The sequence below is a fragment of the Coptis chinensis genome, chromosome 3, assembly GCF_015680905.1.
Source record: "Coptis chinensis isolate HL-2020 chromosome 3, ASM1568090v1, whole genome shotgun sequence".
Lineage (NCBI taxonomy): Eukaryota > Viridiplantae > Streptophyta > Magnoliopsida > Ranunculales > Ranunculaceae > Coptis > Coptis chinensis.
The window spans coordinates 111,089,988-111,162,076 of NC_141458.1; the positions used below are offsets into that span (position 1 = coordinate 111,089,988).

Consider the following 72,089-nt stretch of genomic DNA (forward strand, 5'->3'; position numbering starts at 1 on the left):
TTGATGATATTTAGTATTGCATTGATAGCTATGCATATATTCATATTCATTTTGTAACCATTTGGTAACTCATGACTCTTTAAATGACCAATTGAAATGATCCAATAAGTTAGTCTCAAGATATGATTGATGGCAATGACACGTGTCGCAAATATATTGATGACAATATATGTCCCTCGCAATATCAATGACAATTCTGCTCATAAAAAGGTACAGCCACATTGATTAGACGAATTTTCATTTATCATGATTTTGCATATTCATATTTAATTTACCCAAAGAAGTTGGTTACCTACAGACTGGAGTATGGGAGAAATAAGTCATCATTTACGTATTTATTCTTTTATCAATACCATCAACAAATTACTTCATGGCCTAAAATTATTTAAGCAGGTAAATGAATTAGAGTGTCTTTCTTAGCAAAGAGTTCATTATCTGTTGGAGATTCAGCATCTAGTCAACCCATTTGCTTCTGCAACTCAGCTAGTCTACCCATTTACATGTACTTTTTTTTTTTTTTTTTTTTTCCAGTTTTCATTCCTCCCAGACAATGTGGTGTAACAGCTCAAGTGCTAAAAAATATTGATTAGCTAGTAGCAGCCCAAGCCAGTATAATAGCGTCGACAAGTCATATTTATCCAAAATACTATTGTAATAATTCAAGAACACGAGTTAGAGTGAAAACACTCTGTTTACAAGTTCACTTTTATACAAATGACAAATAAAAACAAAATGTAAGTACGTAAGTTTTCTCATTTAACTACATATCAAGACTTCCTACATAAATCAAATATAAAAGCAAATACTATTTTATTTTTCTTTCCAACAATTAAAACTACTCTAGATAAATGTATTGTAGCTTTTGCATATTGGTCGGAACCGATCCAAATTTCAATTCCCTAATTTTTCTTGCATAACAGATTCCCTCCACATCGCGCCCATCAAACTGCCAACCTCGCTAAACTGGAGGTAGAGAAGCAATATATTTTAGCACAACTTGCACAAAATGTGTTCCTTCGTTTATGTGGCAAACGGTGATTATCCGAAACAATTCTTTTGGACCTATCCTCAACGGGAAGTACGTAACACATAATTTTGGTGGCGCTATAGTGATCGGCAAAAGCAACATTAAAAGCACTTGCGACTAAGAAACCCATGTTCGGCAGATCAAGCCATTCTTTCTCATTCATTTTAAAAGACTTGGTACACTCTAAGTTTCTTTTGTGGTTTTCAAACACATTATGATCACCGTACAACTTTGTATAGTAATCCATATATTTCATCAGCTCTTTCAGCATAAGCCCCCTTACGGTCATCCATGCTATAGATCTATAACCACAATGCTCATCCAGGATTACCTCGGCCAATGACTCAATCATATCGTAGATCAAAGGATTAAAGTCGTTCAAAACATTTTCCCACTTGTGCTTGAGGTCCATATCTTTTAAAAAATTATCTCCGGTCTAGTATTTTATTTTTTATCTTTATTTTTTTTATTGCTTTCTTTTCCGCATAGATGGATGGGGTATTATGTCTTGAGGGCGGTCACACCCCCAAGGATTTGTAAAAGTCACATAATGTGTTAGTAATTTGTTAGAAAAATGGCAAAAATATAAGGATTCGCACCCCCAAGTTTTTTACACAGAGGTTCCACTATCAAGACCCCTAGTTCAATTACTAGGTTGCATATACTCTTGCACCCCAAACATTGAATCCTGGTTTCGTCCTTGCTTTCTGTGTCGTCATTTTCGCTAAAAGCAAGCCTTCTACGTGGTAATATAACCCTGCATAAAGTGTACCTTTTGTTTCTAATTATTATGATTCGATAATATGATAAGCTTGTAACTAAAAAAATTAAAGTATCTAAAGTTGTAGTACTAGTGTTTGGCATACTAATACCATGACTCTAACTAGATTATAGTTATTTTAGATGGTACCTGTCTAAACTCAGTATCATTGATCACGAAATTAAAGTTGCTTGATTGTGGTTGTCCTCCATGGTTCATGGAAACCTGCTTTGTGCCATTCAAACTTTAGTATAATTTAATTTGGTACAAAAAGAGTGTATAAATTAAGTTATGGAATCACCTGGCAATAGTTGCTGAAAACTGAATGTAGACGTAGTTGCAAAGCGATTTACAATGCCGACTCCATTTTCTAGAGCACTAATTCCCTATCACAATTCACAAATACGTTTTAGCAAGACAAATAAGAATATGCACATAACCACTTTGTAAATGAAAACCGCTAGCTTGCATTATCTATGTGAAAGAAAACCATACTTGAGTGTATTGATCGAGGAGCAATTTCTTCTGCAATGTTAGAATGACTATTTTCTACGCCACTTGTAGCTTGAACAATATTCTTGTCACCTTGTTGTCATAAAATAAAGAGATGATAAGGCCCTAAATTGTTAATTAATTAAAATATCACATCATTAACCAAACGTAAATAATATTAAGACAAACCTTTTGCGGTTATTTTACTCTTATTCAATTTTGTTTCCAACACGTCTTTAATTCGAGCCTTGGGACCAAAACGTTTCTTGCATACTGGATTCCTTAAGAGCATTCTCAATGCAAATCATTATGGTGGGTTTGTGACTTTATCCACTTCCAAATGGTTCAAAATATTTGCCCAATGCAAAGGTGAATACCAAGGTGACTATTTTCCCAAGTCAAAACGAAGGTGAAACTTTCAACCGAGATAGTGGCTGAGTTGTGAACTTCGGACGGGATGTTGGATTCCGTCTCGTGTGTGTTTTTTTTATTTTAAAAATGGGTTTTTTTTCCGGACGGAATGTTTCATTTCGTCTCGCGTGATTTTTCGACTTTTTTTCAGTTTTTTTTTTTAAATTTCAGACCGGATGTTTCATTCTGCCTAGAGTATTTTTTCGATTTTTATGTCCAGACGAAATCTAACATCCCGTCCGAGATTAATATTCACATTTGCATTGGACAGCTTCACCTTGCTTTTTACCAAAATGGTGGAAAAGAGGGGAAATACTGCCTACGTGGAGTTGAAAAGAGGGGAAAAATAATGACTTGCATTGGGAATGCTCTAAGGGTGCATCATCACCTGATTGACTTCCAGTAAAGTTTTCCTCAATCTGCTTTGCAACATTATGTGAGCTTCCATGTGTATCTCCTTCACTATCAAAAAAAGACTCTAGGGTTGAAATCGCGAAAGAATTTCAGACATAGCAAAATCCCTTATTTTCTTTGACCTTGCTCCTTGTCCAACTAGTACGTGTTTGTGCACAATGGGATATTTCACTAAAGTGTAGTGAGAATTCGAGATCTAAGTCATCTCAAATCACTTCCCCGTTAGAGTCATACACAAGATTGGTTGCATCTTCTATTGTCCATCTCTTTAAATAATATATTGAAGGGAGACTTAACACCTCTAACTCAAGGAATAATTTTAGTATGTGTTTACACAAAATCCCCTGAAATTCAAATTTTTTGCAACTGCAACTCACTAGTTATGTAGAATATGTGTAATTGTCTGCTTCCTAGTATTTGGTTTTCCAACCAACCTTAGTAAGATCTTGTCTCACCATCAACACCAAGTAGTTCTAACTTTCAAGCTAGGGTTTTGATGCATATATTGCTCCTGAAAGATCTTTAATATATTTCTTGTGTACTTCTCTGATGCTTCACGCTCAACCCCCCCAAAGAGTAGACAAAGTAGGTTTTGTTTTCTTGTTATTGGTATCAGCTAACCTTTCTTTCAGACGTCTCCTATTCAATATGATGCATTGTCAAACTGACTTACAAATTCTCGAAGAATAAGATTTCCCGAGAAAAATTTCTTAAAAAATTTGTTAATGCGTGCTCTCACTTCTCTGCAAAGTTGTCATACCAGCACAAAAATGCTCGTGACCATAAACTTGTGCCCATTTGGTCTTCGTCTTACACAAATTCTTCTGCCATTCATTTGCTTGCACGCCATAGTTAGAAAGTAATTTTTTCCAACTTTCTTCAAATTCATCAACTATTTTAGGGTTATATATACACCTTCTAAAATCATTTGCAAAAAATGTTGGGAATTTTTTGAAGACATTCTCTAAGTACTTACCCACATTGAGATATATATGCCATAAACAAAATCTATGGTGGGTGTTAGGGAACACTGTGTTAATGGCATTGCCAATTGCAAGCGCTTGATCTGTAAAAATAGTTTCTAGGTGCTTTCCCCCATTGCTTCTAGAAATCTCTTGAACAACCATTCAAAAGATGGTATTGTGACATTCGCAAGCAAACCACATCCAAAAATAACAGTTTGCCCATGATGATTTACTCCGACCAGTGATGCACATATCATATTGTAATCATTTGTCCTAAATATTGTATCGAAAGACATCACATCTATCTCCAAAATTATGGTAGTCCGACCTTGACTTCGCGTCAACAATGAAAACTCTACAAAGCCTATTATGCCCATCCCTTTTAAGCTTGTAGAAAAATAACTTATTGCCTTCTTCCTTCTTTGACAAGTAATCTAATAGGCATTGTGCAACACCTTCCTTCACAGACTCGAGACGTGTTCTTAAAATAACATTATATAAATCTGATTCTAAAAAATTCAAATATTCCACCCCACCAACCTCAGTGCTCAAATAACCCATAATATCGTTGGTTCCAATTCCTAAGGAGCTCATATTTTGTATGAGGTCCTTTTGTGAAGGATCTATTCTAAGGTGAGACCGCAACATGTGTGCATTAGTTGGATCCACAAGAGGATGGTTGTGCTTTTCCACAAAATCAGTCACAACATACTTCTTATTATCATTCAATCTTAATTATCATCATCATTGCCTTGTATCCTGATAAGATATTATTTAAATAGAAGTGATGAACAGCAAATATATGATGTCGTGAATAATAAATTATGGTGGAAAAACAGTAGATAAAACTCATCAAAATCATGTGATAAAGAGGAGAGTAGTCATGTTCGCCAAACTCTAGTAGTACACTATTTGGATACGAATCTAGATTGCAAATATGCTTCACTAATAAGAGTCAAAATAGCATATATGAGGTGAAAACAGTGAATTTAGAGAATGAATAAAGGAATTAGAAAGGATTTAATCCGCCACGCGATTCGATTGGTACTATTAGTTAGTATCTAATCGTTTGTATTGATCCCTAGTGAATACCAAGTCCTCTCGGATCAAGGTCCCATTAGCATGAGAGTGTAGCTCTACCACAAATCTCTTTGGTAGTGGCTCTATACTCTAGTTCTTCGTTATGAGCTCTATCTCTAATTACTCATAATGAAGAACTTGAAGTTCTTACTTGCAAAACAATAAATACTAATGATTAAGCATCCTCACATGACTTCATAAATCTCCTCTAATAGAGGTTTAACCTTGTTTTATTGGAATCATATTAATTAAATAAACTAAAGACATAATTGAAAAGACAAATTAAATGAAGAACTAAAATTTTTATTGATGGGAATTAATGGTGGCTACAATTGCTAACCCTAATGAAAGTAAAACTAATTAAACTAAACTAAATTAAAATTAACTAAAGAGGGGAAGCTAGAAGAGATTTTCTAGTGTTTAGTCTTAACCCTCTTTATATAGGAGAGTGTTAAGGTTACATTTTTGTGCATGGGCCAAAAAGGGGGACTTTGGGCCTCTAAAGTGAGCCCAAAGTATATTAGGTCAGGTCTAAAAGGGCCAATTCTGCTGGAAATTACTTCAGTGCCTTTTTCATTCACTTTTATAGCTCTGATTGGGGAAAAGTTGAATGCATTGGAAATCTTATTTCGAGCCGGTCATTTTGACATAAAGTAGACCCAATTCTGAGGCCCAAGTACAAAGATACGACCTGTTGAAGTTCTGTTGACTTTTCTGTCATTTTTCTATCCGGATTGACTTTGACTTCCCAGCTTTGATTGGGCTTGAAAAAGGCTTCTCTCTATGATTCTTGGGCTTTAAATATAGAACTTTCTCAGCAATCATCTTGACTCGTTTTCCATGCAAAAGTGGTATTTTTAATCACCTAATCAACTTCAAGTCCTGAAATGCACAAAAATACGTAAACAGTACGCGTACTAACTCTTATTTATTATAAACATAATTAGCCTAAATAGAGTACTATTAAGGAGTTTAAACTACACTTTTGGGTGCTTATCACATCCACTCCTCCATTCATCTCTTTTATTTACTGGAGTTGTCTTCTGTTTGTAAAACCCTTCATAAGAGCAAGTCAAATCTCTTTGCATTATTTCACGAGCCACATTTCGATATATCGAGTTCTTCCTAACACTAAATCCGATAGTCTTTGCATATATGTTATAAAAACTATATGCCTCCATATCACTATCCAATAACATCCAAACTGCATGATCAAATTTGATTATCTGAATATTTGTTATCCTCATTTCAAAAGTCCACATCCACTTCGTCATTACTTTCATCATCAGATGCATAATCCATAACACCATCATTTTCCATCTAGTATAAGGATAAACGAGATAGTAGAGCAATCTATGTGTGTATTTTTTTCTTTTTTTGAGAGAGAGTACATGAAGAAGATTGAAGAGGTTCGAGGCGGTTTTTTTTTTGTTCCAACTTCCAACTCCTTCTTTTTTCTCCATCGTGTTTGATATTAATCATACTAGAAGTCTACATGACTTTTTTTTTCTTTTTATTTCCTTTCTAATTATGAGGGACAAACAAGTAAAATCTGAAATTTTGAGAATTTTATGAGAGCTGTAACATCCCTTTTTTGGTGGGAAAAATGAAACATGTAAAGTTGATAAATCCCTTGGAGCGCTTGGAGGATCCAACGCTGGGAGCAAAAAATCACTCTGTGTTAACGACCATAGTCTTTTTGAAGATTTGTATTTGTGTCTGCTTACCGTTAAAGCTTGTAGGATTTTTGGTCACTAATTTATTGGGCTTTCATTTCAATTTTAGCATACTCTTGAGGCCCTCTTCTCATTTGGTAGCATATGTCTTTTACATATATTTTTGCGGACACAATTGAAAGTTTTTAAAAAACTTTTATTATAGTTTTAGTCATAGATTATTTTCTTCCAGACGTCAAAGTTTAGATATTGTGTTTGTTTAAAAAAATTGTCTACGTGTTTAGCTCAATATTTCCCCACATGAGGGGATGTGTTGAGATTTATAATCCACATTGGGTATCTTAAGCCTTGCATTCAAAACTTCATTTACATGTGAACTTTCATCAAGATTTTACGAACCATCACTACATCAGTACGAAGAATTAGAATTGGCGCAAAAATAAACCTCGTTGTTCCACTTGGTAATACCTCACTCAATATTCCTCATTGTACCATTTAAAACAGGATTGCCAATAAAAAAAAAATGCGTGATGAGCCTTATTAAGCAATCCGTTTAAATAGTTGCACTGCATCAACCAAGGCTAAATTAGGGTTTTTTTTTTTTTTTTTTTTTTTTTTTTTTTTTTTTGACTTGGTCATATATATATAAAGCCACATAAAGCATGTGGAGAGCTTGGCTTTATATATATATAAAGCCTATGTGGCTTTATACACATGTGTTTTTAAAAAAACACATCACATAGCCTATGTGGCTTTATAAAGCCACATATATAAAGCCACATAGGCTCCACATGTGTTTTTAAAAAAACACATCACATAGGCTCCACATAAGAGCTACATGTGTTTTTAAAATTGCCACGCCCCGAATTTCAACAAAATTGGATAACAATATTTGTTCTCAATTTTTTTGATTTTCGAGGTGTGAAAAATACAACCAACTTCCAAAAACACCATCGTTTAATTATTCTAAACATTTTGAAACCAATTAAAATTGGTAGGTACTCGCTATGGGCACAACCCATTTTGTGTTGGGCGGACCCCAAAAAAAATTATTTTACAAATTTGCCATTGACAAAAAAAATCATAATTTGTGTTGGGTCCCGCCCCCAAATCAATGGTAACTTGTTACAACCTCCTACTGCCCTTACCCTAAAAGACTCCACTTCCAAAAAAAAATAAATAAAAATAAAAAAAAAAAAAAAAAAAAAAAAAAAAAAAAATTCCAAAAACAATTCTTAGTCCAAGAAGTTCCAAAAACAAATATATCTAGACGGCCATAAATACCGCTATGTAGTTCGCTCAATCTTGTCCAGGGGAAGCTAGAGTGACACTGCTAAATCGTTAGGACACCGTCTAGTATTGAATCCAATTCCCAAATGACCCGGCTGGGTCGCAAAAGCTAAGCCCAAACGACACTGCTAATTAAATCGTTGGGACATCTAATTCCTAAATGACCCGGCTAGGTCGCAGAAGCTAAGCCCAAATGATATTGCTAAATCATTGGGACATCCAATTCCCAAACGACCCGACTAGGTAGCAGAATGATAAAACATAAAAATGAATAGTTACCTACGAAATGAACGATGAACTCAAAACGTAAGTAACTAAAACTATTTACGTGTCTATATTTTATCAAAGTTTCTACTCTCAATTCTATCGAAATAGATGGAAGTAACAAATTCGTTCCTATCCTAGTTCTCTAGCATGGAATGTTTTCTAATCTAATTAATCGGTCTTAAGTCTAATGAGAGCTTTACGAAGGGTGTTATACTACGATACAATATGAAATTGATTGTGTTGAATTTAAACTACGAATGCTATGGAAATATGATTGTTTTTTAATCTAGATAAAGGATTAGAGGGGAATTGAATCCACCTCGAATCCAACTTAATAACCTAGCATAGATTCTTGTATCTCGATTCTTACGCTCTTCGCAAGAATTTCGAAGTTCTAATCCCTAGTGTTCATGGCATTTCTACCAAATACTAACTAGCATGTGAGGTCATCCACCCATTCTCATGGCGAATCACGACCTTCTAGAGTGGAATAGATTCTACAACGCTTCTACACTATACCACTAAGTTTTCATCAAAGCTTCGTCAACCCCTCTAATGGAGGTTTTAGCCTTGAGTCATCAACCCATCATTTCCCATATGAATCTAAACTAAACATAATATCAAGATTCGAAATTTACTAATCTAAATTAAACAATAATTAAATTCTAATTAACAACTAAGAAATGGTAACCAACAATAATTAAAACTAGATCTAATAGATTGAAATAACAAAAATCAAAATGACAAGAATAATAACTATTTTATTTATCTAATGAATGATATTCAATGACTCAAGAAATTAATCTAAAAGAAGAAATGAAATTCTAAAACTAAGTTCTAAAACTCATTAATGGAGGCTAACTAATCTAATTCTAATCTAGGTCTAACTATCTACCATTAACAAAGAGCTAAGCTTTGGTTTTTATACTTTCAGATCCAAAAATCGTGCATGGGCTTGGAGCCATGTTTTGGGCCAGAGAATCAGGCCCAAAACCCAATTCTTTCGGTCCAAAAAGGCCTCTTCAGCTGCAGTTGGCTTCAACAGACTTTTTGTCCACTTCTACTCCTCTGATTGGATCAAGGATTAGACCATTGGAAAGCTCTTTCCGAGCCGGTCGTTTTGACATAAGGTAGGCCCCATTCCGAGGTCTGAGTCCAAAGATACGGCCTTTGGAAGTTCTGCTGACTTGTGTGTTGTTTCTGCCCGCGTCGACTTTTCAGCTTTTGACCGGGCTTTAGAAAGGCTTTTCTTCTTGAATCTTGGCCTTTAATCACGGACTCCTTAGTAACCGACCTTTGCTCCTTTATCTCGCTAAAGTGGCACATTTCTGCACATAATGGACTTTGAAATGCATAAAAACACGTAATCAGTGTTAACTCTTAATTATTACTCACATAATTGGTCTAAAAGTAGGACTGTTACAGGGTTAAAACTACAGTTTTGGGCTCTTATCAAACCACCCCCAAACCCTAAACCTGAAATGCATAAAAACACGTAATCAGTGTTAACTCTTAATTATTACTCACATAATTGGTCTAAAAGTAGGATTGTTAGAGGGTTAAAACTACAGTTTTGGGCTCTTATCAAACCACCCCCAAACAGCATTTTGCTTGTCGTCAAGCAAAGATGAGAAATTAGAATAAGTGACAAAAAATGGAGTTCTAACTACTCTCGTTTTGCTGAGTGCGATTGCATTGACCATATATAACAAAGCCTTAAACCACTAGGAATTCCCTAGTGGACGAAGTTATAGCCTTTCGTGAGTTTTCCAGATGAAGGTACTCACAAACTTCAACTATACTACAACGACTAAGAAATAAAACTATTGTTTCCTCATTCATGTCCCAACTATCTATACCTCTCACTAGAAAATGAATAAGAGTAACCAAGTCAAAACCTAAACTAATATATGCATAATAATCAATCATCTATGATACAAATATAAATACTATGAGTAATACTATGAAATGCCTAGCGTGTTTCGTTTTAAAACTTCGAATAAGCGTCCTTAAGTAGGTCCTCACATAAATGTCAAGACAAAAACCACTGATTTTTCCGCTCAAGTTTAGCTACTCCGATTAAAGCAGTGGGCACACTTTACCTTATAATCTCAATGACAACAAGGAAGCCGAGTCGATCAAACACATCCGCCACTTTACTATCACACTAACCTATTCCTAATTGAGCTAGAGGTCTTTATTAGGTGTTGCGGGGATTAGGAGATGGTTTAAGAAGGAAGGAAATGAATATTCAAAAAGGACAAGTCTGAGATAATAGAGTCTTCATATTATGTAACTTAGAGAAAACCTTGTTATTTTCTTTTGCTTCTATACTTTGTTTCCATCCTTAGCCATATTTTTCTTTTTCTTTTTTTTGGCTTTTGACTCTCTTTTATTCTATTTTTGGAGTTTTTATTTATTTCTATATTTTTCTTTTCTTTTCTTTTCCTTGGATGGAAACTTCTTTTCTTTTTCTGAAGTAATTAACTAATTTTTGTTTACACAGGTTTTTCTCTTCTTCTTTTTTCACTCATTCTATTCTCAGACTTATTCTAGATTGGGTAATTTGAATTTTTTATTTTATTTTGTTTTTGTAACAGGGTAAAGGAATTGTGGTTTATGGAAGGCTAAAGAAAGGCTTAGAGGGGCGATTAGCGAAAAATAATTCATAGGTTTGAATTTCTGGCTATATCGATCCAAAGAGGGCCTAAATTCTCACTTAGGATATGACATTGTGATCAAGCAAGTGGACGTGTGATTTCTCTATCCGGATTTTACTTCTCCCTTGTATCATTTCTCAAATGTTTCGCTCATATAAGGCTTTAGGCTATATTCTCACAGGATTTGTAGAATAAGTACTCTAGCCTAGATTTCAGAAACTTACTACTAACAATCATAGATACTCATGTAATATATTTATAGATAGATGCAAAGATTATTACCTACATATTAACCTAAGTTTCTAACAATTATTCTCGATGCAAAAAAGCTACGGAGACTTCTAGATTGTTAAGAGCATAGAGAAAGAAAACAATACCAATATTCCTAAGTGTATAGCATAAACTTATTTATTTATATTTTTGAAATTTTTAACTTGAAAATAAATGCATATTATACATATCTATATCATAATAGATGCCTTAATTACACGTGTTTCTATGCCCACCCCCAAACAAGAAACATGCTTTGTCCTCAAAGTATTTAAATAGAGAGGGTAGAAAAAATACCATGGAAACGCGTGAAATTCTAGAACATCTGCAAAACAAGGTTATAACATACTAATATAGAAAAGAAAACTGACGCAACTCTATAAGAGTTCCATCCATTATGGGGTTAACAAGAAATAAATTGCTTGGGACATAAGCAGACACTAACTGAAACTAAAAACTTACCTCCACTCCAAATTTTACGCCATCCTCCTCTTCTATAAAGAAGTGAGGTTCCTTCAAGGCCCTGCCATGCCATGATAATTTGCCATGCTTCACGCCATTTATCATCTATGATTGCTAACCTATTAAAGCCACTTGGGTCGGATGGGGTGTAAGGTGCAACCTGATGAGGTTGTATCCTCCACCCTTGCCAAGTCATTGCACGGAAAGATCGGATAATACAATTGGTAAGTCTCACAATTTCGACCCCAACCCAATCCGTGAAACGGGCACAAAAAATAGGAAAGAAACATAGCATAATACGGCAAACTAAAACAAGCATAAGAAGATACTTATGCCTCATGCTATGGGCTCGTGCTAAACTAGACATCAAGGTTCTGGGAAGGTCATGGCACATACGTCCCGTGGCTAAAGCAAGGAAGAAGCTGCAAGTGGCATCATTCACAGAAGAAAAAAAACGTCATTCCCCTAAAATGTTTAGCATGATCCAAAACATACACTACACCATAACAGGCTATTTGCAATGGCAAAAAAGCGTTGCTAATAATTTTCGCAACGCTTTTTAAGCGTTGCAAATATGGCGTCGGTAAAGTGTTGGAAATATTTGCAATGCTTAAAAGCGTTGCAAAACAAAATTTCAACGCTTAAAAGCGTTGCAAAAACGTAACTTTCCAACGCTTTAGTATAACTATTTCAGACACATATTTAAAACCTTTGCAACGGTTTTTATTCACAAACGCTTTTTAAGCGTTGGTAATTTGTTAAAATTTTTACCAACGGTTTTAACCGTTGCAAAGTTGTCGATTAATTTAAAAAAAATAATTTAAAATTCGCTTGTAACGGTTATAAAGCGTTGCAAATTTGTTAGTTAATTTAAAAAAAAATAATTTAAAATTAGTTTGTAACGGTTATGAACCGTTGCTGATGGGTTGCTAATAAAAAAAAAAAATCTCATTTTTGTAGCGAGACCAAATTAAACCAATTTGGTGGTATAACACATTAATATCAGTTCCTAGGAGTAATAAAGTTTTGTGATCAAACCGCTATCACAACGCCTATTTCCACTTACAGCTCAAATCAAATTCATCACAACATCATCACTACAACAAAGATACACAAAGCTATATACCCCGAACCACCAAATAACCCCAAATAATAAGATCTCATACGGACATACCACTTGACAACAAAATGCAGAAAAAAACGAAACACATTCAAAAATAAACAAAATCCAAACCCCATTGTGCTTGAACATATTCATCAAATCCATCCAAAGTGCAATCATGATCAAATTCACTTTTCGAAAACACAACATTATTATCATCCCACTCTTCCTCAATCAAAGGCGCACCATAATGCTCCCCATTCTTCGCCCCGGTCCACTTTTCCTAAACACCCTACACAAAGACAAATGCATCCTTCCCCAAAAAAAAAAAAAAAAAACACATTATTGGAAAGTAAGTAATCCTTCAATAAAGACCTATAAATGAATTTGAACAAGTAAAAACACTTGAGAATAGTACTTGTGTGAATCCTTCAATAATTACTAGCAGAGACAAAATTTGAGTAAAAGTGTAAAACCGATGCCGGCAATGGCGTGTGCACTAACTAAAGTCACTAAATTTATTGGAAAATTTAAGCTGAAAAATTCAAGTATTGCACGGGAAAGGGACTCACCAAACAGAGAAGTCTGAGCTCCAAAGTGAGATGGAGTCGTTCCTACAGCTGATAAAAAACAACAATGCAGGGGTATTAAAACCCAAAAAAAATTATTGGTAGGAATTTTGAGTTTTTTTTTTTTTTAAATGAGACTCTCTAGACCAATTTATTGTACACATACACATGCATCTTAGTGGGTAGTGGGTACATATCCATTACTACATATGCATTGTAGTGAGTGGAATTCACTGGTAATGTACCATAGCTACATGGTAGGCCAATGGAATTGGATGACTTGAATAAAACCGTATAGCCAAATACAATGACGATCATTGATTGGGCTCCTTTGACCATCGAGTATTCACCCAAATCAATAACGTTTTTAGTTAGAGGAACTAGCTTTAAAGATAAAATGTAATGCATCTTTGAATCTGGTTTCTAAGCTTTTCCTCTTTGAATTACCGAGATTTTGAACTTCAAACCGGGGCAAAAGAAATGAAAGAAACAAAGATCTGCTTTTATTTAGAAATGAAAGAAACTAAGTAAACATTTTAAAGGTGCATAGCTATGAAAATGGTATAAATGATGAGGTTTACAACCGCTTTATAGATGAAACAACAGTATAGTTCGATTAGAAAACCTCATCATGCCGCCATCGTTGTTTTGGTTTGAGGTTGCTCTAGCTCGAACTCTCCGTAATCCCTAAAACGCTCACGAGAGAGAGAGAGAGAGCAGGTATACAATCTTGTGTTAGGCACAGAGAACAATACTAGCGTATACCATTTTGTGAAGGTGAAGTGGGGCTCGATCCATCCCGGGCGAAACTTTTGTTTTGGCAAATAATGGATGGTGATATCTCGGTGTTATTACATCATGCAGTCCACCTCTGGCACCTTTGCGACCTGCACATGACCCCAAAACCAATGTAAGAACAGCATACATATTTCTCGCGATACATATTTCTCCACCACCATGCCCCTACTCCTTTTTTGGGTGTTAATAGGAAACGACAAAGAGAAAAATTATACAAGACACTATTATTAACACCGAAGAGAAGTCTGAAAAATTTTATTGGAAAATTTAAGCTGAAAAATTCAAGTATTGCACGGGAAAGGGACTCACCAAACGTAGAAGTCCGAGCTCCAAAGTGAGATGGAGTCGTTCCTAAAGGATCTGCTACTTTGGCCAAAGGCGAGGAAAGTAAAACCCAAAATTTCAAATTTCTTCCATGGTATGTAACTTATGAAATGCCGGTTCTTGAGCACTGAACTCAGTCGGTGATAAATTTGGCTTGTCCTTACCTGCACATCCAAGCAGGATTGCCGCACTATCATATGCCATGGCTGCTTTCGCAAGGTCTTCATTGGGATGCTGACTCTCATCTATAGACAAATCAACCACACAGAGAAATGCTTCGAGTCATGAAATATAATGGACATATTACAGTATCGTTGTAAATGCAGGAAATGAGACTGACTGACTTAGTTACGGAAAAGAAAAAATAATCCTAGATGTCTAAATTCCATATAATGCTATCTTTCATAAATTCTTTCAAAAAGATTGCAATCGTGAAAGAAAATGAAAGTGTTAATTGCGATAAAGGCACTGACCTTCCATATCCATGTCAGAATCTGCATGTGAGTGGGATGTATCTTCATTTGCATACCAACTTCAAGGTCTTGACGGCGAACAACTTTGCTCGACCGAAAGTATGCCGCTCGATTCCATTAGACACTTTCTTTTCATCCATTCAAAATATTCATTTGCAATATTTTTAAACCGAACTCGGTGGCCCTTCTAGGCTTAATATAGTCGCACATTATTTCATTAAAATACATCATACAGAGAGCATGGTAACAGTTCAAAGTTACAAGTTTAGCAAGCTATACTTCCAAATTTTATTTTCTGTTTTCCAACAAACCTCCACATAAGGAGGGTTTGGGCGCTTTAAGCGAGTGCCGCCTTTATTAAATCCAATAAAATTGATAGTACACTTATTATACTCATTAGTGCAACAAAAGCAGCCTATCACTTAACTAAACTAACCATAGGGTGGGTAGGGGCAGCTAAGGTGAATTTGAATGTAATCTACTTGAGAATAATGCATAGTTCAGAAACCCTCTGCTCCCGGAAAACAGGATTAAACACCTACTATAGCCCAATAAAGGAATGACATACCAACTGCCTAAGAGTTCTCAGCTAATGCTTTGTCAATTGCATCCATATGTTTCCGGAGATTCTTCCACTTTACAACAAAATGAGCAAAAATAGGTGAGCAAAAATTTCAAGAGACAACTGCAATTGCAAAGGAGGATGCATTACAAAAAGAAAATAAACAAACCTGATCCATGCTTAATGAAATACCTAAAAGAAAGAAAATGTAACTATCGGTGCTTGAAGTATTTGAATGCTTAAATTAGCCAGTCAATTTACAGAGCAGAAACTATGCATTATTCTCAAGTATGCATTATTCACTGATGACCTTCTGGTCGAAAATATTGTGGTGAGAGGACACTATGCAAACCACATTCCACATTCTCAATGTACTAGACAAATTTCAAAAGCGAACAAACGTAAATATTCCCAAATGATTATTGATAAACAAAGCCAACAAGATATATATAATGATGGTAACAACTCAAGTTCATACAAAGCAGAGCTACTGAGACACCCATCAATTTACAATAAAGGTCACAAAATCAAACATATAACAGCCATGTTACAAGTATGAACAACAACACACTTCACACACATGATTTACAGATAATATTACATAAAATGTAACATACATATTATTAAAAAAATGATCCATGGCAAGAAATCAAGTTTTGCAAGTGGGTAAAAAGTCGCTCATTTCAGAGAGCTACAAGACAACCATCTTTTACATTTGAAAACATGGAAAAGTAACAATAGTACATGAGAAACAAACAAGCAAATCAAAGAGAACTGACCGCGGTACATTTTTTCTTTTACTAAAAGTAGAAAGAAAACCTAACCCAAAACAACTCATCATCACAAACTAGTACTGTTTATAAACACAAGAAGACTAGTAATCGAACTCGAAGAGATGATTTCATGAGAGTTTCTATTAATAGTAAAAAAAACGTAAACTATTACACATAAAAAGTTTCAAGAGAAAATGAAACGGTGGTTAAATCAAGAAAGGAATGAAAAAAACTAGAAAGAAAATGAAAGATTATTACCTTGTTTTCTTCTTCTTCTTCTTCTTCTTCTTCTTTCTTTGATTGAATCTGAATCTGAAAATTAGGTTTTGAGGAGTCGCGAAAATAATGGGGCGGTGAGAGAGAGAGAGAGAGAAAAAAAGTTATGTTTTATATTTCAATTTTTTTTTTCTTTCCTCTCTCTGTCATTAAATTTTAAGTTTGTAACACTTCTCCAACTCTTTTTAAGCCGCTAGCAATTAATTCGAAATTCACCCAAATAAAGCAACGCTTTTACAACATTGCCAACGCTTTATTTAACGTTGGAAAATTACTAACGCTAAATAAGCGCTGCAAATCAAAAAAGGTGCGTGTTGCAAATATCCTATTATGGTGTAGTGATAACAGTTCCTATGTTCATGGACGGGCTACCAAGGGCGGCGTTATATTCCCCTTTGGTCCTCGATAATGAAAATGCCCCCCCCCCATAAGCCTTATGCAAAAAGTCATAAGTGTAGACATGCATATTATCTACCCAATAGCATCATGGGTCTTGTATTTCAAATGGGCATGGCAAGTCCAAGAACAAATGCTAGCAAGAACCATAAGCGGTTCCCAGCCACGGTGTGATCACCTCGCTAAAACCAAGCACTATAAGTATTGCTTTGAAACAAATCTTCGAAAGACTGTTCCGGTATTATTGTAGGAGATGTCATCTCAAAACTACACTCTAGAATACCGCGAACCGCAGAAAACCCGAATTTTTCTTTTCTCGTCCACGGAAGTCGGTATGAAAAGCGCTCCCACATTTGGGCCGAAGTGCACTCGATGATTTTGAATTCCAGTGTTTGAGCCGAAGTCGCTTCAAGTTGGGGGCGGTGCGAAAGCTGTAAAATTTCAGAAAATGGCTAGGGCGCAGTGCGCTTCCATCACGCAGCGCCCGAGGTGCCGATTTGTGAAAATGGTGAAGAACAACGGAAACGGGGAGAAAGGTGAGAGATGGAAGTTAGGTATAGTGTGGGTTGTGAGTGTAGAATGAATGAAGTTTTTATAGGTTTTGAATTGTTAAAACGAATCGGTAGGTTGCCAAAAAGCTTTAAGGCAAATTTTGGAAACAACTCATATTCTTGATTCTATAACAACCCTAATATCTTTTATACTGGATTTAGACTAGTAACTTCTAAACTCTCTTAGATTTCATCCGACCACCACATCTAATCATAGGTATATGAATTACGACAATATTCTCAACCTTCACTCCAAAACAAACTCTAAAATGGAGGATCTTCTACAATTCATGATAGAATAAATAATACCACCCCCAAACAATTCGGGAAGGTGGGATTAACAATAAAATCCATGCACAATTTGAAAAGAACGACATTATATTAAAATTGAAATTCAAACAACATTTAACTACCAAATTCAAAGCTTACTACAGAATTTAACAACGTAACATCCTATCTACTAAAAATAATAAAAAACAACATCAAAACAACAAACAAGGAGAAATCTAGCTACTCTTAAAGGGAGCGAGGTGGGGATAAGAATAAGAAGTTAGTGATCAAGCATGGAAAAACCAAACACCCCACCCCCAAACAAATTTTTGAAAACAGGTTTGTAAAAATTTGTTTTAAAACGTGGTCTTTTAAAGTCAGATTCCCAAGACTTGCTAGATTACTATTTTTATAGCTTTAAACTTGTTTACTTTTTATGAATTAGGTTTAATATAAAGGAAAACAATAAGCAGTAAAGACATAATTCACACCATAGAGAAACGTGACTCAAAAACCAAGAAAACATGCAAGAGTGGAAAACGTGAATTATGTGAAACGTGGACTTAGGATCTGGTACTTACAGCCACATACTCCATAGGGAGGGCCCGGTTACCTGAATGGTGCATTCACCAATATATGGAAATGAAAGGAAATGCACCAAAAACAAAAATTGAGTCGTTTATAGTCAGATACTCAAGACTTTATCTAAACCTATGTATGAATATGCAGTTTATCATATATCAACAACCGAAATAGTTGTGGATCGTTCCATAAATAAATATCACAGAAAACATATCCAAACACAATTAAGCACCAAGATTTCTACGACGCAGCCTAGTGGAATGAAAACGGTCGGATAGACCTATAACATAACCGAAAGCATGCACCTTATGTTTCATCTTTGAACGAGAGGGTGTCCTAGTGAATAAGTGTGGAAAAGTGAATGGTTGTGGAAGATATGGTGGATTGGGATAAGTTTTAGAGGGAAAGCATGGAAAAAATGAGGATGTGGGTTTAGCACAAAACTCATTCATGGTGTAGTTAGGGACCGCCTCAAGTCCGAAAATGAAGGTGTCAAGTGGTTTATCCTCGAAGTATTTGTTTACTAGGTGGATTTAAAAATCATGAAGCACGGGAGAAACTAAAGGATCGAGTGCAAAAACTCGAGGTTCCTTTGAAAAGGTGGAGGGTGGGGAATATTGGTGATGGAAGGTGAATGATTCTCACCTAGAGCGCTCCTCAAGTCTATATCATCGAAATCTTGATATATGGAAGACATTCCTCAATAGGTGGGTCAAAAGGATCACCGGGATAGAGATTGAAAAATTCATCTTCCATTATAGCATCAAGGGATGAATGGTTGTTGGCAAGGGGGACTCGCTGGTGGTAAAGAAGCGGTGCAAAAGAGTCGCGGAATTCTTCTTCGATTTCGCTCTACTACCGTGGAGTTATTGTTAAAGTCGGAATTTCGGCGAAAGGAATTTGTTAATCTGTTTCTCCGAAACATGTTTTTGAAGTAATCTCGAGCTAAGCTCTCGATCATAACCTCTCCATTTGTAGATGAATCGATAATCGCGGTCCTTGTTTTGAAAACATTTACCTCAACGTAAAGATGGCCAAAGGACAAGGACATCGAACCATCGCGGCAGTTTATGAGCGCCGCTGGTAGTAGCCAAGAAGGGACGCCCTAAAATGATAGGTACAGAGTCGTTAGTGACTTCCGCGTGGTCGAGGATAACGGTCGGCCGGGTAGTAAAAAATTTTGGACTTTAACAAAGCACGCTTTCAACCACACCCTTAGGATACTTAATAGACCGATCAGCCTAATTGCAATGTCATTTTAGTAGGTTGCATCTCCTCTAGACCTATTTGTTTATACAAATAAAACAGAGTAAGTTAACACTAGCCCCCGTGTCTAGTAGCGGGTCGTCGTGTGAGAATCTCCTAAGGAACATTGTCTGATGGGGCGACTAGGGTCCTTGTACTTAACAATTCCATTATTTTTTGGATAAAGTTGGGAACCGCTCAGCTTAGAAAGCGCTTTTAGGTATGTTGGTCTTACGCCTAGTAGTGCACAACTCCTTAAGAAACTTAGCGTGGTTAGGTAGCTTTTATAGCTCGAAAAGGAAGGTTTATCGTTAGATTTTTGAAAATGTTCCTAATCTCCTTAAAGTTAGTATCCCCGGTTAGCATGGCTAATTTCTGAGGGAAACGTGGTTTCGCTTTATATTTTATTGTATGGCTCGACTTGATGTGTAACCTTGGCTTTCTCGTTTCTTAGGTTGTGGTTGAACCGGTACCTCTACAATGGTAGGTTCTTCGGCCTATTTCGCATCTAGTTTGATATCCGTGTAGTAGGAGTAATCACGGGCTAACTATAGGCATAGTTACTTTGTTATCAACCACTCTTCCGTAACGGAGAGTGGTGATGGCATTTAGCTCACCTACGGTTGTAGTTTCGCATTAGTATTACCGCTTTACCTCAAAGGCCGTGGTTTGTTTGCTTCTAGGGTTGGGTATCGCCAGGCCCGAAACACGCCTTTGGTTGGGCTTTCTCTTGGGCTAATTGTTGGTTTAAATTATTAACAGATTGTAGAATGTGTTGGTTAGATTGAGCCATGGTTTGGAAAAGTTATTGGCTCACTTGTATGAAGGTGTCAAGACGATCCGGTTGTGTGGGTGTAGTAGTCACCGGTGGTGGATCGAACTATCTCGCTGATTATTTATGGGCGGATTGTGATAGTTATTATTTACCTAACGATACCTCTATTAGCATTATAATTATTATAACTACATCGACCTTGTGCTTGACCTTGTCGAGGTTGCGCTTTGGTTGTTATAATTATTATAATTACCCCGATCCCGCCCTTGTTGTGGTGGAGCTTGGTTATAACCGTGTGTTGGCCTAACATATTGATTATTGTACCAGTAGGTGTGACTTGTTGGTTATTTCTCCAACCGGTTGGGATTTTGTCTCCAAGGGGTGTTAGGTTCACTATTAATGGAACAAGAATGTTCATAGGTTATAGGACAAAACCGAGTCGGGATGCTCGGGACTCCAAATGTAAACTACATGGATTTGGATTTGACATTCATGACGGGATAGGCTTTTGTTGCACGTAAATAGCCTCAACCTTTTTAGTTAGAGATTCGATTAAATTTTTAAGTTCTAGATCGGGTTTCATCTCAAACATACCGCGCCTTAATCGTTGAAGAAGAACTAGCGAGAGGGGGATATCATCACTACCCCCAATTGTTATTGCGTTTAGTTTGTTCTTCTAAAAATTTGTAAGCCTCCGAGGCTCCTTTACGAGGAAACTACCCCCATTCATTATGTCAAGGACTTCTTTATGGTGATGTTGAAGTCCTTTGAAAAGGCACACGAACTAACGGTCTTTTGCTAGGTTATGGTGTGGACACTCTATAAGCGGATCGGTGAAACGATTCCAAGCCTCGTAAAATGATTCATGAGGATTTTGTCGAAAAAATGAATCTTGGAAAGCATCTCATCCGTCTTTAGGGGTGGGTAAAAATGTTCCATAAACAAACAACAAGTTTAGCCCACGAGTCCATTGAGAGTTAAGCGCTTTGGGCGTTAACCAAGACGCTGCCTTATCGGCTAAGGTGAAGGAAAATACCCTCAGTTTAATCTGTTCCGTACCAACCGTAGGATGATGGAATGTTGTAAGGACTTGTTCAATCCTACGCATGTGTTGATAAGGTTTTTCATGGTCTAAACCATGGAAAACGGGTAACAAATTAAATATGTTTGGGGGAATTCGAAAATCCCCCATTGGGTCTGCTAGAACGATGCAAGATTTAGGGCTATCGCTCAAGGCTTTGTAGAAGTCGGAGAGAGGAGTCTCTCTTTCTTCAGCTATTATGTCCGGTGTGGTTGGTGGAATAGCAGCTAGAGGTGTAGTGATTGGTATACTCGATAGATTTGTTTGTTGACGCTGACGGTTCATTACGTTCGGTGTTTTTCTCCGACCAGACCTTAATCTCATGCAAGTCTAAGTCTAAACACGACAACACTCCAAATAATCTTGATATTTTAGTATAAACCTCTAACTGGAGATGCGAGGTATGGAAGAAAGGAATACCCGATAAATAGCCCTTGCTTCGCTTTATGAATAAGCGCCTTGTTTATGCGTGTTCAAGTGTAAATAACAAGTTAGAACACCTGAAAAACTTTAAAAATCGGGTTCAAAACAAACCTCAGAAAATTCGAAATTTTTTAGCCGAGGTCGCTGCCCGCGGTAACTTGAAGTTCCAGTGTTTTTAGGGCGGTCGCGCTCAAGGTTCCAGCTTTTGGGCGCAAGCGCTCGGATAGGCCTGTCGCCGCGTGTATTTTTTTTAACTTTTCAACGGCGAAACGGACAACCACGAGATGAATCAAACAAGGGTGGGTGGGTTTAATGGGACTTAAAAATGACTAATTATACTATGAAAACAATGCTAAAGTGAAACTAAGATGGCAGCGGCGCCATTTGATAAAACATAAAAATGAATAGTTACCTACGAAATGAACGATGAACTCAAAACGTAAGTAACTAAAAATATTTACGTGTCTATATTTTATCAAAGTTTCTACTCTCAATTCTATCGAAATAGATGGAAGTAACAAATTCGTTCCTCTCCTAGTTCTCTAGCATGGAATGTTTTCTAATCTAATTAATCGGTCTTAAGTCTAATGAGAGCTTTACGAAGGGTGTTATACTACGATACAATATGAAATTGATTGTGTTGAATTTAAACTACGAATGCTATGGAAATATGATTGTTTTTGAATCTAGATAAAGGATTAGAGGGGAATTGAATCCACCTCGAATCCAACTTAATAACCTAGCATAGATTCTTGTATCTCGATTCTTACGTTCTTACGGAAAGAATTTCGAGTTCTAATCCCTAGTGTTCATGGCATTTCTACCAAATACTAATTAGCATGTGAGGTCGTCCACCCATTCTCATGGCGAATCACGACCTTCTAGAGTGGAATAGATTCTACAACGCTTCTACACTATACCACTAAGTTTTCATCAAAGCTTCGTCAACCCCTCTAATGGAGGTTTTAGCCTTGAGTCATCAACCCATCATTTCCCATATGAATCTAAACTAAACATAATATCAAGATTCGAAATTTACTAATCTAAATTAAACAATAATTAAATTCTAATTAACAACTAAGAAATGGTAACCAACAATAATTAAAACTAGATCTAATAGATTGAAATAACAAAAATTGAAATGACAAGAATAATAACTATTTTATTTATCTAATGAATGATATTCAATGATTCAAGAAATTAATCTAAAACAAGAAATGAAATTCTAAAACTAAGTTCTAAAACTCATTAATGGAGGCTAACTAATCTAATTCTAATCTAGGTCTAACTATCTACCATTAACAAAGAGCTAAGCTTTGGTTTTTATACTTTCAGATCCAAAAATCGTGCATGGGCCAGAGAATCATGTTTTGGGCCAGAGAATCAGGCCCAAAACCCAATTCTTTCGGTCCAAAAAGGCCTCTTCAGCTGTAGGTGGCTTCAACAGACTTTTCGTCTACTTCTGCTCCTCTGATTTGATCAAGGCTTAGACCATTGGAAAGCTCTTTCCGAGCCGGTGTTTTTGAAATAAGGTAGGCCCCATTCCGAGGTCTGAGTCCAAAGATACGGCCTTCGGAAGTTCTCACGACTTGTGTCTTTGTTTTACGCCACAGTCGACTTTTCAGCTTTTGACCGGGCTTTAGAAAGGCTTTTCTTCTTGAATCTTGGCCTTTAATCACGGACTCTTTAGTAACCGACCTTTGCTCCTTTATCTCGCTAAAGTGGCACATTTCTGCACATAATGGACTTTGAAACCTGAAATGCATAAAAACACGTAATCAATGTTAACTCTTAATTATTACTCACATAATTGGTCTAAAAGTAAGACTGTTACAGGGTTAAAACTACAGTTTTGGGCTCTTATCACCGAAGCTAAGCCCGAACGACACTGCTAAATCGTTGGGACATCGTATTGAATCCAATTCCCAAACGACCCAGCTGGGTTGCAGAAACTAAGCCCAAACGACACTGCTAAATCGTTTTGAAATAGGAAATGCGGCGTGTGGGACTTTGTAGAGATCATCGTGATCAATTCTTGCAAAATCTGGAATGGCCTCAAAGAAGTGCAATCACCTTGGACAAAGGCAAATTTACATCGTGAGCAATCTCCTGCTGATACCGATCTATAAATTTTGCCACCACTACACCATAATAGGATATTTGCAACACACACCTTTTTTGCTTTGCAACGGTTATTTACCGTTAGTAAGTTACCAACGCTATATAAAGCGTTAGCAATGTTGTAAAGCGTTACTTTATTTTTTTGAATTTTTGGAATTAATTGCTAACGCTTGAAAATCGTTTGAGAAGTGTTACAAATTCAAAAAACCAAAACAACATCGAAATTTCAAAAAGAAATCGCGACTTGGTATGTAAAAATAGAAAACCTCTCTTTCTCTCTCACACGGCCGCTAGGTTAGGGTTTTCTTATCTTTCTCTCCTTCAACCCTCCTCCTCTTCCCCGAACAATCACTTCCTACCTTCTTCTTCCTTTTCTAATTCCAACAAATGGATTGTGTTGAAACCAATCCATCCCGCCTTCTTAAAAAAAAAAAAAAAAAAAAAAAACAGAGCTCGAAGCTAATAATAATAAATCAATCAATGGCTAGAAAATCATCAATCTCTTCCTCATCATCCAATAATCGTTGGAGATATATTCACTCATCTTATTATCCAAACGCCCTAAACGATTAGCTTTCCTTTTCATTTCATTCATTTTCCTCACTTTCTTCGTTTGGGATCGACAGTCTCTCATCAGAGAACACGAGGTAACGCTTTATTCTTCTTCTTCCTTATTATTATTATTATACTTTTAACTAATTAACATGATTATTGATTGGCAGGCAGAGATGACCAAATTATCTCAAGACTTGCTTCCACTGCAGAATCAGCTGCAAGAATTTAAATCTGCTTCAGGTGAAACTATGATTACGAATGTTTTTAAGGATGATCTGGTTGATGTTCAACGGAGAGGGAAAGTCAAAGAAGTTATGCTTCATGCATGGACTTGTTATGAAAACTATGCTTGGGGACAGGATGAACTTCAGGTTTGTTTTTCTTTATTTCCAGTTACTTAGACTACTACTTCTTCATCACGCTCAATCTTCTTGTTTGCGCCACGCATCGAAGAATGGTGTTAATAGCTTTATGGCCTTTGGAGCAACTTTGATAGACTCTCTTGATACACTATACATTATGGGGTTAGATGAGCAGTTCCAAAGGGCTAGAGAGTGAGTTCCACCTTTCTATTTTAGAGCTCAAAATTAGCAAGGGAATTATCTCATCTTGTTTATCTCATATTGATAGTGATTGCTCAGCAGGAACCCATATTGTTGTTAGAGGAAGGCACATGAAGGTGAGTGTACTTAGTTTGCTGACTCCAAATCAATTAAATAAATGTTATGGAGGCATCCCAAGACATCCTTGTCTCACCAAATCTTTCGCATCCAATTCAGATTCCCAATCATCTAGGCGAACCAAACAACAGGTATGAAACTCAACTTAACGCATGGATAATGTTTGATTTTTGTTCACAGTTGTACTTGTATTTCTTTCAGAGTTTAAATCATTCAGCTAGAATGCCTGCTGCCTCTCGTTATACATTGTTTTTGTAATTATATTTGCAAAGTATTATTGTCTAATGATACAAGTAATAATCTGAGTTCTGAGTTCTGAGTTCTGTAATATGTGACTTGGGTTCTCTAATCTTTGTCCTCCTCAAGTATATTGCAACGAGTCTGATCTGATGATTCTATGAAAATTGTATTTTATTCTTTTTTGTTCCATTTGACACGGTGTCTGCATAGTTAGAACTAATAAACGTATTTTCTTCTCTTGTTTATCCTGTAGAAGCAAAGAAAAGACATCTCTACAGTTGATAATCCCTTTGATAAGGGTGGAATTTGAGCCGAGGGCTCGGAGCTCGGCTTGGGCTTGGCTCGTTTAAGCTCGGCTTGAGCTCGCTCGTTTACTATATGAGCCGAGCTCGAGCTCAAATAAAAGCTCGTGTAACAAATGAGCTTGATGAAGCTCGGTTCGTTTAGTTCAAATAGCATATTTATAGTGTAAAATAACCCAGGGCTCGGAGCTCCTCGGCTTGGCTTGGCTCGTTTAAGCTCGGCGAGCTCGCTTCGCTTACTTTATATATGAGCGAGCTCGAGCTCAATTTAAAAGCTCGTGTAATTAGCGAGCCGAGCTTGAGCATGGTAAAGCTCGGCTTGTTTAGCTCGAATTCCACCCTTACCCTTTGATGCTCTGACGGACAATATTCCTGAGAAGCCATTGACATTTACAGAAGGAGCCTCGCATGCCTTATCATACTTGGGCTTGGTGTTCTTTGCTGTCGCCGCAGGATATCTTTGTTTTAAAGAGCTTATCTTCCAACCGAAAGAGTGAGTGTATTGTATTCCTTTCCCTTGAAATATCTTTTGTCTAAATTTTGGGCGCCAAGGAGTTGATTATGGATTAAAATTTAACTGCAACCTCATCACTCCTTTTAGGTACAAGGTTTATGGGAAGGCTATGTGTAACGCCCGTATTTAAAATACGTAATTATTTATTAATTAATTAATTTAATTATTTATATAAAATTCGCTGGATTGGATTTGGAATATGTGGGCCTGATTTCTGGGCCCGAGTCTGTATTGGGCTTGGGTTTCAAACCCAAGTATATAATCACATTTTTCTAGAGAATAGGGTTATGAGAAAAACATAATATAATAAAAATGGAGGCGGAGATAAAATCTCGATTGCTAGGGAGTGGAGTGCGACGATTCGGACTAGGAGGGATTCGTCGAGATGTTAATTAAGGTAAGTAGTTTAGTTTTTCTTTTTTTTTTTCCTTTTTCTCTTCTATCACCTATACAGTTTATACTGAGATAACAGTTTTACGGGAGTATAACAGTTTTACGAGAGTACAATGTTTCCTGTTATTTTTCCTGCTATTCCTCGTTCGTGATTGTTCTGTTTTTTTTATTAGTAAAGTCGGTTATATATTTGGACTGTTGAAGCTCGACAGAGTGTCAATGACGGCGGCGCGAGCCCAAGAATCGTCCTACCTGTATTTGTTTGAACTCTTTGCTATGGTTTGAACTTGTAGTGTTGTGGTATGATTGAAGATTGTTGGTTTGATGTTTGGGTGATGTAAGGTGTTGTTGAAGCTTTGAACAAGTTGTTAATGGCGGACGAGATGTTGATCTAGTGTGGAGGGAGGGTTCAATGAAATTTATAATGTAGTTGTGTTAGTTGTCGATTGAATGGGGTGTGTTTGAGTGTGTGAGGGCTGTCGAATGGGGGCTGTTGGGAGCTTGAAGACTCATTAATGGCGGTCGAGATATAAGTTTGAGTGATCTCGACAGTATATAAAAATGTGTGGTATGTTAATTAATGTTGTTTGGTTTTTGAGGAGGAGGGAAACCGCTTGGTTGAAATGGGCGCACGAGTGGAGGTTGACAGTGGTCGATCTGGTGGTGGAGGCTGCTGTGAGGAAGAAGGAAGAGGACGACCTGTTCCTCTTAGTTGGGCTTGGGCCGAACCAATTAAAGTTTTGGGCCAGTTTCAAGTTTGTTTTGGGGGCCGGTCTGTATAACTTAATATGGGTCCAATGGGTCTTTCAACATTTAGACTTTTGGGTTCTAAAGTTTGGGTTTGGGCTTGGCTAGTTGGGTCCGAACCATGACCTTTGCCCTTAGCCATGAACCAGGGCTATGACCCTGAACCTGTTGAACATGGAAACGACAGTTTGACTTTGTCAATGATAGGTTGACTTTGACATTGACCGTTGACCATTGACCGTTGACTGTGGAATGTTCACTTTTTCCAGATTTTCACATATTTAAGAATATGGACAAATGTAGTAATAAAATATTGTCGAAAATTGTATAACTTTGTTTGTCATTATCTAATTCAGATTTGACGTGAGTAGTGTGTAAAGAATATAAGTACTGGCACGTAACAAGAGGGGAATTCTTATAAGACTTAGATATATACGTTTTTATGAGAATTAAATTATATCTGCACTTAGATTCATGGACTTTAGTATTGGGCTTTGATGGTGACTTGAGTTCACATAAATATATTGAACGAATACGTTACATGATTGATTACTATTATGAGTTGCTACTTAAATGAATTGTAGTATTTATGAAGGCTTGAGATATTCCATATGGTGTAGTGCAATATATAATTGGCACGTGAAATAATAAGTTTTGAGATTTGATATAGAGATATTTGGATATCGTGCAATAAATAGTATTGGCACGTGATAATGTGGATTGTATTATAACGAGAAACGTTGAGCTTCAGTACAATTAAGTATACTGGCATGAGATAGAATAAAAATTATTCTGAGATATATATGTCTGACACTTGAATAAATTATGTAACGAAAATCCTAGAACCTAGCTACCACAACTCATGGGATTTTCCTTGGTGATGGGCGTATGTGATACGATTGGCCCTTCTGGCGTTTCAGTGAATCTGAATGGCCCTTTTGGCGTAGCCGAATAGTGGCTTGATTATTCCGTTCGCAAAACTAGAACGAGACGCGCGATATTTTATGCCGAATAGTGGCAGTACTTGCATAATGGCTTTCGTGTGAGGGTTACCTGGTGTGCGTCATCCCGCTCAGGGTAGTTACGCACGGAGTGGTTCATTATGTGAGGGGAGGCATGTGGATGTACATGTTCGGCGTTGGGAAGCGATTGTGGTAGCCAGGGAAACTAGGTAAGACATAGTTACGACGTGATTTTAGGGACATGCAAAGAAAGCCTTAATTAATATAATTATGGTAATATGTTGGTTAATGATATATCTTTAGATAGATGATTGCATATGGTTTTGCAGAAGGGTGGGTCAAACTAATTATTTGTCGCGAGAGACGACCCACTCTCAGAATTGAGCATGAAATGCGGTAAGTATAGAATATGTTTGGCTGGTTATTAGTTTAGTTAGAACCTAAGGCGCCTCGTGGAAGAACTAAATGCCTTTTTATTATGCGTATGGTTTGTTGTGTAGTTAGTGGGAAGTTAAAGCCTCGATGGAGGAACTACCTTATTATTGTAGTTAAGAATGTCGTATTAGTTGTTGGAAGTTAAAGCCCGGTGGAGGAACTAACTGTCTTATAGATTGTGTATGTATATGTATAAATATATGTTGTATTTTAGGGCTACTCACACCAAAGATTGTTTATAATCAATGACCCGATTTGCATGTTTGCTTATCGGGTGTGTTCATTAAATGAACATAGTTGATAAGTCTTAACAGGTTTCATGTTGAAGAAGGTTAGTTGCTTCTCGTGGTTTGCGTTAGCGAACCTTTCTTTGTACTTCGAAAGCCACTGGTCTTCTATGTATTCCACAACACCATAATGATCTCCGTACTCAAGTTTAAAACAACATAGGTGTTCCAAGTACTCAACTTCAAGATGAAGCTGTTATCAATCATTTCAACATAAACATAAATTGTTCATACTCAACAAATTTCTCAAATGTTTTTTGGCCTTTGTCTCGATGTTCCTCCCCGATGTGAACTCGACACAAGAAGTGTGCAGACTTCAGAAACACTATAGCTATCGCATTCATAAGTGTCAACTCACAATCATTAAATTATCTTTACTGAAGTAGCTTTGTAGTCCGAATATCACGAACCTCTTCAAAACCCATAGGTAAGAACCTTCTTTCTCAATCTCCAAATACCCAAAAGCAACACAGAATGTCTTCATCGTGGATGTGAACCCAACAACTTCAAACAATGGCATCTTGAAGACATTCGTCTTGTACGTGCAATCCATGACAATGACCTCGGGAAACACTTTGCCAAATGAATTGATTGGGGATGTGCAAACAACAAATATCTACATTCACCTGTTACTGGATTATCCCTATGAAACTCTGTGTACCCAAATTCTTCTAAATTTCTTAGAAATTCTTGCATTTGGTTTCTTCCACTCAACCGAACCAATTGATTCTTGTGACGATAATTGTATAAAGTGCTTTTGTTTGACAAATTATTGTCATCTCTCTGTTTCAAGAGGGATAAAATTTCACGCGGTTTAACACCCACTCAAAGACAAATCCTGAACAATCAATTTTTCTTCAACTTTTAACCTTCCGACGAATGCACGACCTATAAGATGCTCCCCAATAGTATGATTATGAGTTCCACACATAACACTCAGTATCCATCCACCTTCGTTTCGTAATTCCCCTTTCAACACAAATGGACAGCCACATTTCTTCGAACTGGATTGCCTATATTCTTTGGTTTTTTTGTTCAATAGTTTCGGCTTTACGGATGGTCTAAATTTTCCACTCCTTTCGCAACTCAAGAAAACTCTAGGTCTTTGCCCAAGTCCCGAATTATCAGACCTTGATATCACAACCACAACTCCAACAGTCATACCAACTGTCGAACACCATCGGATCAACGAGTGACGATCTTCAAAGACCTGCGTAAACCCTTGATCTTAGATACTATTGACGAAAATTGTTTTTTGCTAAGCTATTGATAAAATAAATAAAAAATACAAGCTTTTAAATTACATTATTACCTCAATTGTTGTAAATGATTCGGTCATATCGGGATAGCTAATTTCAACATTGTTGTAAAGTTCATCATCGAAATAATAATTTGATTGCAGTAGTGTTAAAGCTGACTCCATGTCACTTTTAACACTAATCAAAGTTATCATTTTGATTTTGGCGGGAGAATTTATCTTGAACGTTGCTTCCAGCACATGAGTCCATTCTTAAAGTGAAAATTTGGTGGGAATAACAACAATTTTGTAGGTGACTCAAGACTAACCTAAGAGAACAACAGAGGGAGGGGGAGAAATTTCAGAGAGCATGAGTGGTAGGAGTGTTCATGGAGTAGTAAGTACGGTGAAGAGCTCGTTTGAATTACAATGAGGTGTGGTGTGGAGAGAGTTATTTAAGGTTATAATGGTCATATTAACAAAAAATGGGGTGTGGAGAGAGTTGAGAGTTATTTAAGGTTATAATGGTCATATTAACAAAAAATGGGGTGTGGAGAGAGCAACACCAGTTTTTTTTTGAATAAATTTGCCGTGTGTAGAGAGACAATCGGGGTGTGATGAGTATTACTCATAAGTTAATATTTCATAGAGTACAGAGTACGTGACCTACTACCCGGTATTGCATTGTAAAAAGCATGGATATATGTTATAAAAAATGTCATATAGGATGTAGTATATCATACTTTATGGTATATCGTACTCATGTTCTATAAACAGAAAGTATATCATACTTTATGGATGGTACAATAAAACAATTATTTAAGAGGATAGTATGTCAATAAGAGTTTTATACGTTTGGTAGTAGTATGTCATAAGCGCTACAATCACTGATATATATGACTATATGTCATACTCAAATGTTATGTCACTTTTATAAGCTATGTCAATAAGAGTTTTATACGTTGGGTCTCATAAGTGTAGCAATCACAATTAGATATATGTCATACTTCGAATATTATGTTACTTTTATAATATATGCTAGTATGAGTTTTATACAGTTGGTAGTATGTCATAAACGCTACAATCACTGATATATATGATACTATATGTCATACTCAAATGTTATGTGAATCGCTGATAGATATGACACTATATATGTCATACTTTCGAATGTTATGTCGGCTTTTATAATATATTTAGCTTGGTAGTATATCATAAGAATCACGATAGATATAACATTATATTTGTCATACTAGAATGTTATGTTAACATATGACATATTCCTCTGCAAGCGCTCCAACCTTCTGTTATGTTCATAGTCCAATTGTGGTATGAACAAAGAATGTTCATAGCTCATGACTATGAACAATCATTGTTCATAGTCAATTGTGGTATGAACACTCATTGTTCATAGCTCAACACTCATTGTTCATAGCATTAAGTGTTCATAGCTACCGAACTATGAACAATCACTTTTCATAGCTACCGAACTATGAACAATCATTGTTCATAGTCGAATTGTGGTATGAACAAAGAATATTCATATCTCATGACTATGAACATTGATTGTTAAGTAGAATGCGTCAAGATATCTGAAAACATACCGGAAAGTAGAATTGTTCATAGTTCGGTAGCTATGAATAATGAGATGTTCATAGTCCCTTTCTCCCCACGCATTACAATCAAGAATTGGTTTCTTAATCTCATTACTGTAATTAGTACTAATCAGGCAAGTCCTCATCATACGAGGAGGAACCAGCAGGTATATTCACAATAATTTTAGATCTTGCGACCTCCTAGGAGTTATGTCATATAATTTTAGATACTCACTGATAGATATGACACTATATATGTCATACTCGAATGTTATGTGACTTTTTATAATATATATACGTTTGGTAGTATACTACAATCACAGATAGATATGACACTATATTTGTCATACCAGAATGTTATGTTACTGTTTATGGCATATTCCTCTGTTCGGCATGTAAGAACGAACAGATCCATTTATGAACTGACATATGTCTGTTGATAGTCTTGTCTCATGGTGAGGGACAACCCCAACATCTCAACAATAAGAAACAACAGAATATACAAACAATGCTTGTCAATATAGCGTATAGAATATTGCTCTATTTCATTGATTAAACCAAAGAATATAAGAAAATAACACCATAGATACCGCTACAAAATAATTTAGAAGCCAATCTTGAAATCTTCACCATTGTGCGATATTACAAAAATGCTTACAAAAACCTTGTTAGAAGATTAGCAACAACTGCTCTAAAGCTTAGCAGCATTGTACTCCTCTTTCTTAACGTCAACCATCCGTAATACGGAAAAAGACTCTCCCGTCGTCACTATAAAACTTTCCAACATTGAATTTCTCGGAAACCTTCCTCCCAACCTCATCCACGGGAAACGCTATAAGTTCAATAGGAGAAAAATAGTCACTCTAATGGTACAATCTAAGTTTAGTTTACTCCCTACTACTAGAAAAATTACGCCAAGAAAAATTATGTCATACCTTCCAAATCGGGACACCTACACTTTGTGTGCTCATCGTAGATCGACACTTGCTACATTGCTTGGTCTTTCGAGATCCTCCTGCTTCATTACCAACTTCCACTACGCCCACCAAACAAGCAACATTACTTTGAACCCCATGAAAATAACAAACAAGAAACATTTTCTTGCGTTTATAAAAAGAAGATAACGCGCGAAAATTATCACTTACATCCAAGATCTCTATTTAACCCGGCCATCATCCTCACTCACATCGGCAACTCCCCGAAAGACGCCGACATAGTTAACTTTTAGCACTGGACTGTAAAACGGTGCACCACAAGAAAGATATTGACGAATACAAATCAGAATCAACAAACTTTTGTAACTATTTAATGTTAACAGACAAGTGAAATATGGCAACAGTATAAGAAACTTACCCCCATCGTTTGGATGCAAAAGTGGACATGTGGGCCTTGTGTGCCCGACGATACCACAGTGGCCACATTTCTTTTTTCTTGTCTCATTCTGACCTTTCAATCTACTACGTTTATGCGGCCTACCCTTTGATTTTACGTGTGGTGGATCATTAACAAATGGACGATGGGTGGTTTTAGGTGGGGTGAAAGGCATCTCTACCTCGGCGGTGCCTTTAGAAGACAGAATGCCATCCATTGTACCACTTTCTGGTGGAATATAAAGCATTTCAAAGGGAACTTGTGGACTGCCTTCAGAAGCTCTAGAAAAAGATGATAACATGGATTTAAAAACTTCACTGTTTTTTGCTGTTTGAGAGGCCCACAAACATATCTTCTTGCATTTCCCTATAAGCTCACTATGACGAATAATGGAAGCAGCCAGCGAAGAAAAACTTGGATCGTTATTTGGAATGACAGATTTAGCAACTCGTGTCCATCTCCTTAAAAAACAGCTCTGGGGTATTTCACGAAGGTCCTCGTGTTTGTAAACTGAAATGATATGTCTACATGGAAATCCAAACGACTGAAATAGCCCACATGAACATCTAGCATCTTGCTCTAAAATGTTGTATTCCACACTCGTCTTTTTTTGCCTGTTCAGATGACGGCTGATGGTGTATACACGAATATTGTCACCCACATCACGTTTATCTTCTCGCGGTGTACATCGATTCCCCCAGAATCGCTTCATAAAAGTAAGAAAAGCAGCTTCGAGTATAGATGGATTCTGCCGCTTTGCATATTCAATCAAGTGGCTACCAATGAAAGGCTTCGCGTTGCAGTCCTTTACCTCTTTTCGCGGTTTCGGTGGATGGGATATTTGCAACCGCCAATTCCATTTTCCCCAAATAGCTCAAACAAATGATCCCGGTTTAACATGATGTCTTATAACAGAGTTAATAGACTCGCAACGTTGGTTGCTTCTGCAACCGCCAAAGAACTCACCATGAAGATACGATTCTGCCCACCTCGCCCGTTTCTTCTGTACCTTCATCACCCATGTGTTATGACTAACTTCGTATTTTTCCACTAGCTGTCTCCACCTTTCTTCGAACTCTCCCCGAGAACATTTCATAAACATAATAGAATTGAACTTTGTTGCAAATCCAGGGATTTTGACATTGGTGATGCAATTTTTCAATACGTGCCAAGAGCACAGCCGGTGTTTCGAATCTGGAAGAATAAATTTCAAAGCTTTACGAATCGCTGCGTCACCATCAGTAATGACTGATTTAGGGTGTTCACCACACATTGTGTCAATAAATGATTTCAATACCCACTTATAAGTGTCGTCACACTCACTTATGATCAAAGCAAAACCAAAAACTATAGTCTGTAGGTGGTTGTTGATTCCAGCAAACACAACGATCGGCGGATCTCCGGTAATCGATTGCTCTCAGACGTTGAATCAAACAACAACACATCACCAAAGCTACAAGAATCCAAAGGAGGTGGAATCCGCCCAAAACAACCCAAATTAACCCACTCGCATTTAACTCATAGTTGTAATGAAATAAAGGATCTAACTTCACCTTGTCCTCTAAGTTGGCAAGCGGTGTGTTGGCCGCCATCAATACAACGACTTCTCCTCTCTTTTCCCATTTTGTTATACAAGTCTTTTTTCAGAAACCAACATTAAGGAAACCTCCAAATATATGTGCATAGTGACCCATCACTTGGCATTTACTTAACACCGACATCATTTAGGCATCGTAGCAAATTCCAACGCTTCTCAACTCACATTTCTATGTGACCGAAGAAACATTGAACTCGGATACCGTACAAGTGGATGTGTGTGTTCCCCAATAAACTCTTTCACAGTCCATAACTTTGCTTCAGAATAAAAAACAACAACAATGCAGGCTTTACAATTGAACCTAGTGGCCCGCTTGGGTGTTCTTTTGGGTGTCATCGATTGAGTTTATCCGCATGTCGCCGACCTTGGGATGAACACACAAATCTCCGCTTAATAGCAACTCCATTTGGATGAATTCTATAAACATCCTTACGAACATTGAAGCCAACCGATTTGGCATACTCATTATAAATAGTGTAGGCCTCGTCCCGGTCTTGAACCGCATAGATAAAAATGTTGTTTTGTCTTCTATATAAGCCCTATATGTATCGGACTCTTCAAAGATTGCTATCACTATCGGCCAATATTTTCATTCTCCATCGTGGAAACAATTGATTCCACATCCAGAGAATCACTTTCATCATACCCAAAACTTTCAAACATAGACTTCTAAGAAACTCTTCGTCATCATCGAGCCTTATTCGATTCGGCCATAGGAGCCTACCTAAATAAAGAAAACTTTTTTTAGTACAAACGACCTAAATATGAAAAATTCTAATGTACCTTAAAGAGAAGAGGAAAGATTAAATCGACTTCAAATGATTGGATGATAAACTAATCCTCAATGTTCGAACGTATTCAAGCCGCGGTAGTGTTGTTGGTTCTTTGTCACTCTTTTTGCTCTACTTTCCTTACAGAACTTTAGAGAGTGAAAGAAGTAAATGATTGACCATGAATTTAAGAAGAGGTGAAAGGGGTGAGAAGATTTGGGCGCAATCTAATTGAGAAGAATAGAAAATACGATAAATTGGGGATGAATGAAAATATGTGAAATGCCAACGCTACCCTTAGGTGGGCACTTCGGCTACCGGTTACGGGTTGGAAAATATATGGTCAGGAATTGTGCGTAGCCATACATCTCGCGCACTGAAGACATGCTGAAAAAGACGAAGTTATCAGGCCAATTAAAGCAGGTGGATCAAGTAGGAAGTGAGGGTTAAAGCTTAACAAAAAGCCCACATGAATAAGACCAGTTATTCTGCTTGGGCCAGGATCCACCCCAAAAAACAAAATTTCCAAAGTCAAACTTCTCGTTAGTTAGTTTAGAATGTTGCTATTCTAAAACCGGCTATAGGGTCCAACCGAGTGTTCCCATCGTTAAGATGCATCGAGATACTAACTAAACGGGGTAATTTTTTTAAAATAGTACGTATCTCGGTGGATGAACCCATTTTGCAGTGGTTTTAATCCCTACGCCCGGTTACAGAGAAGCTTATTTATTTATTTTTATAAAATTTCTATTTCTATTTCTACTACTACTTCTTCTTCTCCATTTCAGTTTCCCTTGTTCTCGACGGATTCGTAATTTCTTCTCAACAGGTTCTATAAATACTAGGTACGAGGTAAGAAACACTCAGTCTCTTAAAAATTTGATCTTTTTTGTTTCTTCTTATTCAGAAGAGAGGATGTCTGATCTCGTTCCTACACCAGTCGTGGAAAATATACTATCAAGACTACCCCTCGATTCTATTGCACGGTGCAGGTGTGTTTCGAAATCATGGAATGCTATAATCACTGATCCATTTTTCGTTGCCATGCACTTTAAACAAACAATTGAGAACACTAACAACCTCATCAAAGCTATGTTTTTGAGTTGGCATAAGTTATATTCACTGGACTGTGGAACATATGATCATAAGGTATCAGAAGTTTCTCATCAATTCCAGTTTCGAAGGAATGATAGCGTTGCGTTTCTGGGCTCTTGTAATGGTTTGGTATGCTTACGTAGTCGGGGAATGAAAGATATGAATATTTATGTATGGAATCCATATAAAGGTGGTCAATGCGTGCAAATACACATTACATTGGCACACCAAAAGAGTAAACACCGTGTTGGATATGGTTTTGGTTACAATGCAATTGCCAAGGATTATCAAGTAGTAAGAGTTTTAAGTTATTGCACCGGTTATCGCTGCTCAGAAGTGGAGGTTTTCTCTTTACGAAGCATGTCATGGAGAAGGGTTCAGGACGCTCCTTACAATATTATTCCTTTATGTGGGAAACTTGTCAATGGTGCTCTTCACTGGACGGGGAAGCACTATACCAAATCCCTATATAGTCCTAACAGTCCTATGTTAGTACTTGCTTACGATATGAGTCGGGAAAGTTTTAGAGAACTCCCAATGCCTAATTACAAAAAGATTAATTTTTATCTTGAAACACTACACGGGTACCTCTGTGTAAATTTTTACAGTCACCATAGCTTTGTTGAGTCGTGGGTAATGAAGAACTATGGCATGAAGGAGTCCTGGACCAAGCTGTTCAGGATTAAAAAGGATTTGACTTCTCCCGTCAAGGCTACATATGATTGGGTACCATTATGCTTCATTAATAAAGGTTCTGAAGTACTGCTAACTAATGATGGGAGCTTCTATTTGTATGACACGATAAATAATTGTGTACAGGAGATCATGATCCCCCCACAGGAGTTTAATGGCATCACGACTTATATGGAGAGCAATGTTCCGGTCTGTTGCTGACGGCCAAGTTGTTGGAAACAACTGGATTGTGGGAAGAAGATGAAGAAGATACTGCTGCTTCTTGCTGCTTCTTGCTGTTTGCTTGAAGTTGTGCTTTTAATTGTTTAAGCCTGTGTCGATTTTGGACATCTGTTCTGGCAATGCTAGAAATGTTAGAGGTTGGATGATCTCTTTTGTTGAGTTGATCTCCCAGGTTGGATGATCGTATCCACGAAAATTTGCCATTCATTTAACTTGTAGAGTGGAATCAGGGGCATGGTATGAAGTGTTGTAATCATAACCCACTTGTATCTCTCTTATTAATAATCAATGGTAAGCTAATTTTATTTCCGAAATCGGTTTTATGCCATTAATTTTGTCTTATTTTGTTGAAATAAAAGGGTAAAGTCAGTGAGCGTTTGTTATCCTTGTTGGCTACCCATCTTATTTGAAGAGTAGTGTTACGGAAATTTTCAACAGGATGACAGTCTTTAGCACAGTATTGGGTTTTCAACAGTCAAATTGATTGTAGTGTGGCGAATTGGTACGAGTCCAATGGAGTTGATCCCAGCGAGTCTTTGTTTTGCCCTGTATTTTTTCACAAACAAATATGATTAAATGTAAGTGAATCTCTTAGTACCTCTTTCTCTCTGTTTGATCTAGTTGATTCCATTTATATCTGATTTTTAAGGTTTGAATTTTATTGGGGATTTCAATTTTGATATGTAGTTATTTTATATATTATTGTTGATTTTACTATTAACATTATCATTCTTATTATGGAGTGTTGTGGATTTCTACAGGATACATTTACATACGTATCTCACTGATATCAACATCTTTTAGGATCCCGTGGTACAATTTAATCTCTCATCCCCCAAAACAAATCCAATCAGAATGGGATTGCTCAATATTCCAAGTTTTGACTTAAGGCCTTGCTAATGATATGAATGATTTTTATTATAGTTATAAAGTGCATTCAAACAATGACTATTTCATTGGTCTTATATTGCTTGACATAGGTTGTGAACAAGTCAACAACAGTTGGCTGCTTAAGTAATGTTGTGTCATCTCATGTTTCTTAGCTTTTGTCAACAATATTAGCAACTGGAGAAGAGTACTTGAAGCACTGCTTATCTCACAAGGGGCTCGAGACAAGTTTTACTGTGGTTTGAAACAGGTCCATTTATCTCAAACATGCAACAAGGACTTTGATTCCTGCTTCACCTGCTCTCCAAGTATTTATGATATTTGTGAATATTTGTTTTTCTTTTCCTTGTTTTGACTTGTTAATGTAAAATTAGGTGGGTTAGTTAGGAATTCAGATATTAGTGGGCGCATGCGATTAGGTTTTTTGTTTTGTGTGGCAGGTGTGTGTTGTTAGGTTTTCTTTTGTGTGTGCGTGGGCAGGTGGAGTTATTAGTGGCCTTCATCTAGGGGCTGGCTGGGCTGCGGCAGTGCAGCCCACCCCAACTTTTCCGGAGAAAAGAAATGTAGTAGTAATGACAGTATTCTATTTCCCCAAAAGAATATAAAAATAAAAGTAGTAGTAGCGACCCCCTCCCCCTGGTTGAGAATCTTGAATCCTCCTCTGCATTTTAGGTTGAGCAACTGCAGAGGAGCTTCTTGGTTGCAAAGAATTAAGACATGGTCAGCCATTGACATTGCATTGTCTCTTCTTCTGAAATGGTAAATATAGAAAGAAAGACTCTCTGGCAATTCCTCCCCCCTCCCCCCCTGTTCTTTTTTGGAGTAGGTGGGTTGGTGGGATTTACAGATTGTGTATGAGCTTTTGATTATACCATGACTATAACTGTACTAGCGTGGTTGTCATTTTGAGTTTGAGAAGGATTCTCATAAAGTGGTTACATGGATTTGATCATTTCATTTTGTGCAGTTTGCGTCTTATGCAACTGATGGCTTTTGGTTAATATGGAGATTATTAGCATTATTAAGTATAATATGTCCCATATGATTTTAGCGGCAGGCTTTCTATATTTTTTTTTTCTTTTCTTCAGTAATTAAAGTCTTCTCCGTTAAACAGGAAAAATAAAAGAGAATAAAAATTTCTCTGCAATAGAGGAATTCAGGCCTTGCTCGTTTACAGGTTTGTTTTATAAAGGAGCTGGAAATTAAAGGATTGAAGTTTACTAAGTTTTGGTATATATGCATCGGAGCAATGACTGTTACCTTGGTCAAGAATGGCTTGACATAGGTTGTGACGTTGTGTGCAAGCGAACTGTTAAATGTATAGTTTTCTTTTTCATTTTCTCTTTTTTTTTTGGAATTTTCATGTTGAATTATGCCATGACTGTAACTGTACTAGGGTGGGTTTGGTTTTGAGTGAGAGTAGTAGTCAGTAGTCTCAAGTAAATACATGGAATCAAGCATTTCATTTTATTATGCTTTTTCGTCTTATGCAACTGATGACTTTTGGTAAATGCAGAGTTTATTAGCTTTATTAACTATAATTCGTCTCTTATGATTTAAGTGGCAAGCTTTATATATGTATTCTTTTTTCAGTAATTAATGTTTCTTAGCTTTTATAAACCATTTTAACAACTGGAGGAGCACAAAAAAGAACTTGAAGCACTGCTTAGCTCAGAACGGGCTTCAGACAAGTTCTACAGTGGTTTGAGACGATACCATCTATCACAAACAAATAGCAAATAAAGTGAGTCCTGCATCCCCTGCTTTTGAAGCATTACTTATTTTCCCCACTTTTGTGTGTAATTAGGTATTTAGGTGTAATAATTAGTATTTTAGAAGATATGTTTTCTCTTAGTTGTTAATGCATTTAAATTTATGTTGAACAGTTGCAGTGAAGTTTTCTTAATTTTCTTTTACAAGAAATACTTATGTTCTGTTGCTAGAGTAGGTACAATGTCTGGTGAACAAGTGTGAAAGTCAATAGGGCCTTGTGCTTTTTCCCACGTAGCTAACTTATGGGCCCAATCGTTACAACCTTTGAGCGTACATCTATCTATAATATATATAAAAGCTTGTGACAGTGGGTCCCATTTTTCTCTGTTCACCACATTGCTCTGTTTTTATAATGGAGCAATATTAGAGTCTCAATAAAAAGGGAATGTTTAAATTATAAACACCTTCCTGTATTTGTTTATTTCTCATTCGTCTTGGTCAAAATTACAATCACCTCCCGGAAAATTGAACAAATGGCGGCGTTAAGACAAAATGCCCATATCAATATACCGAAAGATTGAGAAAAACTACAAAATGTCCTAAAAAAACTAAGCTTCCACGTTGGTACGAAACCGATAGTTCAAACCATTAAAAGAAACTTCCACCACTTTCCCTCCATTTATTTTAGGGTTCATCTCTTTTTTTCTCTCTTGGTTCCAAAAATGGCGAACGAAGCAGAAATGAGTAGTTGACAGATTTACTTTACTCAACAAACAAGCTTCTAGAAAAAGCTTCTCCTTATCCTCAGTTTCCACCTTTACAGGTCTGACTTCAATTCCACAACTTTAAAATTGTTACTTTTTTGTCTTTTAGTTAAAATTTCAACTGATTAATGTTTGTTATTTGTTGTAGAGGACTTTAGATCAGTTAGAGTCGTTGTCGAAGAAACTTTAAGAAGTGAAACTCCTTCTAAATCTATTGCTGCTACAAGGTATTGAAAAAATGTATTAGTTAGGGATTTTTTGTAATTAATGTGTGTTTGGGGTAAATTTTGATGATTTTGTGTTGTTAAATTACTTGCGAGGGAAGGAATAAATGGCGGAACAGCTTGCAAGGAATTTGAAGTCGTTTGAAATTAAGGTAATTTTTTTTTCTATAATTGGGGTCAATCATTTCTGACTGAAGTTCCTTCGTAATATTTTTATCTCCGCTGGATTTGGATGCTATTTTTCAATTGTAAGTTACCCGTTTTGAAAGGTTAGATAGGGTGTCTCTTAAATTCTGCAAAGAAGAGGTATAAAACTGCAACTTCTTTTTGGTTTCATCTTTTCTGTTATCCCCCCTTTTTCTGCTATTAAGTACATGAATTCTGCATGTTCTTTGCTTCTGCAGAAGATTCTTCATCCTTACCCATTGATATGAAATCAGAATCGATCAAGATACAAGGTTTCGTATTTTCATTGGTGGTTTAATATTTTAGACAACATAGAGATGAACAACAACTTTACACTTTTGCCCAGTACGTATATAGTTCTTCAAGTTATGAATTGTGTGAACCCAATTAGTGTTGTGCATTTGTGTTGTTTATCGTTTGTGTGTTTGTATGGTGTTTGAATTTTTTATGAAGTTAAATGGTCCCGTGAATTTGTGTTGCTTATTTCATTCATACTAATAGAAAAGTTAATGAGAGTGTGCTCTCTAAACATGCCTAGCCTTTTGTTGTAATCATCAATTTGTCTTAGTATGACCAACAAGCCCATCATTCAGTTTGCCTTAGTATTAGATTTATCAAAACCAAAAGTAATAGTTGAAAGCCAGATTTGTTTACCAAGTTCGATTATCAACATGGGTCGTTACTATGATGGTATCAATCAAGAAGATGGCCCAACCAACTAACCAAGCAAACAATAATGGGGGAAGAATGTATCAAAAAGATGAGATCCTCCTATAGTCATACCTTTTCTTACGTCTGTCAGCAAGCTTTGGTAGTTGAAATACAACAACTTCAAGGAGAAGTTGAACTCTAAGCAGCCTCAAAATATATATAACGATGTGTATGCATTGCACTCCATCTTAACATTGATCATGCTTCCTTACAGTCTTACACTATGGCTAACAATATTGACAAGGCACAAGTTCAACTAAGTTTAAATTTTAACTTCATTTGCTTCAGATAACTTAATCTAAGCAATTGATATTTTTATTATTTTAAAACATTAGAAATTTTAATATTATTTAAGGAGTTTTTAAGATTGGAAGGCCTACATCAACATTCTCATCAGCTAGTAAGCTTTCTTGCGTTCTTAAGTTTAAGCATCCTAAACCTTATGTGCAGGCATTGGTCTTGGGTAACTGATTTTAACTCATTACATGCCTAATTTCAAATCACAATCTGTCAATATGTGAGATGCACTCGAACTATAAATGTTTTTATTGGTGTGAATTGATGGACTGCTACTTGATTTTTAATTGAGCCACTCTTAGTGTATGTGGCTACTTTGTGGTGGAATTGTTTTAAAAAAGTCTAATTGTGGTGGAAATATTTTTCAATTGCATGTTGTAGCTTTGGATTCCAAACCACCTGCATTTCTAATTGTCTTTGCTTTGTTCCATGGAAATGATGCTGAACCTCAGTTTTTATATCATCATGTTTGCTTTGCTCTCATGTATCTAATCAGGTTTCTAGAAGTAATTCAGTTTCTAAAATCTTATTCGGTGTTAGTTGTGTTGAAGAAACGTGCAAGCATCCATGCATCCACGTGAACATGTAAATGTACCTAGGTCATCCTTTATCGCACATGTTCACATATCAACTATTAATCACATTCAGAAAACAGTACTTACAGGGCGAACATTTTTGGGAGAACAAATAAGATGTTAAAGCTCTGATGAGCATAAAGGTATGGTAACCTGATTTGAGTTTCTCATCAACATCGTAATCAAGTGCGCTTTAAGCAGGTTCCGTCAATGGTGGGTGCTAGGACTGCATGCAGATTTTCCAAGCAAATTGATTTTTTTTTCCATCAGGTAAAACCTCCATACAAATTAGTCTTATCTGCTGTAGAGTATGTGCACTCGAGGTTGCTCACAGAGTACGTATTAAATTTCTATATTTTCTTAATGCTTGCATCGTATCTGATTGCTAATTTACATGTATATGTATATACATGTAATCTGTGATGAGAACCGTCTTCTCAATATGCAGCTGCACCACTCTTTCTAAACCCCATGAAAGAGCTAGATATTCTGCTGCCTTGGCTCCAGAGACTGCACATCCCTTACTTCCTGCAAACAGTATATCATGTGACCATTTACCAATGGTATAACCAATTCCTCCTGTATTTGTTATGCCTTTAAAACCACCATCAGTTGTGATTAAATAGAGGTTTTGAAGAAGGTGTTCAGGAATATAGTATTTAGGTTCAGGATGAGGTGTTGGGGGTAGGATAGAGTTCTGAGCTTGTGTTAGCACTTGGCTAGTCGAGCAGGGTTGGTTTGTGGTGTGAGTGAAGATTTGGATTCTGTTGTACCAAATAACATATGCTATGTTTCCAAAGAGTGTTAAATTATGGAGAGTGGTTTCCTTATCATGAGGTTCAGTCATGATTCTGATGAAGATATCTCGAAAAGATGTTGTGTGGTGAGGTCTTAGGGACAAGGAGCCTGAACCATATGTTGGCCAACAGTGGACAAGTGAGTAAGGCGTGATCAACAGATTCAGGAGCATTTTTGCATCTTGGGCAAGTGTCATCATCCATTATGTGTCGGTTAAACAAGAAAAACTTGGTAGGTAAAATAGACCGTAAAAACTTGCCAAACAAAGTTTTTGATCCTTGAAGGGGATTTTATTTTCCATATGCAGTTCCAAATTTTAGGATTTAAAGTACTGGAGTTGATGTTGTTATTGTGTTTAGTGTTCTTCATAAACCAATTATAGGTAGATTTTACTGTGAATTTACCATTTCGTTCTGCAGTCCATATCCATTCTTGTGTGCTGTTGTCATCAGACTGGGGAAGCTTAATTTGAGAAAGGGCCTTAGCCACCTCATCAGTGAATATATAGATGATAAGATTCAAGTTCCAACTGTTACAACTTATAACACCAAGTCGCCCAGGATAGGCTGATGTAAAGTTTTCAATCAGGTCTTCCTTTGCCTAACCTGCATTATATTTATTCCCAACTTCTTTCAGTTGTTGTTGCTTCACATTAGTTCTCTGTGCCAATGGGTTTTCTTTTTGACAAAAATTTTCTTAGCTAAAGTATATATCGGTATCACACTATTGTACTTGCACATAAAGCTGCAAAATCTTGATGCAACTTATGTTCAGGTTGTAATGGTCTACAAAATTTGCTTATGTTACTACTTAGTATTCTAATTATTGTTCTTCAATGTCTGACATACTTTATGATTCTGCCTTCATTACAGACTTTTCTAGTCTAAACACCTTTAAAGAGGCGCACCCGAGCTGCCCAACGTGGCTTGAGCTGCCAGCACATAGAGGCGTGGGCGAGCTAGCCGTGCACCGCGCTTTTGCTCCTTACCCACTTCCCCATCTGTCCTTTTTAGCCTCGTAAGCCTATCAGCTGTGTGTCCGGGCTTTTCCTCCAATCCCACTGCAACACCTACTTTCTACTCGCTGCTCAACGCCGAGCCGACCTCGGCAACTTCCACCGCCTTTTTTTGACCCTATCCAAACCAGAGAGACAAATCACAAATCTTCTCAACCAAAAACCAAAAACCCATGAACAAACAATCTACAGAGAAACCACCAGCAAAATCTTCTCCACCGATCCAAAAACCAAAACCCAACGAAGCAACAATTCGTCTTTCGTTCCAAAAAAAAAAACAAAAAATCTTCATCTCTTAAACTCTCTTGCATTCTCTCTCAATTCGACTGTCAAGATTGGACGATTGTTATATATACGGATTGGTAAAAGTTTCTTCTTCAACCTCAATTATTTAATTCTTAATTTGCAGGGTATTCTCATTGTTTCGGTTTTTGGGTTAATTGGTTTAGCAGTATCAACCTATCATTTACTCACTCTCTTTCCTTCCCCTCTTTCAGGCCAAGCTCATTGTAAATCTGTTAAGCACATCACTTTGGAAAAAGTAATTGAATTATTGCAAATCTTAACCAAAGAGATTTCCAGACTCCAGTTACAGTACTACTCCACTGCTGTCATTGACATCGTAGATTTCATGTTATAATGATTTATATGGATTGCTTCATATCAATATGGAATGATTACTCCGTGGTCATTCTATATATCTAGAAAGAGAATTATTAAAGTAGACACCTATTTTTTTTCAGGCTTAAATTCGCTTTTCCAGTTCATAGTGTAGTACATTTTCTCTTATATAGTTAGAGTTGGTCGGCTTGGTGTAATCACTGTGGATATAGGAGTTTTGCAACGCTAGAACTTTAAGCTCCACGTCTTAGCGCCACATGCTACAAAATATACGCTTAGTAGTTGTCTTAGCTCCACACATCTTTAATCTATAGTTTACCTCATCTATAATGCGGTTCTCTAAGTGTTTTGAAGGTGGCAACAATGATGTATCTATTTGTCTCTATAGAGTTACCACTTGAAAAATTCCCAATGTCAGTTGCATTTGTGGCAAACAAACTAACTAAGCATGGAATTGCAAGGTTCACAAAATTGAGGGTCACAATGCGGGAAAGCTCATTAAGTTTTAATTATTTACTTACTGAATATTCATCAGATAATCATTGATTATTCATACGAACATATCTGCAGTTCCTCACTGATATTTGCTTTTTGTCGTTTCTGGTGAATGAAGTTCAGAAGCACGTTACAGATCTTCCCCAAATTGTTTGCATCTCTTGAAGGAGAAGTTTATCTCCTTCCAGTTTGGAATTGTCGGTGAGTCGGCTTCGCTTCTGCACTTGCCATTATCTGGCTTGAATTTTATATTATACGGATGAATTTGGTCGATTAGCATGACTCGAATATGACCTATTCAAATGAACTACAAGTATCTATTTAACAACATTTCCATGCAACAATTTTTATTTTCAAAAAGAATTAAAACTATATGAGAGCATGCATGCGTTTGCTTAATAATCCTTAGAATCCACTGACATTGTAAGTGCCCAAACATAGAGGGGAGAAAAGGGTCTGGCCTGTATGGGGATTATTATTTTAGCTTATTTGTTATATGGCTAGATACATGCTCACCATTCTCGAGACCCTAACAACTTTGCTCTTTTCATTTGTTCAATCTCTGGGTGTTATGTTATATAGAAAAGTCGCATACAACCTTGCGGTGGAACATGTATGTAGTCAATTATCAATAAAGGAAAATAAAAACGATGACCATGTATATTGCGTGTTAAGTTTTAACTAAAAAAAATTAGAGTATACTACCCACAGACTAAGACATGCATGATGTTTTTATCATCACTTATAGCAGGGAATGTTAATTATTAGCCTTTGTTCTCTTAAAGGACCGGCTTGCTTGGCAGGCATTTACATCATTGAGAAATCAACAACAATTTCAACTTGCATTGATATTGGTTCTCCGACTCTTAACCTTGCCTAAGCTGCCAGTGGGCAATCTATATATATATTAATTAAAATTGCAATTGGAGCTATATATGTAGGATGGTGGTCACTAGATATTTCATTTATTGGAACATTGTTAATCTTGCTTGCTTTCCTACCACACAACGTATACTTAAATAGGTGTCTGTATAGCAAATATGTTAAGTAAGCTTCTCAATTCAGTTTACATTTTTAACTGTTTATACGAGCTTTTGGTTGTTTAATTTTCTAATCTTTGAATTGATGTTTTGCAGAAGAAAAAGGGATTATGGTTGTAGCTCGCCAAGTTGTTGATTGTTTTAGTTTGTATCATCTGCGTAGTCAAAGCTTTCATCAATAGTGATGGAAATAACCAAATGAAAAGCAAAGGTGCACACTCAAAAAGCCCATTATATTCATCTGTTTTCATCTATCAATATGTTACAAATTTTTGTGGATACTGCAATTATATTTGGTGTGATGACCGTCGTTCATTTTGGTGAAAAGTAAATATCTTATACTATTTCATACATGAATAGATGTCTTGATTGTCGTATACCTTGCTTTTCAAATTGCTTAGGCCAGGAAGTTTCATTAAGTTAACTGTCATGCTCATACTCTCTGAACACTTTGAAATGGTGGAATAGTCAAAGCCATAGTTAAGCCCGTAATTGGTCTTTAGGGTTTAGGGTGTGCATGAATGAAAATCAGCTTAGATTGCCATTCCATTATTCATTTTATCTTTTTGATTTATTATGACGCTATTGGATTTTGCATATCCTACCACACTCCTACAAGTACTAACTCAGGTTCTTACTGAACACATTTGACTTGGTCTTGTTTGAATATTTTTAGTGTAGGCATAATTAACACTTAGGTATGTCTGTCAAGAAAATTGGTTTGGTTGGTAACGAAATTAAGGAAAGAACAAGGGAGAAGACAATATTAATTGGTACTGTGACTCGAAAGATGCTCCTGTTCAGTTAAAGATAGTTCATATTGCCTTTGCCTATTTTTTTGGATTTCTCCTTCAAAATGTGACTATGTACTAGACGTATCATGGCTACGTGCTAATAATCTGTCATATTGTATGTTTTTTTATCAGCATTTCTTATGTTATACACAAACTAGCTAATAAGAAGAACTTGAACCTGTCCATTGATCCAATGAGTGGCAAAGAAACATTCTCAAAAGCCATATTTACAAGCCTCTTATCATAATTTTACCCAAAAAAAAAACAATAAAACAAAACTTCTTCTCACATGATTGGTAGTACATAGTGTAGCATGGTTAGTTGTACATCTTACTTATTAGCTATTACCTAATTTGAATGGAAAAGAGTTTCTTGAGGTGCAAGAGCATGCGCCAATAGTGCGTGTGCATCTTAAAATTTTACTGAATATGGTGATTGTTTACATTATCATGTCCTTAAACTCAAATAGTGTGAAACTTTAGTTGTGTAAGTGATGGTTTCTATACCTATTTGGATTTTCTTTTTTGATTAGGCAATATACTCTACAGGATGAATGGGTAATTAAACGTGAGAAAAGGAAACAATCTAACAGAGAAAACCCGAAGGTCAAATTTAAGGAAGCAGGTATAAGATATATATGAATGCAGTTATATTTTAGATCTTCTATCTGCCTTTTGAGCATGCCTTAAATTAAGAATATGTAGTTTGTTTCTAATATTATTTTCTTCCTCCAGGCGGAAAGTGAAGAACTTGCTTTCAACATTGATTCACTGAATGTTGAGAACCTGGCACTTAGATCTGAGATAAATTGGTTTACTAAGATTGCTCAATTCATCAAACCATTCTTTCCCAGATCAAATAGTTTGAGCCTCCCCATATTACCAATATCCGAAGGCATAGAACCTGTTAAAGAGTTACTCGAGAGATCAAGTGATTCTATCAGGGGAGATGAAGGCAAAACTAATAATTCAGTTGTGTGTGACCCTGGAAAAGGTATTGGTCCACTAAATTGATTTCCTGACAAATTCAGGTTTGTCAAGGTCTATTGTGAGCAATCTACTTTGAATAAACCCTGACAATTGATTTGAGCTGAGATCAACTTCAGAAAGCCTTGAAGAAATTCCTAATGCAACAGGCAGATCACTCACTAAAGAATTATTACTAATCTTAAAAGATATTTGTTTCTCAAATTGGGTAGTCAACATTGGAAAGCTTCCTGACAAAACATTTGAACTCTGATCAATAACTTCCAGTGACTCCCCAATTTTGAATAACAGATATGTTTCCAGAAATCAGATTCCTGCTCATATCAATAACCGCACACACTCCCAAAGTAGATGGCAGACTCCCTGGTAACACATTCAATGAAAGATTCAAAACCTTAAGAGATGTGGAGTGGATACTGTAAATTAAACCTGTGTTCATAAAAGAAGTATATCAGATTACCATGCTATCAACAACAATCCTTTTCCAAGGTCAAAAGTAAATGTGCATATCAGAACAATCATAGCAGACAAAAGGAAACACACACACTAACACTAGGGGCATCACATTATACAGTTGACTCATTGTTTGCAGTTTCCAAGCTTCTAACAATCAGGTCTTCGAAAATATTACAAACAGAACATGGCATGACAAACGAAAGCATGGGCATTTGGAATAACATCTAAGTAAGAAACAAGGGAAAAAAAAAACAATTTAAAGGCATGCCTAATGTTCAACCGATAATAAGGATTATGTAAAAAACCTTTTACCTGAAAATCCATTGTGACTGAGATCCACTTCTTCCACCGGAATGGAACCAGCAAAAAACTCTTCAGGCACAGCTCTTAAAACTCTAAACACCAACAATGAACCAAATGAAGGTAGCTGTCCTCTAATCCCATTATTCCCAAAGTCTAAGACCTCCAAGTTCCTAAACAACTTGATCAAATCTTCAGAAAAGTACTCCCCTACTTTGTCAAGACACATTAGATTTGTGGCTGCTACTAAATTTGATCTCAAGTCTCAAATGCCTTTGGCTCTCTCATTAGCATTTGGAATCAACTCCTGCTCAGTGACAACATTGCGTCTAGATTGCATAAGTATACGTGCCAATATTTCTTGACGTATTTCAGTCTGAATTTGGTTATATGTATATGTGCCAAAAATGTGAGAACTGTCGAGATTTATCTTCGGCATGCATAAGGTGCTAAAAGATGGCCATACTATAACCATTCCACATTGGCCAAATCTGTTTTTGTCGATCTAGACTACTTAGTTTGATAACATCACTGTCACAGCAAGTTTGCTTGCTATTTTCCAAATGAAAACCTTAGGTGATATTTGTGTTGCATGTGATCTAATGATTAGATGTTTTAGTCTACACATTAGGCGTTTTTACTACGGATATTGAGCATACTTGAGTTCTATTGTCACATAGGAGAAAGTGAACAATGCCTAATTAGGACAATGAGGAGAAACACTTTCTAGCAAGACAGATGAGCTGAATTCTGCAACTATTTGCACCGAGAACTTCTTATCTCGGGTTCCTAACTCGGATGTTACAAAGAACGAGCACCTAGAGATTGGCGTCCATGAAATTCCAAATTTTGGTACCAAGGTGCTGAAGTCAAGTCCAAAAGCTGACGGGCTGTAGGCACAGTCTATTCATGTGGTTTCAAATATTTGTCCTCGACTGATTCTGGTAATTTCGTTAACTGAGGTTCAAATGGATGATATCTATACAAAAAAATCCAGAGATGCAACATATTTTCAAGTTGAGCAATATATATATATATTTTTTTATTTTATTTTATTAATCCTGACATTTGAGTTATAAATAAATGTTGCTTAGTTTAGAAAAGTTTTGTATTGAGATGTTTTTAGACTTCCGTCTGACAAATATATCAACATTTGAATTGTAATTTGCATTTTAAGTGTAAGCTGTTAACAAACACTACTAAAACATTCAGAACAGTGAAATTAGCAATACTTTTGTACCTTTCTCATCATTTAAGATTTTATTTCTTAACTCTCAATCCATATATTCAGAGCCTTCATATCATCAACTCTGACCCTCCCACAAATTGCCTTCTTCTTTCGCATCTTCCATCAATTAGAAGGAAATAAAATGAATGCCATTAGCTATACATAAGATTAACTAAAGCAATTAAGTGATCAACACATTTTAATTAGGTTTATTGCCATTGGTTTTATCAAGAAAATATAATATGAAGGCCAAAAATATATATTTTTCCCCACCTTTTAGTTTTCATGAATTACTTAAATATTATCGTATTTTTTATCTAGACAAATTTAATAGGTTACTTAATATATGACATTCTTTTAGGTATATTTCTGAAAATTAAAAAAGTCTCATTCTTTTAGTATTCGTTTCCCACAAAACCCAAACTTCACACTATGCAGTTATTCAACTTTTGCTGTAATTTGAGAGGATTTAATATCTCTAACACAATAATAACTTTAAAGTATTGAATCGGATTACAAACATGACATATTCAGCCCAACAAATAAATACAGATATTCAACTACACATGCATGATATTACACTTCATATTTAATACCAGTTATGATATTATACATTTACACAACCACCAAACACACTCTAACAATAACGTCCGTAGCACGTGCCCTCACCTAGTATATATAATTTTACATGTGATGTTTTCGGCACTATTGATATACTTCCATTTTGAGTAAGATTTATATATATTCTTGCTTTATTGTGCTCTGATATTCTCAAAAAATATGAAATGTTAAGTTCACATTATAAGGCTACCTTTTATGTTTTCTTCGCATGTTCAGTTCACAACTCAATCATCTATATTTGTGTGCAGACATGTTTTTCAATACTTCAATTCACTACTCTCCTAACGAAGATCACTTCATATTGCAAGAGTCAGTGTGACTGAAGGCATTCACGCTTTGAGTTAGTGATATAAACGACTGACATAGTTTAGTATCTTTTTTATGTTTTTTTTGGTAACTTGGTAATTTGACTGACATAGTTTAGTACATTAGTATCCATGGATATTTGTGATGGGGACTTGGATAAATGATTTTTGCATATCACTGGACCAATTATCAAATACATGGACCAATTATCAAATACATACCTATTATTACAATTATTATTAAAAGGTTTTGTTATGTTGACAGTTGTTATCCTCAGTTTTGCAAATATTTGCAATATTGCTTTGTCCAAACAGCTGGTATCTTAAATTGAGACATTGCCCTTTTTTTGCGAACAAATAAAATTGCCACTGCCCAAAAACTGCCGGCTCCCATCTACAGTATTGTAGTACTATAATATTTTTTTTATGTGTGATTCTTGGTCCTTTTTTGTAACGATTTTTCTTTTAATTTTTTTTTTAAATTTAATGACTGTTTTGCCTTGATATTCTTTTATAACTGTTTTGCCCCTCTATTGATCATTAAATTTTAGTGATTTCAAATGAGTATGTTTAATCCAGAGTGGCACCTACATCGGACTAGTAATTATTATTAAGCCAGATGTCTATATATAAGAGTACCATATGTCTGAATTTAATTGACCCTAAGGATTGTAATCATTAACTTGGTTCCTGTGTAAAGTTGCAGAATACAGGGTACTCTTTTGTTTTTGGTACTAAAGATCATAATACAAAATATCACGATATCGCATTAAATATCAAGATTTCAACAAAAGATACATAAATATTGCGATAAGTTTAAAGATATATATAACTGTAAATATCAGTGATATTTCAATGATATTTGTGATTTGTGATATTTGGAGATATTTTACGATATTTTGTTTAGATAACAATTTTATTTAATATTTACCATTATGTTTTAAATAAATATAAATGATATATCAAAAATATCTACAATATCCACGATATTTATCGATATTTTATATATATCTATGATATTTGCATATCAAACAATGTAAAATATCTCCAAAGAGAGATATATCCACGATACATATCAAAAAATTGAGATTTGATAAACACCCATATCCTAATATTTTGTACTATGTTAAAGATTGTAATCATTAGCCTGCAATATTTGTTTCGCCAAAGGCACGAGCAAGTGAGCAATGTCGTGCCCTATTTCAATATATCGACAAAATATATCAATAAGTTGGACTTGGACCATTCCTAAACCAAGGACCAAAATATCATTGATATATTGGCGATATATATTGGTTTTTGAGGGACCTGATATATATATTGGAAAATATCATATACAAAATGTGTCAATATATCCATCCGATATATATATATATATATATATATATATATATATATATATATTTTGGGTTTTAGCTATGGAGACATGAATTTCTCATACAACATCCAAACAACAAAAATTCGGCCGTTGGATCAAAACAAATCCAAATCAAGATCAAAAAATGAAATTTCAAAATTGACCTCACAAAATACGAAATTTCAAAATTTGGTAAACTCACAGAAACTCAACAAACAACAAACTCAAACTCATGAGGGTTTTGAATTCTCCAAATTCATAGAAACTCAACAAACAACAAATCATAAACAAATTCAAAACCACCGAAAAACCCAAAATCAAACCCAAAATTCAAAACCCAAAAACCCAAATTTCATGGGCAAAGCAGTTTGTGGATATCAATTTCGATTGTATATGGTATGTTGAGTTCTGTTAGAGTTAAGGGTGTGTTCTGTTAGAGTTTTGCCTTTCATATGTGTTGATCTTTGTTGCCATTCAAATACAACGAATGCAATACCATTGTAATAGCAACTTTGAAGTGCTAAGCCCAAGCAATTTGTTTTAAGTGGACTGATGCATGATTGACTTTAGGATGTATTGATTTATAGCCTGAATTCCTTTTTCTGTCAAAGTTTTTTAGTCTTAGTTAAAGAATGTTCATAGCTCATATCGCAAAGACAGTAATTACTACTAAAAGAAGGGCTTTTTGTGTCACTTTTTTTTAGGCCTCGTGTCACTTTCTACAAAAAAGTGACACACAGAAGTTTGATGTGTCACTTTTTTATGGAATGAGGGTTGATGTGTTGCTTCTGTAGGAACAGTTATTTCAGAATGACTATTTCTACAAACCGCGAACACCACGCGTAGCGGAATTAATGGGTGTCCACGATTTGTGATTGGAAACATACCTTTGAGAATCGGATTAGATGTAATCTCTGAGAATCCAAGCTTTATGAAATCCGAAATCAACCCCTTGATCTTCTGTTGTATTCCTTTAGAATAGATTGGACGTTGTGTGGACAACGGTCTACCAATCCCCTTCTTTCTCACAAAGCTAGATCCAATTTTGGATCTATCTTTCCTTGCCTCTTTTTCTAATACAGTGAATAGTGAATTTCGGCCAGAGAGAGAGTATTCTATTTATAGGCTACAACAGGGACCATGAGGAGAAATTAGGGTTGGGCCTCCTGACGGGCTTGGGCTTCCCATGTTCCCCCAGAACACACAGCCCAAGTCCATCAACAAATGGCTTATTCCACTAAAGGCCATTGTTGCACTACCGCCCTAATCCCAAATTACGTGTCAGCATTTATGGGCTCCATATTATATGCTCATTGATTTCCCCGTGTTTAAGATATCGAATGTCCGTTGATTAAATCAAGTTACTGACAACTACATTAATCAACTTCTTATGTCCTTGAGTAGTACCACTCAACCTCATTGTCATGTTGGAATAAATCCACCTGCAGGGTTTACATGACAATCTTTTTGAGCTCCTCAAGGGGACATCATCAACCCGACTTCCTGCGGGTCACGGATTCCTTCTATAATCAACAGCACACCTTACATACAATGTCATTACCCAATCCATCGAGTTTGTTGATTCACAAATGAATCTCACTCATTGATGATTTAAAGCAATGTACAATGCACGTAAGTGCCCGTTATTATATCCGGATTAAGAAGACAAACATCCATAATAACAGAGGTGTTTTTTCTCTTATATAGTCAGTATAAATTAAGAGAAACAACCTCACTTGGTCCAGTTCAATACACACAAAGTGTACTAGTGTAATCCTATAGTCAAGATAGACTAATACCAGATTATACTACAACCGTACCAATGGTTTGTCTAAATCCATTTAAGTGTGAACGATTACTTATACTTTATAAGGTACTGATGATATGATCTTCTGTGTATTCACACCATATCATCTACAACATTAAGTATTAGACACATGCATATAACTAATAACATATATAATATGCATAATATTTGCCCATATGATTCTCATTCAAAATATAAAGAATTAGAGTTATTACAAAAGTAATGCTTTTAGTATATAACCCTATCAGCTTCTAGGAAAAGTGACACAACTAACTTAGTTTTTTGTATAAGAATATTTGAAAGTGACACTAGCGATTTGCATTGTTGTGTCACTTTTTACCTAGAGAAAACAAAAACAAAATAAAACTATGATCAAATTTTAAAAACGACACAACTAGACCTACAAAACACAAGTTCTAGCCCACGTTCCCTCTCCCACGCTCGCAAAAACAGGTATATTGCACTTATTACAAACAAAAAAAAAAAAAAAATCTCTCACTCTTGTCACGAAGGTAGTAATCAGTTTTAGAAATATTTCACAAACTCTTCTCTAATTTCTCGTGCTCAACTCTCCTAAATGTCTCAAACACAAAATCTTCGGTGTTCTTCTTAACTCTTATTTAGCATCTCACCCCAGTGCCCATTTTCAATATTATGTTTTTTAGGGTGTTTGTTCGGCTAACACTTAATTGGCCATTTCAATATTCACAAAACAGAAGCGGGTGAATATTCATTCCCCCCTCCATTCTGTTTTGTTCGGCTAACACTTAATTGGCCGTTTCACCTCTTTTTTAGTTACAAATGAAAGAAACACGAAAAAAAAAAAAAAAAATAACTCTCTCTAAGAACCCTAATTTTTTTCTCTTCTTATCTTCTGCAGTTGTCTATCTTTCTAAAACCTTATGTTAGTGACTGAGACACTCTCGATTTCAATCTCTAATCAATTTTTTTACCGATCGAAAAATCAATTTTTTCTCTCACTCCTTCTCTTGGTTTATTTTAGAATTTCAGTGGGTTATTAGTAACGGAGTGGACAACTCAAAATTGGAAGTTCAAATAAAGTCTGGTAAGCTCCTCAATCGATTCTCCCTCTTTATCAATTTTCTACTAGTTAAGGTTGGGATTTCTTTGAGACAAAGTATCTACTATTTTTCATTGTTTTAATTCCTGACAATTGAATTTTGGTGATACCCATGTCTTTGATGACTGAGGGTTCAATTTGTATCAATCGGTCTTCCTTACGACTCCAAGACTGGGATTTGGAACCTAGTTCATCTTCCAGTTGGATTCTGAAAATTTTGAATTGTGAATGTGAAAAATGAGAAATCTTATTTATTATTAAATGTTTTTAGGTGGCACATTTGATGCCCAAACCATGTCCTTTTCACATACTCATGTCGTAAGCTGTGGGGTTGTAGACTTGTGGCTCTACCCCAACGAGTGATAAAGGCCGAATACAAAGTGTGCGATAACTAGGGGTGTCCAGAGGGACTAAGCCTGATGACATGGTGTTAGATTCATTTATTTGTTTGGGCTTAAGAACAAGCATATAGTAGGTCCAATCTATTAATTTTAACATGAGGATGGCCCTTGATTTTTGTTTAATGCAATTTGATGTAGCTCCCCCTTCTCCACTAGAAGAAGAAACCATTTCTTGCTGCCGCAAGCATCATAGTTGTGAGGTCTCTGCTTATCCCTATCGGTTTCTTTGTACACTTTCAGGTATGACAAGTAATCCAGTATGTTTAAAGTGGTTTAGGCAATAATGTAAAATAATATCCCATTTTACTTTGTTACTCTTGCTTCTTTCTTTTGCCTGATGGTAATAATATTGGTTACTACATTGCAGAAGTATGTACATCTCGAAGGCCTGTAGCATTTCCAAGGTCTTGGATAGTTGGAACCCCTGTCATATTCGCCTTTGCTATTGTAATAACATTGTTTAAGGTAAACCACTAGACCACCATAACCACCAATAATATCCACCGCCACTAAACTATGATCACCACCAACAATACAACAAACATATACAAACACTGACAACCAAATTTTTAATGCTTTTAATCATATTAATTCTCAACAGGATTTACTAGATGTGGAAGGGATCGAAAATTTGGCTATTCATCTTTTGCTTTGCGACTAGGCCAGGAAAAGGTAAGTTGAATTTCTCTGCTCCGCGATAAATGTGCTAAAAGTTGTACACCGTCTTGTAATGCCTTCCAATGCGCTAAGTCCTTTGAGGTTATGGTTCCCGGATTTCTATAGTAAAATCGCATATCTCTCTTGGTTTTTTATAAATGAGCTATAAAATGAATAGAAGTGTATCTCAAGTCTTTATTTAGCCACCTTTTTATATTTTTCTTTGCTTCTCTAGTGCAACTACACTTTATGTATAATTAACCATAATTTATGATACTTAGGTGATTGTAGAAAAAAAATTCGGACTGAAATTCCAGGCTATGACACTAGCAATAAAACACTTTGACGAGTTAAGCCACCTCTCTGTTATTAAAAAAGGCATCCATCAAAGTTTTCCATTGGCCATGTTTACTGCAACTTGCCACATATATATTTTTCTTTTTAATGCCTTTGCATGTTCTTAACATGCATAACGATTGGACTTGTAGGTTTATAAGATGTTGGGATGCTAAGCTTGCACAAGAGAAATACAGGATAACGATTAGACTTGGAGGGTAGGGTAGTGCGCCTGAACTTTGTGTATGGTCACTGCTTTTCTTAAGGTAAAACCATTAGTTTTTGGTTTGCCTTTACTAATTTTAATAGCCTATATATGTCCAAAGCTTTTTCCAGAAAGTAGTACTGTTTTTTTTTCAGGGTAATAGAATCCATTTATTTATACCCCAAGCAAAAGGGATTGTGACCAATGCACAATTGTTGAGTGGGCTTTTTTTTTTTTTATTTTTTTTTTTTTTTTTTTTTTTAATAATCTAGAGGTTATGGCTGACCTCAACCTGTATAAGAAGAAAAACGGGGATACATAGTTCCTATTCTATCTTCCTCTATGATACAATGTAACTTCTCGTCTAGAGGAGGAGAGAATACAACATCACCAATTGTTGAGTGGGCTGAACACATGGAAAGGGCCTCATAAGTTCATGGAATCCTAGGTTAACCAAGATATGTCATTGGTGTAGAACGGGTAAGGACTATGCCTTCGGTTAACCAAGCTATAAGTAGTTGATATGGTACCTTAAGTCACTATCATGCCATTTTGTTTTTCGTTGTTTGCATCTTCTTATAATAACTTATTACTCACATGTTTTGATATGTGAAGCATATAGCTGAACGAAAATATACCTCTGGTTATTTATGTGGAGTGACTTTGTTGTTTACTCAATTTGAGCTAATTTGATTCACAACTGTTCATTGCATCTTGGAGGCAGTTAGAGTGAACCCACTTTTGTTGTATTTTCTGTGTATATATCTTTATTCTAATACATTTCACTGAGGTCATGGGTGACATCCTTTGCTAACGTGATAAGATATGGTAGAACCAGAGTTACTTATTGCTAACGTATATTGTTCTTATCGATTTTGATTTCTTACTTGTGCAATATACTGTACCTTTCTTGATTCACTTGCTCTTTAATTTTGTATAGTCACAGTGGAATGAGGACTTCATGACGCGGATGCATGGATCGATTAACAGATGAATAGATGGCAGCTAGGTTTTTTGGTGTTGGAAGTGCGAACAACAAGCTAAGATATAGCTAGGATAACGTTAGCATCATATAATTATTTTTTGATTGTTTTATTGTGATTCTTTTGGTATTGGAATGACTTCTTTTGTTGGGAGTCAAACTAGATGATAAATACTTGGTTTGATCGATAAAATCAATAGAAGTTAATTGTTTTGAATGTTGTTTTTTCTTCTCGAGTGGATGTTGTTTCCGTATCATAAAGCAAGTTAAAGTTATTTTGGTTGTGATATTTTGATAAATGTATGTGGATGTTGTTTCTATCATAAAGCAGGTTAATGGGATTTTGGTTATGACATATAGGATGTAGGTTGAGAAATGAATACGATCGAATACAAAAATGAGAAAAAGTTTTTAAAAAAAATTATTTTCATTTGTCTCGCTTTTGGAAAAAGTAACATAATATTTAGTAAAAGTGACACAACTGACCACTCTTATGTGTGGCTTTCTTTTTCATACGAGTTACATCGAGTTGATTCCCAAAAGTGACACAAGAAGTAAGGGGCTTTTGTGTTGCTTTTGACGTACTTGTGTCTCACTCTGGTCAAAAAGTGACACAACTAGTATACTTAATGTATCACTTTTGACGTACTTATGTCTCACTCTGGTCCAAAAGTGACACAACTAGTATACTTAATGTGTCACTTTTGACGTACTTATGTCTCATTCTGGTCCAAAAGTGACACAACTAGTATACTTAATGTGTCACTTTTGACGTACTTATGTCTCTCTGGTCCAAAAGTGACACAACTAGTATACTTAATGTGTCACTTTTGACGAAATTATGTCCCACTCTAAAATCCTAAACGGATACAACTAGTGTCACTTTTGACAAACACTGTGACACTCTTTCTTAAAACTGACGCAAGAGGCTATTCTTAAGTGTCATTTTTATTAACAAAAAGTGACACATTTAGTAAGGCTTTTGTGTCACTTTTGGTAGAACTTTATGTGTCACTTAAAAATTAGTTTCAAAAGTGACTTTAAGGCGCACACCCACTTAAAAAGTGACAAATTAGTTTCAAAAGTGACACAAGTGACTTCTTGTGTCACTTTTAAAAGTGACACAAAAAGCCCTTCTTTTAGTAGTGAATTAAAGGTGGGTGTGCGCCTATTGGTTGTGTCATATCTATAAGCGCGCGCCTATTAAACTTACCACGCACAAATATTGTACTATGAACAATCAATGTTCATAGTCATGTAGGCGTGCGCCTATTAAACTAACCACGCACAAATACTGTACTATGAACAATCAATGTTCATAGTCATGTGGGTGTGCGCCTATTAGTTGTGCTCTATCTATAGGTGTGCACCTATTAAAATAACCACGCACAAATATTGTACTATGAACAATCTATGTTCATAGTCATGTGGGCATGCGCCTATTAAACTAACCATGCACAAATACTGTACTATGAACAATCAATGTTCATAGTCATGTGGGCGTGTGCCTATTAGTTGTGCTCTATCTATAGGTGTGCGCCTATTAAACTAACCACGCACAAATACTGTACTATGAACAATCAATGTTCATAGTCATGTGGGCGTGAGCCTATTAGTTGTGCTCTATCTATAGGTGTGCGCCTATTAAACTAACCACGCACAAATATTGTACTATGAACAATCAATGTTCATAGTCATGAGCTACAAACATTCTTTGTTCATATCACAATTGGACTATGATCAATGATTGTTCATAGTTCGGTAACTATGAACACTCATTGTTTATAGCACAGACTATGAACATTGATTGTTCATAGTACAGTATGGACTATGAACACTCATTGTTCATAGCTTATAGCTATGAACCATCACTGTTCATAGTCCAATTGTGATATGAACAAAGAATGTTCATAGCTCATGACAATGAACATTGATTGTTCATAATACAGTATGGACTAGAAACACTCATTGTTCATAGCTATCGAACTATGAACAATCACTCTTCATAGTCCAATTGTGATATGAACAAAGAATGTTCGTAGCTTATGACTTTGAACATTAATTGTTCATAGTACAGTATGGACTATGAACACTCATTGTTCATAGTCCAATTGTTCATAGCTTACAGCCAAAGATCTCTCATTACCATGTACAAACTCCATCATTATAGTGCTCGAATTTACGAATTGGTCGTAATGAGAATTCATTAATTCACTCCTTTCGGCGCCAAACCCAAAGTGAAGCAAAACCCCAATTCAAATAAAACTCCAATTCAAATAATTTGGGGTGGTTTGATTTTGGGTTTGAATTTTCGATGGTTTGAATTTGGAGATGATTTGGACAAATTGTATGAAGGTTATTTGATTTCGTGTTTACCTATGTTTAATTTGTCACTCGAAATTGTTTAATTTGGAGGCTGAGATCGAGGAAAGAATTCAAAACCCTCGTGAGTTTGAGTTTGTCATTTGTTGAGTTTCTGTGAGCTAACCATATTTCGAAATTTTGTATTTTGTGAGGTCAATTTTGAAATTTCCTTTTTTAATCTTGATCTGGATTTGTTCTGATCTAACGACCGAAATTTTGCTGTTTGGATGCTGTCTGCGAAATTGATCTCCAAATTGATGCTAGGGAGACATCAATTTTGCAGACAGCATCCAAACAGCAAAATTTCGGTCGTTGGATTAAAACAAATCCAGATCAAGATTAAAAAATGAAATTTCAAAATTTGGTAAGCTCACAGAAACTCAACAAACAACAAACTCAAACTCACGAGGGTTTTGAATTCTTTCCTCGATCTCTGCCTCCAAATTAAACAATTTCGAATGACAAATTAAACATAGGTAAACACGAAATCAAATAACCTTCATACAATTTGTCCAAATCATCTCCAAATTCAAACCACCTGAAAATTCAAATAAAAAATCAAACCACCCCAAATTATTTGAATTGGGGTTTTTCTTCACTGTGGGTTTGGCGCCGAAATGAGTGAATCAATGAATTCTCATTACGACCAATTCATAAATTCAAGCACTATGCTGATAGAGTTTGAACATGCATGGTAATGAGAGATCTTTGGCTATGAGCTATGAACAATTGGACTGTGAACAATGAATGAGCTATGAACAATGAGTGTTCATAGTCCATACTGTACTATTAATAATTAATGTTCATAGTCATGAGCTACAAACATTCTTTGTTCATATCACAATTGGACTATGAACAGTGATTATTCATAGTTCGGTAGCTATAAACAATGAGTGTTTATAGTCCATATTGTGCTATGAACAATCAATGTTCATAGTCATGAGTTATGAACATTCTTTGTTCATATCACAATTGGACTATGAACAGTGATTGTTCATAGCTCATAGCTATGAACAATGAGTGTTCATAGTCCATACTACACTATGAACAATCAATATCCATTGATTGTGCTATGAACAATGAGTGTTCATAGCTACCGAACTATGAACAATCATTGCTCATAGTCCAATTGTGATATGAACAAAGAATGTCCGTAGCTCATGACTATGAACATTGATTGTTCATAATACAGTATTTGTGCGTAGTTAGTTTAATAGGCACACACTTATAGATAGAGCACAACTAATAGGCGCACGCCCACATGACTATTGTTTCGACCAGATATGATTAAAACATCAAGTGTTGATAAAATAGACGAAGAACGTAGAAAAGTAATTTAGAAAAATGATGGTGATCGGGGGAATGATGAGACTGTACCTTGTGGTCGCCTACGTACCCAAATTATCAATGGGATCAAGTCTCAAGAACGTAGTTCTGAATGAAAAATAGTTTGGTATTTATATAGGTAGAGTAGAGAGTCTTTGTAGCTCAAGTAATCTTGTAGCTTGAGTAATTGTGATAGACTATAACTTTCAACTGATAATTATCTCTTTGATAAGAAATGAATCTGGACATAAATCAATATACATTAGTGGCAAGCCATGTGGCTAAGGTTCAGCCTTAGACACATGAGTTAATGGGCATGTACATTGATCCATGGTATTGTAAATTGGGCTTTAGCCCTGTTGATTAAATGAATAAAATAGAGACCCCTACTAATAGACGTTTGCCGCGTAGGTAGGGGTTGAAACACTGCCCCCTCTTTGTCATACGAACAAAGTTCACATGGCAAAAGAAGAGAAGACAAATGAGCGGAATGTATAATGAAGTGTCGTGCGAAAGGAAATGATAGGAAAATTGATTGTCGAAAAAAAAATCGTGAATTATCGGGAACGAAAAAATGTCAAACTAAGATATACGGAATGTAATTAAATAAAAGATGGCTGAAAAATGCACAGAAATAAAATTGCAAAATAAACTGATTGCCGAAAACTGTACCGAACGCATCACGTAACAATACGAAAGTTGATTACGACGACGCGTGCCAGCGGAATAGCGATATTAGGAATAGACCGTTTGAAATTAAACGTAGGGGTAGTTTAGTAATAATAGTAATAAAAGGAAGTTAAATACTAATTGGACTCAAATGTTTCGGATGAGATAAGAAATTAGAGTAGAGATGAAATTGGAGTTGGAGAAGAATCCCACCAGCACTGGAAAACCCGCTCGTAAACCTATATAAGTGCTGGGGCCGCACATCCCAATCCATAAAAACACTTTACACTCATCCAACAAAACAGGCGTAAGCAGAAAATTTTTTGACGTCGCACAAAGCTCGTCTCCTTCCATATTACTGCTGCTGTGTAGCGCCTTCCATCGAACTAGCACTGTTCAGCTCATCTTGGATTCTCGGTAAGTTAAACTTATACTCCTTATACTCAGCTATAGCAACAGTGTTACCACTAAAGGTCCAAGCGATCATGGTAGGAAAGCCTTGTTCTTGTGGTGCGTCTGGAGAATTGTGTGAGTCGTCTCCATCATCACGAGCATGGTAAACACAGGAGAAAACTCCTTCGGCAGTTACATTACGCACATGAACCTTTCTAATGCCAACATCAAAGGTACGACCCTCAAGCCCCAAACCTTTTTTTTTTTTTGCATGGCCTTGAACTGTTGCATCTTGTCTTTAGGAATTCTCTGTTTCGAACATGTGTAGACGACGACAAAAAGGAATATGTTTTGGTGTTGTGCGCGACTTCTTCATGAGCTGCTGAAGAGTGAAGACGATGAAGGCGCTGTATCCAAACCGATATTAATAAAAAATGATACGGTGCAACGCCTTCTAAGGAAGGGCACCGTACCTGTCCCATTGATTTGGCCTGGTTCGTCCTTGTGGACTTAGTGAACCCGGTTTTCGAGCAATCTGACCCGATTTTTCTTTTCTTTTTTTCAGGTAGAAACTACCGTACTATACGGGCGAAAAATACTCGAGAAGAAAACTCGATGACGATCGCAGACTTGGTGAGGTGGAAAGAAGATGACAGATACAGCGACTACCTGAAACTGCGTTGATGGTCGCTTAAGGAAATACAAAAAATACTAGTACTCGAGAAATTTTAGATGGATGAAGTGTACAAATTTGAAACAAAAGTCGAAGAAGATGAAGTAATAATGGCTTACACACAATTAAATTGCGGGGAGTGCAATTCCGTTGAAAGCAAAGAAATTGCATTGATTATTGGAGTGGTGGCAAATTGCACCGACAACGCCAATATCGTTCGGTTAATCTTTACGAGGCGCACCGTTTACAAAATGAATTTAACGAAGGTTTGGGGCTCAAGAAATCTTCGCGTTTGATCGACCGAAAAGCATCTTGACGAAAGGGTACATAAAATTTGAACTTGAATTCAATGATTCAAACAGAACTTTTAAAGGGTTCCCAAAAGTATACACCATATGGGATAGATTTCTGTACCGCTTGCGAGGGAAGTGGAATCCGACAGAGTTTAAAGTGCCGAACAAATTTTGAGGTAAGCTAAAACATAAGTATTGAAAATTGTACTACGAGTAAACTGTTGACTAACACGAGTTATTTTGTGTCTAACAGAAAACGCGAGTACACTACCAGACATTGAATTGGACAAGGAAGTGGAGAACAACCATCGTTTCTTCTTTCATGAATGTTCTTACGAAAAATTGGTAGATCTGAGCTACTTTGATGATATTGTTAATTTCTGACACTATGGGGTATCGAACAACAGCCCGATAGGTCCAAGGAGACACATAGTGAAATGGCGAAGAATAGTAAGAGTCTCAGAAATGCAATATTTGGCAGCGATAGCGACAGTGAAAAAGAAGATGGAACGGAATTAACACAACGAGAATTAGTGCTGAGCTTGCCAAACACAAATAGCAAATTGTACAAAAGAAGATGTTCCATAAGAAAACGGGCGAACGGAGACCAAGAGAGACAACCAACGTTACAATGTATGATGCCTCGAGGGATGAGACTACAATGCACAAAACAGCCCAGACGAAATAAAGTACATTCTCAGCATAAAGAGGAAAAAGTATGTACCGTAGAAAACATATATATGTAAAAGTGTGGGGAGATGTAATATGTAAATACGGTTTGGTATATATAGGAAAAGAATGGGCCGAAAAGAACGAAACAAATTGATACTTACAAAAATAGGCGCAAATAAGAACACAAAGTCGGTGAAAGAAAACAAACGGCAAAGCAAAATGCGGAGAGCAAAAATCCAACAACCAGCGGCAAATCTTGTCGGGGGGTAATACTACTCATGGAAGAAAACCACAGAATCTGTTAACAGTAAGTTGACCGTTGAATTTTACTATTGCGTTAGGACGGTAAAGAAATTTGTGTCAAACACTAAATCAATGAAATTGGTAGATGAAGCAAAGATGTTCAAGTCTGGAAGACGAAACTAAGGTATCGCCAGGGACCACGCCAATGGAGGGGCTCGAAAAATATCAAGACTGTGACCAGAATACGGAGAACATCGGAGAATATGACAGAGCAGTGTCAATGATTTTCGATAGTATGAACCAGGTATGATAGTATTTTTTTTATCAGTTATTGCAAACTTGTGTTTAAGTCTGAAATATTGATGAAATCAGATATTTTTCGCTGCAGGTTAAAACGGCGGTAGTACGGGCCAAAGAAATTCATGAAAAAGTTGCGAAGAAAAGTATCGTTCCGAATGAAGTCAATGCCGTAGAAGAAATAGAGAAAGTGAAGATACTCAACTGAAAATTGGAAGAGGCAAACAAAGCGTTAAGCGGAACCAACAGAGAGTTAGAAGACGAAAACAAAAACTTAACCGAGCGAATGGAAGAAGTCGAGCAGAGATCGTGTCACGACCCGGATTTTGACAGAATTCGGAAAAACATTATTTGTCCCCGACTCTTCGATCTCCGAGGTGTGACGCACTCTCCACTTCCAAAAACCCATAAACAGTTTAAATATGCGGATAATTAAAAACCAATAAAATTTTAACTTAAACAAAAGTCCTCTTCATTATAAAAATTCACAAATTTGATTAACTTACAAATCTCCTTTCAACAACTCTTTAATTAAATTTACAAATGAAAATACAAAAACATTGTCTAGACTGAAAATCTATATCACCTCAAGGGAAAACAAAACACATCCCCACAAGAGAACCAATCTTCTTCATCACTAAACCTCATCAGACTTATCAACTATGTTCATTTAACCACACCCGATAAGCAAACAATGCAATCGGGCCAAACATTATAAACAATCTTTGGTGTGAGTAGCCCTAAAATACAAATATACTTATACATATATATACACAATCCACAAGGCAGTTAGTTCCTCCACCGAGGCGCCTTAACTTTCAACGACTAATACAACATCTTTAAGTATAATAATTAAGGCAGGTAGTTCCTCCACTGAGGCGCCTTAACTTCCCACTAACCACACAACAAATTATACACAGAATAAATAAGGCATGTAGTTCCTCCATCGGGGCGCCTTAGGTTCAAACTAAACAAATAACCAACCAAACGTATTAACATAATTATATTATTTCAGGCTTTCTTTGCGTGTTCCTAAAATCACGTCGTATCTATGTCTTACCTAGTTTCCCTGGCTACCACAATTGCTACCCAACGCCGAACATGTACATCCACATGCCTCCCCTTACATAATGTACCACTCCGTGCGTAACTACCTAAGCGGGATGCCGCACACCAGGTAAATCCTCACACGAAAGCCATTATGTAAGTACTACCACTATTCGGCATAAAATATTGCGCATCTCGTTCTATTTTGCGAACGGAATAATCAAACCACTATTCGGCTACGCCAGAAGGGCCATTCAGCTTTACTGAAACGCCAGAAGTGCCAATCACATTACTTACGCCCGAAGGCCATTCAGATTAACTGAAACGCCAGAAGGGACAAATCACATCAGTTGTGGTAGCTGGGTTCTAGGATTTTCGTTACGTAATTTATTCAAATGTCATACATTTATGACTCATAATAATTCCACTATATCACGTGCAGGTCAATTACCTTATTGCACTAAGCCACAATATTTAGAAATATCTCAATTATATCTCATAACTACTTTTATTCTTTCACGTGCCAATATATTATTGCACTAAGCCACACTCCCGTGGGAAATATTCACAATTACTATACTACCTCATAGTAGCATCTCATAGATAAAATAATGGAGCGTTTACTTTTATTTCTCCAAGATATTGCATTAATATATATATCCCAACATATTGTATCATGTCACAATGCTTCAACGTATCGCATACATTTTTAGTATAGCGTATTAGGAATATAATATCTCCTAAAGTTTCTATCTCATCACGTGTCAAAAATATACAACATCAATGATGACTAACCAATTATGCAGGCTTCCACAGCATTTTATTACTACATTTGTCCATATAATATACAACATAAAACGTAGCACAATTAAACAGTCCACAGTCCACAATCAAAGCCCAATATATATATATGCTTTACACACTACTCACGTCAAATCTTAATTAAATAATGACAAACAACGTTATATAATATCCGACAACGTTTTATTATTACATTTGTCCATATTCTTAAATATGTGAAAAACTGGAAAAAGTCAACATTCTACGGTCAACGGTCAAAGTCAACATATCATGATCAAAGTCAAAGTCAACATATCATGATCAAAGTCAAAGTCAAACTGTCGTTTCCCGGTTCGACAGGTTCAGGGTCACAGCCCTAGTTCATGGCTAAGGTCAAAGGTGCATGGCTCATGGGCTCATGACCAAGGTCATAGTTCGGACCCAACTGGCCGAGCCCAAACCTTAGAACCCGAAAGTCTAAACATTTAAAGACCCAATAGATCTATTTTAAGTCCTATGGACTGCCCCAAAGAATATTAAAAACCGCCCAAAACTTTAAAATCTGAATCGGCCCCAAAACACAACCGAAGTTAGGCCGAAAATTGAACTGAAACCGGCCCAATCAAAACAAAATAGAACTGGTCCTAGCTTAACAAAACTGGTCTGGCCCAACAACTAGAACTAAAGCCCAACCATCTAAAATAGAATCCGGGCCCAAACAAAACAACCAAGGCCCAAAGAAAACAAAAATAGAACTGGCCCAACATAGCTAATGTTTTTGGCCCAACCGATTAGGCCCAAGCCCAAAATCGATTACTGTTCATCTTCCTCCCCAAATTTTCTCCTCCACCAGCCACCAAAATGCGCCGGCCACCCACTCCCATTTCATCAAGTCGGTTTTGATCCCCATACAAAAAAACAACATTATTGAAAGCGAAAACCCCAAATTGTTAAATCCAAACCTCACCCAAAACTAGATCTAGAAATTTTAATGCCGCCATTAATGGCTTCTCTAAGCTTTCCATCAACATTCACGCCTCCTCACTACCCCCATTCATCAATCAACCAACCCACAACAACCCAACATCGATCCACCAACACAAACAACCATCAAACCGTTCAAACTGTTTTACTGGCGGAGGTTTGGGTCGAACCGCCATTAATGAAGCTTCAAGCTTCAACAGCCCTTTCCAGCACCCATTCGACAGCCCTCATTCCAACCTCAAACACACCCCCTCACAACCAAACATCAACCCAACTAATATAAATTCCAAAAGGTAGACTTGCGATTTTATTTGGGCCACCATTAACAGTTTAAGCTTTTCTCCAAGCTTTAACAGCCCACCCACTACGGCTAATCCACTACGACTAATCATCCGACAAATCAAAAGTCCAAAAACAACAATAACTACAGCAGTTTTTTTTTAAGTTCAAACAATGAACAGGACGCCTCCGTGCTCACGCTGCCATTAACGGCCTCCGAGCTTCGACAGTTCAACATCACCGTATCACAGTATTACAGTTTGACAGTTCTATATCAAATCCGAGTTTCTCTAGAGTTTTAACAACTCGACAACACGACCTAGAATAAAAACAAGAAAATGAGCAGTATAAAAAATATTAGACAGTATACACCGATATACGTAAACTATAAATCCGGTGAAATAGCAAAATAGCTACTCACCTTAATCCCATGCTCCATGAATCCTCGTAAACTATAAATCCGGTGAAATAGCAAAATAGCTACTCGAGCTCCAACCTCCTCGTCCGAATCGTCGTGCTCGATGCTTTCGAAAACAAAACAAAGTTTGCCCTCCATTTTTAATATATTTTATTATTTTAAAAACCCTATTCTCTAGAACAATGTGTTTATATACTTGGGTCCGAAACCCAAGCCTAACACAGACTCGGGCCCAAAACCAGGCCCACGTATCCCGAATCCAATCCAACAGATTTTATATAAATAATTAAATTAATTAATTAATTAATAATTACGTATTTTAAATACGGGCGCTACAGATCGTACGAAGAATTTGGGAAAACCTGTGAGATAATGGAAGAACACAAACACTTAAAAGCAGATGTGATAGAATTAAAGTCACTCGTGACGACCAAAGATTAGGAACTTAAACATGCAAAAAAGAGGCCTGAGAAAAATAACAACAAGCGAATGACCATTTAAACGAAATGGCTTGGCCAAGATCACATGCAAATGGCACATTGTGAATCGTCCGTAAGACAATTGACAAAGACTTTAATAGAAACAGGAGATGAACTAGAACGTGAGAAGATGAATTACAAAGATTTGTACGAGTTGTATATGCAAAAAGTTTGTAAGGAACCATTGGATTTGCCCAAACCAATGATCATGTGATTGTGCGTTTGTAATACCATAGAGCTAAAAATTCTTTTTAATAAAATAAAGTATGTGTTGGCAATTGAATATCAATGTGATGTCAGATAACATACCTGTGGAAAATTGACAATGTTGTTGAATTATATAGATGACTCGAAATAGAATGAAATGCCCCCAATGCTAACTTTAAGCTTGCAAAATTAGATTGAGCGAAAAAATGCTCCGACGCAGAACTGACAAAATGAAATGGGATAACTTCATCAGATGTTGACATAGCGTGAGTAACCGACTAAGCGAGCGTAAAATTGTTCAATTTAGAGTGACAAAATTAAATGTGCTAAGTTCGTCAGATTTTGTCGTAGCGATAATACGACTAAGCGTGTAACAGCGTTCAACTTAGACTGCTGAAATTAAATGTGGTAATTTCGTCAGATTTTGTCGGAGCGATAGTAACGACTAAGCGAGTGTAAAAGCGTTCAACTTAGACTGACGAAATTAAACGTGGTAATTTCACTAGAGTTTCTTGTAATGATAGTAACGACTAAGCGAGCGTAAAAGCGTTCAACTTAGATTGACGAAATTAAACGTGGTAATTTTGCCAGATTTTGTTGTAGTGACAGTAACGACTAAGCGAGCGTAAGCGTTCAACTTAGGATCGAAAATTAAACGTGGTAATTTCGCCAGATTTTGTTGTAGCGATAGTAACGATTAAGCGAGCGTAAAAGCGTTCAATTTAGACTGGCGAAATTAAACGTGGTAATTTCGCTAGATTTTGTTGTAACGATAGTAACGACTAAACGAGCGTAAAAGCGTTTAACTTAGACTGACGAAATTAAACGTGGTAATTTTGCCAGATTTTGTCGGAGCGATTATAAGGTTCGCTAGAACCAAAATCATACCATTGGAACTGAAGTGAAAGAACTGCTTCTTTATTGATTACCGAGTCTTAAAAAATGTAAAGATAACAACGGAAAATACATGCCTGAATTGGAAACAAACTAAATATTGTATTATTTTATTTCTCTAGGATAACGAAAAAACACAACTAAAATCTACTTATAGAACTTGCGCAAATGAAACGCATTCCACGACTTATCGAGAACATTCCCATCTAAATCTCGGAGAAAATAAGATCCTTTGGTGGCGATTATCTCTATGATGTATGGACTGTCCCAATTTTCTCCAAATTTACCGGAATCTATCAACCTCGTCTTTCGGCCAGTACCCCCGATCATCTTTCTCAAACACTTTAAGTCGAACTTTCTTATCATATTTTCGTTTCATATCAGCTTGATAACGAATTAACTGTTGAAGACCAACATCTCTTGTCTCATCTATCAAGGCTTTGGCTTGAGCAAGTGCTTGATCATTCGACTCCAATGACACGTTAGAAGTTCGTGTGGTTGGTGTCATCAACTCTGTAGGCAAGACTGCTTCCGTACCGTAAGCAAGATTAAACGGAGAAAATCCAGTTGAATGCTTAGGTGTGGTTCGATAAGCCCATATAACCGTAGGAAGTTCCTTAACCCAATTTCCTTTGGCCTGTTGAAGTCGTCGCTTGAGCATTGCAAGAATGGATTTGTTAGTAACTTCAGCTTGTCCATTAGCTTGAGGATGGTATGGTGCAGAGAAATTATGATTAATCTTCAAGTCAGAACAAAATTGTCAAATTTCTTCAGCATCAAATTGTTTGCCATTGTCGAAAGTCAATGATGTTGGAATACCGAAACGACAAACAATGTCTCGCCATAAGAATTTTTTAACATCCGAAGCATGGATCTGGACTAAGGGCATAGCTTCAGCCGACTTGGTAAAATAATCAGTTGCGACGAGTAAGAAACGAACATTGCCACGAGTTTTCGGAAGAGGACCGGCGATGTCAAGACCCCACTTTGCAAACGGCCAAGGGCTCAAGATTGGATGAAGTTCCGTTGCTGGAAGATTTCCCATATTAGCATATTTCTGACAAGGAACACACTTCTCAGACAAACGCTTAGCATCCTTTTGCATGTACGACCACTAGTATCCTTGTGTCATTGCTCTATGAGCGAGACTTCGCCCCCGGGAGTGGTTCCCACATAGGCCTGAATGAATTTCCGCCCGGGGATCGAGCAAACCTTCACTCTGGCGAACGAAACGGCATAGGGGTTAAGACTTGTGCCTTTCGCGATAAAGTTGCAAATGAATCGTTCGAAGTCGATATGAGACAATATTTCCAAGCATCGCGTTTGACACGATCACCCACTTTATGATCGGGAGGCAAGATGTGATCATGTAAATATGTGATATAAGAAAGACACCAATCATCTTCGTCACAAGGTGTAAGCGGCAAACTTAGCTCTA

General features: G+C 36.4%; 1 protein-coding gene across 14 annotated transcripts; it reads left to right on the plus strand.

Annotated features, from left to right (window-relative positions):
- Positions 1-36,507: 36,507 nt before the first annotated feature.
- On the plus strand, positions 36,508-49,031 carry LOC147512965 (F-box/kelch-repeat protein At3g06240-like). 14 transcript variants are annotated; one of them, XM_086595947.1, is made up of 11 exons: positions 36,508-41,214; positions 41,304-41,382; positions 41,481-41,685; positions 41,784-43,418; positions 44,366-44,534; positions 44,819-45,323; positions 45,459-45,555; positions 46,196-46,278; positions 47,214-47,328; positions 48,444-48,535; positions 48,646-49,031. In XM_086595947.1, the coding sequence occupies exon 1, from the start codon at positions 36,696-36,698 to the stop codon at positions 37,767-37,769; it is 1,074 nt and encodes a 357-aa protein (XP_086452073.1). In that variant the 5' UTR covers positions 36,508-36,695; the 3' UTR covers positions 37,770-41,214; positions 41,304-41,382; positions 41,481-41,685; positions 41,784-43,418; positions 44,366-44,534; positions 44,819-45,323; positions 45,459-45,555; positions 46,196-46,278; positions 47,214-47,328; positions 48,444-48,535; positions 48,646-49,031. The 14 variants fall into 14 exon arrangements, 13 of the variants coding, with proteins under 13 accessions (XP_086452073.1, XP_086452074.1, XP_086452071.1 ...); XM_086595948.1 differs by having other exon boundaries at positions 41,481-41,531; XM_086595945.1 differs by having other exon boundaries at positions 36,508-38,368; positions 38,552-41,214; positions 41,481-43,418.
- Positions 49,032-72,089: the final 23,058 nt, after the last annotated feature.

Bases quoted from the DNA above. Each gene is read 5' to 3' on its own strand.
- LOC147512965 (XM_086595944.1), top strand. From the start codon at position 36,696: ATGTCTGATCTCGTTCCTACACCAGTCGTGGAAAATATACTATCAAGA.